This window comes from Macaca fascicularis, chromosome 14 (assembly GCF_037993035.2).
Source record: "Macaca fascicularis isolate 582-1 chromosome 14, T2T-MFA8v1.1".
In the NCBI taxonomy this organism is placed as follows: domain Eukaryota; kingdom Metazoa; phylum Chordata; class Mammalia; order Primates; family Cercopithecidae; genus Macaca; species Macaca fascicularis.
The window spans coordinates 17076079-17148167 of record NC_088388.1 but is presented as its reverse complement, the minus strand read 5'-3'; the positions used below and the strand labels follow the sequence as shown (position 1 = coordinate 17148167).

The window sequence follows — 72089 nt, the reverse complement described above, 5'->3', positions numbered from 1 at the left end:
TTGGTAAGTTCTGAATTTTTATTCGTATATCTTTAATGAATAAAATGGTGTGCATGTTTTTAAGTGCTTATTGAATACTTAGAAGTGATTTTTGGCTGAAGTGTTTAATAAACTCATTTATTTCTTACAGGATTGTCTTATGATTGGATGGCAAGTGTTCTTTACACATTTTGTATACAAACTCTTACTCAGAAATATTAAGAAATAATTTTTAACCACTGTTTAGTTTTCTTTATTTTATTAACGCTATTATTTGAAGAAAAAGAGCTGTTAGTTTGGGTTTAATTTAATACATATATTTAGGAATTATGCTTTCTCAGTACTCTTTTAGAAGTGTATAATAATCTTTATATCCCTATGATTTTCTTTTATGATTTTTTCTAGACCTTACTATACTTTAGATGTTACTTTCATGTCTATGATCCATTTTGAGTGGATGTTTGCATTTAATGTGAAGTCAAGTTTGATGTCCGTTTAGTCCCTATGTAGATATCTGCTCTTGCACGGTTTGTTGAAAAGCCTTTTCATTCCCCATGGATTATCCTAGCGTCTTTGTCAAAAATCAGCTAATTATCTCTATATTATCTTATATATATAAGATAATATACACTATTAATATATTATTAACATGATATAAATATATTAATATGCAATATATTATACAATTCTCTGATTTATATATATTTTTTCTGGACTCTTTACTTCATTCCATTGATCTATATATTTAGGTACCTTAAGATATTCTAGGTAAACATTCATAACACTTACCTAAAGTAGCAACTTATCCTCTAATATTTTCAAGTTTACTTTCCCTCACTTCGTTGCATTGGCTAGAACCTCCTGCACAAGGTAACGTGCATATTTTTCTAATTGATATATAATTGTTATACATATTTATGAGCTGTATGTGGTATTTTCATACGTGGATACATTGTGTAACGATCACATCCAGTGTGATTGGGAGATTCATCACCTGAAACTATTATCATTTATTTGTGTTGGCATTATCTTAACACTTCTCCTCCAGCTATTTTGAAATATACAACACATTATCTTTAACTGTAGTTGCCCTAATGTGCTATCAAGCACCAGAACTTATTCCTTCTATCTCTCTGTACTTTTCTGCCCATAAGCCAAACACTCCTCATGCTCCCTTTCTCCCATCCCATCCCAGTCTTTGGCAACCACCATTCTATTCTTTACTTCCATGGAATCAAATTTTGGTAGGTCTACATATGAGTGAGATAATACAACATTTGTCTCTTTGTGCCTGGCTTAGTTCACTTAACATAATAACCTCCAGTTTCTTCAATTTTTCTGCAAATCACAGGATTTCATTCCCCATCCCACCCCTTTTCTTCCTAGCCTCTGCTTCTGTGGAAATCCAATTTCTCCAACACCATTTATTGAAAAGGCTGCTTTTCCACCAATGAACTTCCTTGGCACTCATGTTAAAAATCATTTGAACATATATGTGAGAAGTTATTTCTGGGCTCAAAAACAAACAACAGAAAAAATACAGCATGGGCTGGGCGTGGTGGCTCACGCCTGTAATCCCAGCTCTTTGGGAGGCAAAGGTGGGCAGATCACCTGAAGTCGGGAGTTCAAGACCAGCCTGACCAACAGGGAGAAACCTCGCCTCTACTAAAAATACAAAATTAGCTGGGCTTGGTGGTGGATGCCTGTAATCCCAGTTACTCAGGAGGCTGAGGCAGTAGAATCGCTTGAACCCAGGAGGGAGAGGTTGAGGTGAGCTGAAATCGTGCCATTGTACTCCAGCCTTGGCAACAAGAAACTATGTCTCAAAAAAAAAAAAAAAAAGATTTCAAGAGTCCCAATCTAGCCTCAAAATGAAGGGTATGGAAGGGTGTGATTGGAGCAGAAAGATAGTAGTTTAAAAACCAGCATAATGAGAAAGTTAGAAGCTTCTTTCCAAGCCATCTGGAAATATGCAATACATTCTTGTAAACTAAAATTTCTGTACTGTACTATCAAACACTAGAACTCATTTATTACATCTTTCTGTATTTTTGTACCCAATTATCAACTCCTCTTCATTCCCCATCCCACCCCTTTTCTTCCTAGCCTCTGCTAACCACCTTTATACTCTCCACCTTCATGAGATTCCTTTTGTGTGTATGTGTGATGGAGTCTCATTCTATTGCCCAGGTTGGAGTACAGAGGCAGGATCATGGCTCACTGCTACCTCCGCCTCCTAGTTTCAAGCGATTCTCCTGCTCAGTCTCCCAAGTAGCTGGGACTACAAGCATGCACCACCACACTCAGCTAAATTTTGTATTTTTAGTAGAGATGGGATTTCACCATTTTTGCCAGGCTGGTTTCAAACTACTGGCTTCAAGTGATCCGCCTGACTCATCCTCCCAAAGTGCTGGAATTACAGGTGTGAGTCACCACAACCGGCCAAGATTTTCTTTTTTATTCCTACATATAAGTGAGGGCATGTAATATTTGTCATTCTGCTCCTGGCTTATTTCACCTAATAACTGACCTGCAATATCATCAATTTTTGTTGCAGTGGAGAGGATTTTATTCTTTTTTAGGCTGAAAAATACTTCTTAGTGTGTGTATACCACAGTTTTTTAATTGAAACAAATTTTTAAACAACAAATATTTTTAAAATGTCTCGGAATGTGAAAATTTAGGCATACTGTAACCACTTTATTCTTTTCTATTTCCCATTTATGCATGTACAAGAGTGAAAAAAAACAGCAATCAATGTGTGTATAAATCTATAACGTCAACAAATGTAAAATGAAAATGTCAAATGGTAAGAAAAGATAGCATAATAACAATTTGTGAACAGAAATTCCAAGACCTTACTTTGAAGACTATCTGTCAGATTCATTCATTGAATATTAATCTATCACTTGCAACTACACAATGATTAAAATCTTTGCAGCACTTGACCATGTGTGCATGTGTCTTTCTGAATGCGTGTCCGTCTCAAGAAAAGAAAGGGAGAGACAGGGCTAGAAAATTTGGAGCAGAATGAAAGAGAATAAAAGAATAGCTGTAATTGATGCATACTAATCAGAGTCTTCTTGATAGCATATTTTGGCACAAACTCTCACATTCTTTAAATATACTCATGCACGTGTGTGTGTGTATGAGAGAGAGAGAGAGAAAGAGAGAGGAGGTAAAAGACGGAGAGTTTAGAATTCCTATTAAACCTTTAGTCCTAAAATTTGATTTTTCCTGATTACTCCAAGAAATAGTTCAGTGAATACAAAGGAGAAATATATATTAAACTTATAGCATTTCTCACTTATGTGATATTTAACAATTCCTTAAAAATCATAAATGGTGAAAAATAATGCATAAGAAAAAATGAATGGATAATAGAAATTATTTTATATTTCCCGTTTCATGTATCATTGTGGCTTTAGTCTGTAAACAGATTCCATTTGTTTTTCTAGATAAGATTTCACTTAAAAATATTCATTATTTTGGAGAACCTAACAAAGATATACAGAATCATAGTAGAGTCAACATGCCATGGTCTTGAATCAGTTTGGTAATTTACTTTATCCCTAACTGGATACAAATATTTAAGTATTAACAAAATGTGTTTACTGAGAAAATATTCTAATAAAAAATGTAGGTATAAACCAGACTTTGAAAGTAACTAAAACATGCTCTTTAATTCAGATTTTTAGTCAAACAATCACAGAAATGAAGAGATCCCTTTCCTGGTGAATACATTCTTTAAAGCCTTCTTTACTTCCTTATTCCTGAGGCTGTAGATCAGAGGATTCAACATGGGGATCACCACTGTGTAAAATACGGAAGCCACTTTGTCCCGATTCAGGGAGTAGCTGGAGCTAGGTCTCAGGTAAGTATAGATGGAGGTGGTGTAGAACAGAATTATGGCTGTCAGGTGAGAGGCACACGTGGAGAAAGCTCTGTGCCTCCCCTCGCCTGAATGCATAGAAAAAATTGAGAAGAGAACATATGAGTAGGATGTGAGGATGACAAGCAGAGTCCCCACAATATTCACACCAGCCAAAGTAGAACTTATGCTTTCTTTCAGGATTGTGTCAGAACAAGAGAGCTTGAAAAGTGGGGGGCTGTCACAGAAGAAGTGATGGATGACATTGGAGCCACAGAATGGCAAACTGCTGACATGACTTGTGTTGACCATGGAGTTCAGCAACCCTGCAGCAAAAGCCCCGGCTGCCATTTTTAGGCAGACTGTCCTGGACATGATCAAGGAGTAAAGCAGCGGGCGACATATGGCCACGTACCGGTCATAGGCCATTAACCCAAAGAGGATGCATTCGGTTGTCGCCAGGGCGATAAAGAAGTACATCTGTAGGAAGCAGCCAGCAAAAGAGATGGTTTTCTTCTCTGATAATAAGTCTGCCAACATCTTTGGGGTGATGGTGGTTGAGTAACAAACGTCCACAAAGGACAGGTTAGCCAGGAAGAAATACATGGGTGTGTGAAGCCGGGAATCGATCCTGATTAGGAGGATCATCCCGATATTCCCCAGTACTGTAAGTGTGTAAATCACAAGAAAAAACAGAAAAAGGATAATCTGAAGCTCCAGTGTGTCTGCTAATCCTAATAGGATGAACTCAGTCAGTGAGGTATAATTTTTTCTGGTCATTTATGAGAAATATATTTTGTGTAAACTTTGTATTAGCTGCAAATATTTTCCTCTCTAAAAGTTTACAAACAAAAAAAGAAGTGTTGATAGGACAGTCATATATGGCAAAGAAATAAACAAAAACCTAGAATAATATGTCATAATTACTGGACTAACTGAAGTAAGAGGAATATTAGAGGACCCATGGATAAGCATTTGCATGTAATAAATGATTGATTGTATTGAACTGGAGTTGTAGGTTTCTCAAATCACTGGCTCAAGTCCACATACTCTATTTCTGCAAAGGCAAATACTTTGTTCTATTGTTTCCATGCTAGTCCACATCCAAAATGTAAAATAATAAAAATATTCTTGTTAAAATTTCTCCCATTCTTAGAGCTGGTATGTGAATTTAGCTCAAATACATTTTTTAAAAATTTTTTCCAAACCACTCTGTACATTCTTAAACTCTAAAATTCATACTTTATCTCTTGAGAATGGCTTATGTGTAGCCCTAAACAGCAAAAACAGTGACCATTTCAAATAATCAATATTTTGACATCTATTGTATCCTTAAAAATAGTTTAGCAAAGTTTTAAAAGCAAATCAAATGATTGTTATACTACAATGTCCATTATGAATGTAATTCCAAGAAGCAGTCAACAGGGTACCTATCCACCTTACTTAATAACATTACCCAATCTTTAAAACTTCCTCCTCAGATGGCTACTTACCTACGTAATTATTATTTTCCTTTTTTACAGAGGTTCTTATTTGGAACTTAAAAATAAAAGGAGAAACATTAATTTAAAAAATGCAATGGAAAATTGAATTATCTATTGGTAAAATCTTAAGATGCCTTATGATTAAATACATGTTACGGCACTTGTATTTTGTTTTTCTCCAAGAAGACAAGAGAACCATTGGGAGTAGATTATTGCTATTAATTACAGAGTCAATTCTCTACAGGCAGGAGCTTTGTCTCAAAACAATACTAAATATAATGATCACATATAGATGTATGGAATCAGACATTATGAAAGTCTTACATCATAAAGTGGTTTGTGATCTCTGGAAAATAAATACTTTTCAATTGTCTGTCTACACTGACTCTCTCTCTTTGTATTTTTAGCTTATTTTAAGTGCATGACTAAACTATCATTCTCTCCCTGTGCCATTTCAGTGTGTGTGTGCCCCTTGCTTTTTGTAGGTGTGAGCTAAAATTCAGCTATGTTCCTGTGTAAAGGTAGTGAGACAGGATAGTTAATAAATATCTATTGTATGATGTTTAAACAAATGCTAGACCCTGAGCACATAGGACAATAGATTTAAAAATTAATATATATTTATGATTTTGAAATAACGTTGGTTTTTGCAGTTATTCTTTGTGATTCTGATCCCGCAAAGAGATGAAGCTATAGATTTGCTAGATCTGCCGTGGTTGTAAGTCACCTGAGACCTCTCCAGACATGCTTAATTGTGATTCCATTGAACTTCGTTACTTTATAGATTACCCAGTCTTAAGTATGTCTTTATTAGCAGTGTGAGAATGGGCTAATACAATGCCATCAAGAACTATGCCATGATTGATAACTACTAATTATATTTTCAATATGTATTTGGTTATACATATAAGAATACCTAACTTAAGAAATGAAAGTATGTGGAATAATTAAAATTGGAGCAAACTCAACTGTGAATTAAGAGAGACAGAGAAAACACAATACAGTCTCAATACATGAATTTTGTTAGAAACAAGGAGAGAAGAAAATACTATGTAAAAAGAAGAGATCAATGTTATTAAACCCTACAAATGCAAGGACTGAAAAATTAGAAAGAACTAGCAGTTTTCACTGAGGTTTTGAAAGGAGTTTATTCAGGAAGAAGCAGAAAGAACAATGAATAAAAATATTTTAATTCATGAATGTTTAAATGGGTACAATATGGCCTTAGAAAGCATTAATTTCTTAAAGCCAGATTTGTTGTGGTATAGCTTTCCTAGAAAAATCTTTCACTCTGAAGTTTACAGTTTGATGAGATTTGACAACACATACAGTCTTGTAACCACTAATTCAATTAAGACAGAATATTTCATTTAGCCCCATAAATTCCATATATTTCTCTATATTTAATTCCTCTCCTTCCTCTAGTCCCTGACAATCACGGGGAAACCATGGATGTGATTTCTGTAATTCTCTTCCCCTTTGTAGAGTATGATCTAAGTGAAATCATACAGCTTGTAGCCTTTCAAATCAGGCTTTCATCCCTACTATGTTTTGAAATTCAGCCATGTTGTTGTTGTTATCACTTTATTTTTTTCGGGTTTTTTTTTTTTTTTTTTTTTTTTTTTGCTTTTATAAAAAGGAAACATCCAAAAGCAATGGACTTAATGGTGGACTACTAAGTAGTTGTCCATTGCCTTATGTAACACTAATTGATAGAAAATGAGATTGTTTCTAAATAAGAGCCATAATAAATAAAGCTTATCTTTGTATCTATATATTTTTAAAATTTCTCTTGGGTAATAACTGGAAGTCTATTGGATCATATGGGAAGTATAAGCTATTTAAGAGACTCACAAACTTTTACAACATTGTACTGTGCTGTATCAACACAGCAATATCTGGGAGTTCCTGTTGCTCCATATTATTACCAGCCCTTGGCATTTTCTTTCTTTTAAATTTTTGACCTAGTCTAATAGGTGTGTCATTATTTCCCTTTGTGGTTTTAATCTGAATTTCCCTAACAACTAATCATTGTAAACAGTTTATATGTTTGCTTGCTATCTCTATTTTTTGTTGTTTTGGTAAAATGTCTGTGAAATTTTTCTCTTTGGTTGTTGGTTTCATTGTTTTTTCATAGTTCCTTTTATATCCTGGATACAAGTCCTTTAATGCATATGCACTTTGACAATGCATGTTTTCATTTCATGCCTTTACTTTGCAGTTTTTTGACAGTAGCTTTTTATTAGCAGATGGTAATTTCGATTAAGTGAAGCAAATATGTAGATACAAAGACAAGCTTTATTTATAATGGCTCTTATTTGGAAACAATCTCATTTTCTATCAATTAGTGTTACATAAGGGAATGGACTACTACTTTGTAGTCCATGATTAAGTCCATTGTTTTGGACTTTTCTTTTTTATAAAGGCAAATAAAAACCCACAAAAAAACAAATTAAGTGATAAAAGCAACAACATAGTTCAATTTTAAAACATCACAGTAAGGATGAAAGCCTTGAAAGGCTACAAGCTGTATGATTTCTCTTAGATCATATTCTATGAAGGGGAAAAGAATTACAGAAATCACATCTGTGGTTTCCCAGTGGTTAGCAGGGACTAGAGGAAGGAGAGGAATTAAATATAAAGTATAATGGAATTTATGAGGCTTTACTTATGTGTTTGTGTTTTCTTGTGTCATATCTAAGAAATATTTTCCTAACCCCAGGTCAAAAACATTTTCCTCTGTTTTTTTTTTTTTTTAACAGTTTTCTGTTGTTTCAAGTTTTAAATTAGGTCTATCATTTTCCCCTATATTTGGATATGCAGTTTAATAAAGGATTTGTAGTTTACTTCTTCCTTCCTTCCTTTTTTCTTTCTTTTTTCCTTTAATTTTAACCAAAAATTAATTTTCAATTTATCCACTACTTTTTTTCAAACCACCATCATTTTTATATATATTTACTTTGGTATTTTGTGAAATTGTTTTGGCTATATATATGTGGATCCATTTCTGAACTCTATGCTGTTCTTGATTACTGTAGATTTATAATTCAATTATATTTTGTTAGTTTTAGTGTACAATAATTTTTACTGTACTCATCACATTACACTATCAAAAACTTTTAAGATTTCTGTTAAACATTTTCTATTAATGTTACTTATTTTTATTTAAAACATTAAATATATAATTATCAAATTAACATATTAGATATTCCCATGTGTTGACTTCATATGTGTACATATTATTTAATGATTATCACAATCAAATACATTAACATATGCATATCGTTATACACTGTATTTTAACTATCCAGAACTTGTATATCTTGTAAATGAAAGATTATACCCTTTCATTAACATCTACCCATTCTCCTCCACATTCCCTCGGAGAGCGTATAACACCTTTCTACTCTGTTTCTATGAATTCAACTTGTTTAGATACCACACACACGTGTGATCATACAGTATTTGTCTTTCTGTGCCTGACTTATTGCATTTAGTCTAATGCCCTCCAGGTTCATCAGTATAGTTGAAAGTGTCAGGATTTCCTCCTTTTATGTCACTGAATAATATTTCATTGTATGCCTATACCACACTTTCTTTCTCCATTTATCCACTGATAGACACTTAGGTTGTTTCCATATGTTGGCTACTGTGACGAATGGTGCAGTGAATGTTGGAGTGCTGATCTCTCTCTGAAATTCTGCTTTCACTTCATTGGATGTATACCATAAAGGAGACTGCTGGATTACATGGTAGTTCTATTTGTACCTTTAAGTGGAACATTTAAGTTGCTTTCCTTAATGGCTGTACTTACTTACATTCCCACCAACAGCATATAAGGGTTCTCTTTTTTCGCATCCTTGCCAACCCTTCTTAGCTTTTGTTTCTTGGAAAATGTGGTATATGTACACCATGGAATCATATGCAGCCATACAAAGGACAAAATAGTAATCCATGATGTTCACATGCTTTAATTTCTTTATCCAGTCCACCACTGATGAGTATGTATAATAGTTTGATTTAATTTGTTTGCTATTGTGAACAGTGCTATGATGAACATAAGTTTACATGTGTTGTTTTGGTAAAATAATTTATATTCCTTTGGATATACACTCAATAATGGGATTGCTGGATTGAATGCTAGCTCTGTTTTAAATTCTTTGAAAAGTTTCCAAACTGCTTTCCACAATGGTTGAACTAATTTTCATTCCCATGAGCAGTGTATAAATATACCCTTTTCTCCACAGCCTCACGAACAGCTGTCATTTTTTGACTTTTTAGTAATGGCCATTCTGAGTTGTGTGAGATGGTATCTCATTGTGGTTTTGATTTACATTTCTCTAATCATTAGTGATGTTGAGTACTTTTTATATGCTGGTTGGCTGCATGTATGTCTTCTTTTGAGACATGTCTTTTCAAGTCCTTTGCCCATGTTTTAATGGAGGTGTTTATTTTTTGCTGGTTGATTTGTGTAAGTTCCTTATAGATGTTGGATATTACACTTTTGCCAGATGCATAGCTTGCAATATTTTCTGTCATTCTGTAGGTTGCCTGCTTACTTTGTTTATAGTTTCTTTTGCTATACAGAAGATCTTTAGTTTAATTAGGCCCTACTTTTCTATTTTTGTTTTTGTGGTAGTTGTCTTTGGAGACTTGACCATGAAATCTTTGCCCAGGCCTATGGCCAGAATACTATTTTCTAGGCTTTCTTCAAGTTATTTAAAAAGAGTTTTGGGTTTTACATTCAAGTCTTTAATCCATCTTGATATATCTATATTTTTGGAATGTGGTAACATTAAACCATCGAGCAAAAGTAAACACAAGGAAACTTACAAAATCATAAAACAAATGAGATAGTACAGTAAAGAGACAAAAATATCCTTATTCAATTCATAAGAAAGTATTCAGCAAGCATTGTCAGATTCCAAAGACAGAAGGGAATTAGAAAATCACATCCAATATAATAATTAAGAGTTTTAAAATACTTTTACAAGTTAAATTTATTTTAGGTTAAATAAAAATTTTAAAATACACTCGGAACATTTTTACATAAATGCATTGAACTACTTTTAGGATTCAAACAGTCTGTTTTAGGCCAACTCAGTTTGGCTGCAAGAAAATATGATTGTTTTTATGAAATTCACCTGAATGACCTCTTTATGACAGTCTATAATGTATGCCGTGTCCACATCTCAGATGATGAGAACATCACCACTTCTATCTGGTATAACTCACAGCAGCAAAGGCAAAGACCGTGAAAATTTTTCCTTCAGAAACTCCAGATAAGTATGGCTGTCTCTTCAGGAAGCACTGGTTCTCATTCAGTTTCCTCTGCATGTCTACGAAGCCAACTCCCTATCTCCCTATTCATAATGCTTAGCTTTAATATTAATATTGATTTCAATTTACTTTTATTCTAACTAATAAAGGTTTCTGTATACAGAAAATTGATGAATGTATTTAAAGAAAATACCAGATTTATTCAGTGACCATTAATCTACCTCTTTTGAAAGTATACACCGATTCAACTCTGTAACACCTAAATGTGTGTGCCTGTGGCTTGTGGCTTGTGTGTATGTGTTAATCTAGAAAAGAGAAAGGAAGAATAGGGTGGCTTAGTTCACTGGGGCTGCAATAATAAAATACCTTAGGCTGGGTAATTTATAAGTAACAGAAATGTATTGCTCACAGTTTTGAAGGCTGGGGAAATCCAGGATCAAAGAATTAGCAGATTTGGTGCTTGACGTCTTGTTCTCTGCTTCGAAGGTGGTGTCTCCTTGCTGTTTCCTGACATGGCAGAAGGGGTAAACAGCTCTCTCACACTACTTTTGTAAGGTCACTAATTCCACTCATGAGGGCTTCATCCTCATGATTTAATCACCACCTAGAGAATCTACCTGTTAATATTATCACATTGGTAATTAAGTTTCAATGTATAAATTTTAAGGGGAACATTCAGGCCATAGCAGAGGGGCTAAAAAAAACTTGTGAGTAATAAATGAGAACGGAAGAAGAGCTGTAATTGATGCATTCTGATAGGACAGTAGCTTTTCTAGTAGTTCATTTCTGTAAAAATTAACATGAATACTTTAATGAATGTAGGTTTGTATGGAGAGACAGAAAAGGTGGAGAAATCAGTGTCTGTTAACACTACAGTCTTAAAATTTGATTTAAGCAACCCGCCAAGTAACAATATGACCACCTAAAAAGGGGAATTATATTTTAATTCAAAATGTTTCTATTGTATGTGATATTTAACAATCTGTTACAGATAATAAATGAGAAAAATATGAAAAATGGATAATCAAAATATTGTATATGGACAGTATCATGTGACATTGTGGCTTTGGTTTCTAAACACTTAATCCCTTTCTTCATATAGTCAAGATATAATTAAAATAAGCCCCTAATTATGAGAACTCAGTGAAGATTTAGAATGATTATAAAGTAAAGGTCCCTTGGTCTTTTATCAGTTTGAGTAGTTTGCTTTATCCCTAACTGCATACAAATATTTGAGTATTGGCAGAATGTATTTAATGAGAAAATATTCTAATAAAAAATGTAGGCATGAACTAGAATTTGAAAGTAACTAAAATATGCTCTTTAGTTCAGATTTTTAGTCAAACAATCACAGAAATGAAGGGATTCTTTTCCTGGTGAATACATTCTTTAAAGCCTTCTTTACTTCCTTATTCCTGAGACTGTAGATCAGAGGATTCAACATGGGGATCACCACTGTGTAGAATACAGAAGCCACTTTGTCCCGATTCAGGGAGTAGCTGGAGCTAGGTCTCAGGTAAGTATAGATGGAGGTGGTGTAGAACAGAATTATGGCTGTCAGGTGAGAGGCACATGTGGAGAAAGCTCTGTGCCTCCCCTCGCCTGAATGCATAGAAAAAATGGAGAAGAGAACGTAAGAGTAGGAGGTGAGGATGACAAGCAGAGCCCCGATCATATTCACACCAGCAAAAGTGGAAAAGATAGTTTCCTTCAAGTGTGTGTCAGAGCAAGAAAGCTTAAAAAGTGGGGGACTGTCGCAGAAGAAATGATGGATGACATTGGAGCCACAGAATGGCAAACTGCTGACATAGCTAGTGTTGACCATGGAGTTCAGCAACCCTGCAGCAAAAGCCCCGGCTGCCATTTTTAGGCAGACTGTCCTGGACATGATCAAGGAGTAAAGCAGCGGGCGACATATGGCCACGTACCGGTCATAGGCCATTAACCCAAAGAGGATGCATTCGGTTGTCGCCAGGGCGATAAAGAAGTACATCTGTAGGAAGCAGCCAGCAAAAGAGATGGTTTTCTTCTCTGATAACAAATCTGCCAGCATCTTTGGGGTGATGGTGGTTGAGTAACAAACGTCCACAAAGGACAGGTTAGCCAGGAAGAAATACATGGGTGTGTGAAGCCGGGAATCAGTTTTGATTAGGAGGATCATCCCAATATTCCCCAGTACTGTAAGTGTGTAAATCACAAGAAAAAACAGAAAAAGGATAATCTGAAGCTCCAGTGTGTCTGCTAATCCCAATAGGATGAACTCAGTCAGTGAGGTATAATTTTTTCTGGTCATTTATGAGAAATATATTTTGTGCAAACTTTGTATGAGATGAAAATGTTTCTCCCTTTGAAAGTTTATAGAAAAAAAACAGAAATGTTAATAAGGATATTCACATATGGAAAAACCTAGGATAATATGGCATAGTAATTAAAGTGACGGAAGGATGATTAGAAGACAAATGGATGAACATGTGAATTTAATAAACAATGGTCTCTATTGAATTTGGGTTGTAAGTCTCTCAAATTTCTGGTCTAACTCTACATACTTCAGTTTCTGTAAATGTGCATAAATTGTACTATTGTTTCTATACCAACCTCCATTCAAATCCAAAAGACGGGCACATTACTGCTAAAATCACTCCTATGTTCTTTGCAGGTATGTGAGTTAACTAAAATACATTTATTTTCTTGCCTTTAAAACAATTCTATACCCTTAATTCCAAAATTTATACATTGCCCCCTGCTGCAATAATAGTAATCTATTCAAGTAACATATATTTTGACATCTATTATATCCTAAAGAATGATATTTAATGTTTTAAAGTAATCCAAATAGTTATTTTAGTTACAAAGTACATTATCAAATTAATGCTATGTAGCAGAAAAAGTACCTGTCCACTGAAGGGAATAAATCTTTATAACTTCTTTCCCATGCAGAGTTTTACCAAAGTAGTCTATTATTTCCTTTTTAAACTGGGATTCTCACTTGTAGGTGAAAAAATATAAAAAAGAAACTTTATTTTTAGAGTGCAGTGTAAAGTTGAACTATCCACTGGAAAAATTTTAAGATTTAACCTGATTAAATACATGAAGCTGTGTTTTTATTTTGTTTTCCTTCAAGGAGATTGGGTGACCTGGGGTCACCCAAGATTAATTGAGAAGTCAATTCTCTAAAGGCAGGAACCTAAGTCTCAGAAGAAAGTTAAACCCAGGCTGGGGGTTGTGGCTCACATCTGTAATCCCAACCTTTTGGGAGGCCACGGTAGGCGGATCAGTTGATGCCGAGAGTTTGAGACCAGCCTGGCAAACATGGCGAAACCCTGACTCTATTAAAAATACAAAAAAATTAGCCGCAACTGGTGGCGCATGCCTGTAATCCCAGCTACTTAGGAGGCTGAGGCACCGGAATCGCTTTAACGCCCTGAGGAGGAGGTTGCAGTGAGCCATCATCAGGCCGCTGCACTCCAACCTGGATGACAGAGTGAGATTATTTAGCGCTTGTATCATAAAGTGATTTCTGACGTCTATGTAATTTTAAAGTCCCATTTAAAGTCAGTGAAAATGTTATGTATTGACCATTTACATTGCTTCTTTCTCTGTAGTTTTAGCTTATTCCAATTGGATGCATAGCCTAACACCAAATTATTATTCTTCCCTATCAAAAGGCAAAATTACCACAAATGATTTTAAATATAGAATTGGTGTTTGTTTGCAACTCTAGAATTGGGTAGCATCTACTTCCATAAAATAGGATAAGAGATCCATTGAGCTGAGCAAGAGGAGCTTGGCTTTACAGACAGAAAAGGATTGGAGAAAGCAGAAATAGGGAACAAAAAGCAGCTTGGGGCCAGGCGCGGTGGCTCATGCCTGTAATCCCAGCACTTTGGGAGGCCAAGGCGGGTGGATCATGAGGTCAGGAGTTTGAGACCAGCCTGGCCAACATAGTGAAACCCCATCTCCACTAAAAATATAAAAATTAGCTTGGTGTGGTGGTCCGTTTTAGGCTGACTCGGTTGAAATCTCCTGTGTATTTGGAAAACAGGACTGTTTCAAGTTTAGTTTGATTACCTGGCATTTAGGAGATCAGTTCAAAAAAAATGGCCTCCCATAAATTTTGTTTAACATCCCCTAACCCCTTTGTCACTGTGTGTGTGTGTTCCTTTGTCTATATGTTTAACTTCCAATCTAGCCCTATTTCTCATTATAAGTAATAAGAAAGGGAAACTTGCTAGTATCCATTCTACAATGTTTAAAGAAATACTATATCCTAAGCAAATAGGATAATGAATAAGAAAATCTAATTTCTTTAAAAAATTTTAAAGTTGTGTGGTTTTTTTGAAATTATTATTTGTGATTCTGATTCTACAAGTGGATGAAAGTTCACATTTTCTAGATCTAAATTTTCAAGATAGCAAAATAAACCACACTTGGGGTCCATATGAAAGGGAGCCTACTTGTATAGGGAATTCATAATACCTTAAGCATCATATGATGGTTTTATATTTAAATTCTTAATAAATGTTCTACATCACTTGCTGAGGTGGTCATAATTATTTCTCCCATATTTTAGCTGAGGAAAGGTGGTACTGTTTACACAAAAGTCTATTCAAAGTCTCTTCAGTTATTAAGATGGCACATTGTAAAATCTTGAAACTGTTAATTTGATATTTAAGGCTTATTTTCTACATATACTTAGTAGATTTTAACAATCACTTCTGAGGAGCCTTTGCATAAGGATTGATCTCGTTTACGAAAGTAGTTAATTAAAAATCTTCAAATAGTTTAAATGGAAGGTATACGTTTTATATTTTATGCCATTTTTTATTTTGAATGCTTCAAATTAATGAAAAGAAATAAAACAAATCATGCATATAATAAATTATACTTATAAGTAGAACTAAACTTAAGAACTTTCAAATAATGCAATACTAATAACTTAGATTTCAAACTTAAATTTCAAGTTTAAATTAAATTATACATATGACGAGAGGGTAACAAGACTCTTAATATTATAAAACAAATTATACTAAATAATACACACACAAATAATGCCAGATATACACAAATTCCTTGTTAACACACACAAACGTAGTAATCTGATTGTAATTTTCTTATAACTTTTGACAGCTAAGTTTACATCTTACCATAGATTAAAGAATTTACCCACAAATAATAACATTGCCATCTCAGTTAGGTAACATTACTTCCAAACCCAAAAACTTTAAAAATGATTTGTCTTATTCTCCTTTGACTCATATCTGGATTATGATATATATAATCATATATGTATCATTTTATATTCATATAAAATAAATGATCTTTCATAAAGGAAGTCTTGAATGAATTAAACATTCAGTTTATTTTTAAGACATATAAGTGTATAATCTTTGAACCTGATGGAATAGTAATATATGTAATTGTATTTCCTAACAGATAACAAAGCTTGTGTGACCAGTGGGAATCTTAAAACAGGTACATGAATTTTCCATTAAACTATAAAGGCTTTGAATTAATAGAGGCCTGTATTATTTTATATTCTCAGAATCATTCAACTTTTATAAATATCTACAATAACTGTAAGCAGGAAGAATTTCCTATTATTCCAAAAGTCATTGCAGAGTTGGCTAGAAAACCAGTAACTTTTATTCTACCCATATCATTATCCACCAGAGGTTTGAGTCTTCCCCTGAGTTCCAAGGATTCAGATTCTGGGAAACCAAAAATTAACAGCACTCTCCTAAACCCCAACCCATATTCAGATTTTGGCATCTGAGTTTGTAATATTCATCGTCCATTTAGGCCACACACAAATACTGACTTCATAAACACATTAAGCAATGGAGACAAGGTTGTCTTCTGGAATACAAACCCACCATATATCCAGCAGTTTGTCCATATCGCTATGCAACAATGAGGATATAAGGGTTATATGTTTCCCCTTTTGAAAATGTCTGGTTTATAAACTTTCTCCAAATTCTAGTCCTTAATCCAGACTATGTGGTATGGTGCTTGCCTTTAACTCCTTCACCATAATAATTAATTGAACAGTCATGACCTCTGTGATTTTTTCAGACTTAGGGAAATATCTTAAGGGGTCATTTTTTAATGGGGGTATAATATTCCGAGGCACAGAAAATACTATTTTACTACTGATGTCTCCTCTAATTACAATACAGGGAACATAAACAACAACAACAACAACAACAACTGCAAAACAACATAGGCTACTACAGTGATAAAAAGTGTAAGATGTTCAGACAGATCTAGACTAGTTGGGCAAATTGCCTTGATAATAACTAATGTTCTTGGTATTTCTGTTATAATGCATTAAATTGCATTATATAAATGTAAACATTTTAAAGGGTAAAATGGTCAGCTTTTTAGGATGTTTTTTTCCAAGAGGAAGGGGCTATATCTTTGGGTAGAGACACCACAAAGTTTGAGATCCCTGCATCTGTACCGTATCTTTATCACTGAATTTTCTCTTCAATGTAATTGGTAACCTGGTTTTAGCTAAATCCAGTGGACTTGTTTTATTATTTTAACATAATAATATCTCTGAGGATTTACATATTTACACCCTTCTATGTATTTATGCCTTTATTTATATTTGTTTCCTTCTAATTATCTCATAAAGTAATAAAGGTATTGACTCTCAGGGAAAGTGCATAAGAGATTAGTGTTTTGACAATTGTACTGTCTTGACTGGGTATAAATTGTGTACTGATCAAGAGAACATTGCAGTTTATAAGATGTAGAGTAAGGTCTAGATTTTCACGTGTCACTTACTCATCTACAAGCAAGAAGAAGGAGAAACAGAAGGAGAAGAAGGACAAAGAGGAAGAAGAAGAAGAATAAGAATAGAAATAAGAAGAAGGAGAAGAAATGTAAAAAAGATGTTTGAATGGATACTTTTCAAAGAAAGTAAATATCTTTGTTAGTCGTCGAGTTGCATGATAAAGATGACACTGTTTTGTTGACTTGTATTTCCACATCTTGATTTTATAAGATTGTTGTGCTTTCTATAGCTAACGTTAAATAAAACAAAACGAAACAAAACCTCAAAGTCGAAGATTGAATGGAGTTCAAGTTCTTAATTACAAAAACCTATTTAATTACCTTCACAAGATATAATAGAATCTATAAATTTCAGTTATTACATCTTTCTCTTCTTGACCTTTCCAATAACCTATTTTAGAGCACTAATCTTTGCAATTATTGACTAGGTTAATTAGTGTCTGCCACATAGCAGGCATTCAATAAATATTTTTGAGTAATCAATAAAATAATTAATAGATTTAACTCATTTTTGATGTGTAAAATATTATTAAAGTTAGTTTTATAAATGATTGGATTCCTATTTTATTACTTCTTAGAATGGAAGCATGTTTGTGGAAGTCATTTATATAAGGATTGACTTCAGGATCCTAATATTTTACTCTAATAAGTTTTTCTGTGTTACTAAGAAAAATGCATATGATAAATTGCAACGAAGAATGAAGAAAAATTGATCTTATAGTCATTTTGTTGCTGAAATATACATGTGGGTCTTTTAATAGAGAAGAATAAAAATATGTGATATATTAAATAGTTGGAATATCTATTGATTTCCCTTGAGACTGAATAAAAATAACATAGTTAAAAAACATTCTAATGCTGAACTCTTTATTTCCCTAATGCAAAATGGAATAATTCACAACTTCCAGAGGGATTTGTTACAGTAAAGTAAAAAAAGTTCTAGAGGAGTCTTAATTTATTTATCATATGTTCAGTTTTCTATGATATTTAACCTTTCAATAATAATTGCTCTATATATTCTTGGAATTCAAGCTAAAATGCCTCTAATATTATGAATAATGAGGTTTATTGGGCATTCACTTTGAATGGTTAATCTGTCTCAAAAGGGGGCAGAATCAACACTGTAAATTTCCAGGCAAAATGTTGAAATGACAATGCTTTCAAAAGTAGTGGATAACCTTTAATGTCATGGCCTTCTTGTGCATCCAATTTAATGGCTAAAATGTTATTATTTTAGTTGCTTGAACTTTTGTTTTAAATAATTTACGATTACAAATGGGATTTTTCCATCTTTCTTTATGCCAATAAAGATTAAAAATATCACCTCCATTATATTGGCAGAAAATATTAAATTTCAGAGTATAAAAAGCATTAGCAAGTGGCCAGGCGTGGTGGCTCATGCTTGTAATCCCAGCACTTTGGGAGGCCGAGGCGGGCGGATCACTACGTCAGGAGATCGAGACCATCCTGGCTACAGTGAAACTCCGTCTCTACTAAAAATACAAAAAATTAGCCAGGTGTGATGGCGGGTATCTGTAGTCCCAGCTACTCGGGAGGCTGAGGCAAGAGAATGGCGTGAACCCGGGAGGTGGAGCTTGCAGTCAGCCGAGATGGCGCCACTGCACTCCAGCTTGGGCCACAAAGCGAGGCTCTGTCTCAAAATAAAATTTAAAAAAAAAAAAAAGAAAGAAAAGAAAAATGTATTACCAAGTAATCTGAGGTGTTATTTTCTGTTGTTGAGAGTGTAGCTATGAACAAGAAATTTAGAAAATAATTTGCTATATTTTAAAGTTGAACTATGTATACCCTATATCTAATCAATGTAGACTCTTGTACATGTGTGCTTAGTGAAAAGTAAAATAACATTAATAGTAACATGGGTTATAAAATTAGGTAGTATGCAATTGAATTATGACACAGCAAAGATAAAGAATATTACAAATTGTGAAATTACAGAGTGAAGAAATACGTATGAACATGAGAGAACATTAGAAACACAGTATTAAAGAAAAACATAAGCACTATAGATGACAAATATTGTGGTATCATATTTACAGTGTTCAAAAATTTTTAAAAGTATATTTATTAAAAAATAGTTTTAGGAATATAGATTAAATTATTTTTAAAATTGAAATCTAGGGAATAATGCAGAAAAGTAGCTGCCACTGTCAGGGAAGCAAGATAGTGAAGATGATCAGAGAGAATTTCCAGTTTTGGCAATATTCAGGATTCTTTGCTTTTCAATCAATTTCAGTGCTGAGTTTATAAGTATTTCTTTTGCTTTCTGGTTTATATAGACATTTTTAGAATAAACTAAATGTTTACCTAATATTTTATATTAAAATATTATATAACTGTCTGGTATATTTTTAGATATTTTACATAATATACAAAGAAAGAAGTTTGAAATCTTATTTTAAAAAACACTTCAGGACACTTTTAGAACTTAGTACTTGTATCAGAGGTCCCACATCAGTTTCAATGATTCACTAGAAGTCACAGAACTCAGAAAAGCTATTATGCTTATGGTTATAGTTTATTACAACTAAAGATTGCAGGACAGTTTTCCAGGTAGCCTTCGAGCAATCCAGTTGTCCCTCCTTCCTCATGTGTAATGCTCAAAAATAACTCTAGAATCTACTGAAAATGCAACATTCTGAGATAGGGGAGGCAGCTGGAACAGAGCCTGTGTTGCTTTGGCCAATGCCTCCTTCACTTTAGAAACAGGTTGTCCTTCAAGACTTTGGCCCAGCAATTCTTGTCACCCCAGTGTACAAAACCAGGATAGGCTGCTCTCTGGGTTCCCTCAGCTGCAGTGCAAGTGAGGCATATGCCGATGAGATCCCATTCAGTCTGAGCATCTTTCCTGAACTTTGGAAGCCCAGCTTTCAATAAATCCTAACCTGTTGTCCTTTGCTGCTTGCTTCATGTAACTTGTGTGTACGTGTGTTCTGTCTCACTGGAACCAGGCAAGTTGGTAACCAGTACACAGTGAACTTGTTTCACAAAAATACGGATTATATTGTAGAAGGAAAAGAATGTATAGGTTAGTTTCTGGGAGAACCAAGTATGAGCTTCCACTTGTCCTCTTAAGTGGAATCACACAGGCAACACTTAATCTCCCAGAAGTATTATCTGATAACAAGTATGGAATATTGACAATCACAGAAGATTACCAAATAATTGTGTCCAAGGTTTGACTGAGGGTCAGTCACATAGGCACGGAGAATCCACTTACCTGATCTTAGATATGTAGTCTTCAAATGCCCAATTCTAATACAGTATAACCTGGAAGCCCCAGGTACGCAAAAACAGGGCAGAATAAATCATACCATCAGTGTAAACTGAGCCAAAGTATATGAAGATGCCCTTATCAGACAGGATATTCCAAGGTTTCAGACGTTGTCAGGGCCGGTTCTGAAGACTCCAGATAGTTGAGTTTATCTTTTCCTGCACAATACTAACATTAAAAAATATATAGATGGCAAAGTTTCTAATGTAATTACAATTTGGCTCTTTTATTTTGCCAGTACAGAAGAAAAATGAGTCTTCAAAAATATGAGTCAATTATTCTTTATTAATTTGATCAACTATTTCTATCTAAAACTATCATTCCAGATGTGGTCTCCTTACAGTACAGCCCGTGCTGCCCTCCTTGTAACTTTTAATCTGTATAGTATTTTCTCTCCCTCTCTAACCCACAAAAGGAAAGCAAACTTCCTCAGTCATTTTACTTTTTCTTAGCAGGGGAAACACAAAATGTCAATATTAGTCTCTATATTTGTAAGTTTCAGGCTCTGAAGAAAAGTCAATTTGCCTTTCATTATCCCATTAAAGAGCACAATTATCCACCATATTGAAGACAAACATAACATGGAAAACTGGAAATATCAGCAATTTAGAATCCTTGTTTCTGTATATCCAAGCATCAGGGGGCTTTCTGTGATTCCTTACATGGAAGCATCTTTTTACAAACCTTATTATTTTCTACCACATAAAGGACACAGCATATGAATAAGCTGCTTTCAATTTTAGAGATTACATTCATCTTCTATATGAATGAGTGCGTTTTTGAACCATTTACTGGATGCACTTAAAGGTTGACAACTTTGTTTAAACCTCCTATTTCTAAAATAGGTCCACCCATTAAATAAAAAGCCCTTCTGAAAGCCACAAAACTGATTTCAATTTTCCTCCCAGGTACAGAAGAGAGGCTAGGTGGGATTCTGTATTTATCCACTGTCTAGTCTGTCAATCTTAAGAATCATAAGGTATAGACTATGCCATTGTCAATCATTTAAATAATGTTACGATCTAGAGCAGTGTTATAAAGTATTAAGAAATACTGTTGCAAATACTGCTATAATTATTAGAGAACATTAAGAGTCATGGAACAAGTACCATCTGCTGAACAACTGACATTGAGTTATCTCAATCTTGACAAGAATTTGATGTGTGCAATTATTATTCACAATTTAAAAATTAGTAAACATTAAATAAGTAGTTCAAGGTGCCATAGCCGTGAAATGGCATGACTACCATTCAAATCTAGGTTGCCTGAGTCACCGGTGTTTACTCCTGTAGCTTAACATTCAAGGCATATTTCTTTCTAGTCACTCCAACAGTGGAAAAACAACCAAAAATTAGAGTGCCTGGGATTCTTCTCAATATATTGAGCTTGTACTTTAGAATTCCATAGTACCACTAAATACTTCAAAGTATCATTAAGTAACTGAATTCATAATGAGAACTGATAGAAATAAGAATTTACAGAAGAAATATAATTTTTTTGCTGGTAGAATTAAAAGATTGTTGGTAGAATTAAAAGATCATTTTAATCAAACCTCTCTCAATGATGAAGACAGGTTATGTTATTACTGGTTACATTATAGTCAATTGTGTTATTATTCTTTACCTTTTTTCATTTAAAAGAGATCAGCTAAACCATACACCTATACCACTAGGATGAGAGTAATTAACTATCAGATGCCCTACTGGGATTGGAAATTATCTTGGGATACTGTCTCACTTGTCACAGACTATAATATATATAGTCATCCCTTATAAGAATTATTTCTAAGATCTAGAGAAAAATGTTGATAACCCATTATGCAAAGTAAATTCTACAATTCAAAGTTCTTGATGGTGCTGAGGTAGGTGATTTTTTCTCTAAAGCATCAACAAAATGTTTATTGTGAAGGTAGCAAAGATCATGAATTTACCTCAAATAAAATGTATCTCTGCTATTTCTCTGTGTGTGTGTGTGTGCATGTGTGTGGTGTGTTTCAGTTTGTGTATGTATGTGGGTTGAGTGTGGGGAGAAAATAGTAGTAGCATAGACCTAAGCTTACCTTATCCATGGCAATTAGAAAAAAAAATCACTGCCCAATTCGTTGTGTACCTTATTGCCATGAGATGGAAGCTGACTATGCCTATTTAAGAACTTTTGGAAAATCAGTGGTGTAATAACTTTCTGTAGCAGCATGCTAAACCTCAGATTTTACAAGCACATATCACATATTCACTTACAGTGTGGTTAATTGTGTTTGTTTATATAAAAACAAACTAGGAGAATTTGTCATTTCAAACTCAGATATTGAATTGTTAAATAATCATAATGGCATTAATAGTAATAAATATATAATAACATACATTTTGATGCATCTACAGCATAGCAACTTCTGTAAAGCTACCTAGTCCAATCTTGATTTCAGTATTATAATGTATTATTATGCTAATTAAATATAACAAATAATTTAGGCATAGAGAAGTTCAATGACTTCTAGAAAATTGTATTTAGACCTGAGGTTATATTCATTTGCCTAACTTCAAATTCTGTGTGGTTAAGCTCAGTACAATGCCATTTGTAAAGGAAAGAATAGATTGAGTGTAATCAGTACTAATATTTCTGCTATCTGCATATCTCTTTCAAAGAGAATAGCAAATACAATTTATTAATCTTTTAGGAATAGGAGGTTTGTCAAATGAGATTTCCCTAAGATCCAATGGGGTTCAACTCATTTTAGGAGATTTTTCTGATTTCAGCTAAGAGCAGTGTGAGATAATCCTGTAGGAAAAGGAAAGTTGTCCTGGGATGCTCAGTCTCTCACTGGACAATTGACTACAAAACCCCTTTAAATTGTTTTGTAGGTGTTATGGGACTCAAGGAAGAAAAATAAGACTTTGATCTCACAACTTGTTTTTGGATATAATATATAAACTCATTAAAATCATTAATGGAAATGTCACTTGTTTGGATGAGCCTGCGAATTTGATTTAGCCATCCCATCAGAAATGTAACAGTGGAAAGTTGCTAGGGTTGGTCGGAAATAAGAGAGAAAATACATATCCAGTTGTGAAGATTTGAATGTTATATAAAGCTTGCAAAAGACTTTTGTACATTTTTCTAGTATTTTTTCAGAGTTGGGATTTCTTCACTATAGTTTTAGCTACACACATTGCATTCTTACCCTGTCAAGTTATTTGCTCTTCTAAAAAATCTGAGTTCGCAGAGAAGGCTGGCTTCTCTTTTCAGTACATTTAGAAGATTCCTTGCCATTTGGCTGGAGAGAAGACGTTCTGAGGTTATCAGGTATGACAGAGACAATAGATCCCATAATTTCCCTTAGTTACTCACTATGTTACTCACTGTAAGCACTTCTCACTTCCAAATGATCTAACTTCCTGCTGAATATTCCATTAGCATTGTATTTTATTTAAAATCATCTTAACTTTTTTGTTCTTGATTATTTTTTCATTTTTCCATACAATGTTTGTCCTTACAGAACTAGTTTAGAAGTCCAATTACATATGCAGCCCTTCAAAACATACTGTTTCTAGAACTTCACACCAAACAGTGCCTACTTCAGAGATAAAGCAAACTAAACCTTGAAAAAGAAAACAACAATGATAGGGCATGAGTAAAGATTTAGTACTGCCAAACAATACATTTGTGTATAACACACACACACACACACACACACACACACAGACTTTTTACAAGAGAAAACAAATAATATATCTATGATGTTAAAGACAAGATTAATATTGAGAATGATCTGGATATTTCATGGTGTTCAGATAATAAAATCAAAAGAATCAAAATGGAGTCAATTTATTTATTTTTAATAAATTTTATTTAAACAGCACTCATACAGTGACTTGTATGTGTAGTCATGTAAGTGATGTACAGATATCTGCTTACTAGGAATATTTATTTATTCATTTTAACTATCATAGAAAGTCAAATAACTATACCAACGTCACAAAAATAGTAAATAGCAAAGCCAAGTTGTAAACCCAGCCATCTCTGGCATAACCATCATGCTCTTAACTACTATGTTAGGTAACCTCCCAGCATCACAGATATTCTTCTGTGGAATTACATAGTTCAAATATGGACATTTTTCATATTTTATCTCAACTCTCCTTTATGTAGAAGAATGTGATTTTAGGATTGCAAAAAGAGAGTTTTGCCTCTAGAGATTTTGCCAACTCTCATTATTCTACTAGGTTTCTTTACATGAGCTACATTTATCCCTTTCAGCTTGAAAAAAAAAAACCAGTATCATCCTTTTTTATGGCTGCATAGTATTCCATGGTGTACATGTGCCACATTTTCTTAATCCAGTCTATCATTGATGGACCTTTGGGTTGGTTCCAAGTCTGTGCTATTGTGAATAGTGCCACAATAAACATACATATGCAGGTGTCTTTATAGCAGCATGATTTATAACCCTTTGGAGGGACATGGATGAAGTTCGAAACCATCATTCTCAGCAAACTATCGCAAGGACAAAAAAACAAACACCACATGTTCTCACTCACAGGTGGGAATTGAGCAATGAGAACACTTAGACACAGGAAAAGGAACACACTGCGGCCTGTTGTGAGGTGGGGGGAAGGGAGAGGGATAGCATTAGGAGATATACCTAATGTAAATGATGAGTTAATGGGTGCAGCACACCAACATGGCACATGTATACATATGTAACAAACTTGCACGTTGTGCACATGTACCCTAGAACTTAAAGTATAATAATAAAAAAAAGAAAGAAACTAGTATCATCACATAAAGTGCAGTGCATTTAAAGAGGTAGTACAGTATAAAACACCACCATCTAAATAACATTTTCTGCTATCCATGATCTTTAATTATTATACTTCCTTTAATCAAAGTATAAAAACAAAATCAAAATTTACAAAAAATGCCATCTCTGTGATTTTACTGACCTTCTATTTGCTTCCTTAGAAGAAGAGAATAAAGATACTTTTGTTTCATCCATAACTCAAGTTAACTTACGTCTTCTGATACTATCTAGGTCCAGTGAGAAAAACAAGAAAACTAAGATGTTGGAGAGTAATTACACCATGCCAACTGAGTTCCTATTTGTTGGATTCACAGATTCTCTACCTCTCAGAGTCACACTGTTCTTGGTATTTCTTATGGTATATACATTAACTATGGTGGGAAATATGCTCTTAATAATTCTAGTTAATATTAATTCAAGCCTTCAAACCCCCATGTATTATTTTCTTAGCAACTTGTCTTTCTTAGATATCAGCTATTCTACAGCAATCACTCCTAAAATGCTGGCAAACTTCTTAGCATCCAGGAAAAGCATCTCTCCTTATGGATGTGTGCTACAAATGTTTTTCTTTGCTTCTTTTGTGGATGCTGAGTGCCTTATCCTGGCAGCAATGGCTTATGACCGCTATACAGCCATCTGCAAGCCACTGCTGTATTCTACGCTGATGTCTAGGAGAGTCTGTGTCTGCTTCATTGTGTTGGCATATTTCAGTGGAAGTATGACATCACTGGTCCATGTGTGCCTCACATTCAGGCTGCCATTTTGTGGCTCCAATATTGTCAATCATTTTTTCTGTGATATCCCACCTCTTCTGGCTCTATCATGTACAGACACTCAGATCAACCAGCTTCTGCTCTTTGCTTTGTGCGGCTTCATCCAGACCAGCACTTTTGTGGTCATATTTATTTCTTACTTTTGCATCCTCATCACTGTGTTGAGCATCAAGTCATCAGGTGGCAGAAGCAAAACATTCTCCACTTGTGCTTCCCACCTCATAGCAGTCACCTTATTCTATGGAACGCTCCTGTTTATGTACTTACGGCCCACCACCAGCTATTCCCTAGACACTGATAAGGTGGCGGCAGTGTTTTATACTGTTGTATTTCCCATGTTTAATCCAATAATTTATAGTTTCAGAAACAAGCATGTGAAAAATGCTCTTAAAAAGCTATCAGAAAGAAATTGTATTTTAAAATGAATGGTATTCAAATCACTTAAGAATAGTCAATATCTAACTTACCCTTCCAATCTCATAAACAGCAATTATGCCATGAACACCTTATGTGCAACTATTTTAAATTTATCACATTTTCAGAAATAAAGATAACTTGTTATACTCAATGCATTAAAATGTTTCATCCTCTCTCCCAAAAATTATCTCCACAATTCTACTCTATAAAACATTACCTAAATAAGCATAATCATGATTTCTATCCAATTAGTGTTTCTAAAATACTTTGTACATTGATTCTGTTCTTTACTATGTTGTATTGAAGGTAAATATTGACTTTTCAGTCAATCAATCAGTATTAGAAGCTACTTGGTAGCAGAGCATGTGTATATTGGCTTGTTTTTTCCAACATCTGTTTGGTACCTGGTATACTGCATGTCCTCCTTATCTGTGTGTTTAGGCCATTTATGCCTAGGGTTCCATTATTGGAATGCTAGGCATGCATTCAATCATTGGAACACTAAGCATCCTGCTGCTCAAGGTCGTCTCCAAGGTCTGATTGCAAAAATTCAAAACATTGCAACTTCAGACATAAATTTAAGTGATGGATGGAGGGATGGATAGATGGATAGACAGATGAATGACTGGGAAAATAGGGGCCTTATTTTATTTGGACAGTGAGTCTATATTTGTACTTACAAAGCATTTATCAACAGAGATATTTTATAATAACAATAATGCGTTAGGGATACTAACGGTGGTTTCACTGGCTCTCAAGAAATTAGAAGGCATGTAGAAATAGTTTCATTACTATTAAGTCAGAATGAAGATATATCACATTGTCTTTGGGCTAAGATGATTACTGCAAGAAATTTCCTACTCTTTCATTCATAGTGGGTAATTGTGAAAAACAAGTTTGTGAATACTATCAAGATTATAAACTGTCTAATTTACTAATTATTCATATTCGTGTTGCTAACATAGTCTTTGAGGCTCTATCTTCAAGAAGAGGTGAAAATTACACTGATCTTTTATTCTGTAAATTTACAATGCAAGGCAATTAAAGTATAAACAATTCTTACTCTGTAATAATTTTGATAATTAAATTATCGGATTTTTTGTGGTTTATTTTGATCTTTCAGTCTGAAGTCTCTATTTACTTTTTGTCTTACTTTGACAAAGTTAAAGTGATACACTATACACATTTGAAATAAAAAAGTGTGCATTTTGTAATAATTATGAAAATATAAATGACTGGATTAGTTATATTGAATTTAACCTTGGACATGGAGACAATAAGATAGCACCTAATGAAATGGATTGTTTTGAGTATTAAATAAAGTTATATATGTAAATTATTGGTATATATATGATTTGAAAATTAATCTAATTTTTATAGACATACCTTGAAGAAACTGTGGGTTCTCTTCTAGACCACTACAATAAAGCAACTGACAGAGTAAAGTGTCACACAAATTTTTAGGTTTCTCAGTGCATATAATAGTTATGTTTGGTGGCTGGCAAGAGGGCTATATAGGAAAAGTTCCAGTCTGCCGCTCCCAGCGAGATCAACGGAGAAGGCGGGTGATTTCTGCATTTCCAACTGAGGGACCTGGCTCATCTCATTGGGACTGGTTAGACAGTTAGACGGTGGGTGCAGCCCATTGAGGGCAAGCAGAAGCAGGGTGGGGCATTGCCTCACCCAGGAAGCACAAGGGGTTGGGAAACTCCCTCCACTAGTCAAGGGAAGCCATGAAGGACTGTGCCATGAGGAACGGGTGTACTCCCACCCAGATACTGCGCTTTTCCCACGGTCTTCACAACCCACAGACCAGGAGATTCCCTCGGGTGCCTACACCACCAGGGCCTTGAGATTCAAGCACAAAACTGGGTGGCTGTTTAGGCAGACACCAAGCTAGCTGCAGGAGTTTTTTCATACCACAGTGATACCTGGAATGCCAGCGAGACAGAACTATCCACTTCCCTGGAAAGGGGGCTGAAGCCAGGGAGTCAAGTGGTCTAGCTCAGCCAATCCCACCCCCATGGATTCCAGCAAGCTAAGATTCACTTGCTTGAAATTATCACTGCAAGCATAGCAATCTGAAGTCCACCTGGGATGCTCGAGCTTGGTGGGGGGAGGGGTGTCCGCCATTGCTGAAGGTAGAGTAGGCAGTTTTCCCCTCACAGTGTAAACAAAGCTGCCAGGAAGTTTGAACTGGATGGAGCCCACTGCAGCACTGCAAAGCCTCTGTAGCCAGACTGCCTCTCTAGATTCCTCCTCTCTGGGCAGGGGATCTCTGAAAAAAAGGCAGCAGCCCCAGTTGTGGGCCTATAGATGAAACCCCCATCCCCCTGAGACAGAGAACCTGAAGGAAGGGGAGGCTGTGGGTGCAGCTTCAGCAGATTTAAACGTCCCTACCTGTTGGCTGTGAAGAGAGCAGCAGACCTCCCAGCACAGCGTTCAAGCTCTGCTAAGAGACAGACTGCCGCCTCAAGTGAGTCCCTGACCCTGGCAACTCTTGACTAGGAGACACCTCCCAGTAGGGATTGATAGACACCTTATAGAGGAGAGCTCCAGCTGGCATCTGGCAGGTGTGCCTGTGGGATGAAGCTTCCAGAGGAAGGAACAGGCAGCAATCGTTACTGGCTTCACGGGAAAACAGGGTCTGGGGTGGATACCCAGCAAACTCCAGCAGACCTGCAGCAGAGGGGCCTGACCATTAAAAGGAAAACTAAGGAATAGCATCAACATCAACACAAAGGACGTCCACTCAGAAACGCCATCACCAACATCAAAGACCAAAGGTAGATAAATCCATGATGAGGAGGAAAAACCAGTGCCAAAGGGCTGAAAGTTTCTAAAACCAGACACCTCTTCTCACCCCAAAGGATCACAACTCCACACCAGCAAGGAAACAAAACTGGACAGAGAATGAGTTTGAGGAACTGATGGAAGTAATTGGGTAATAGCAAACAGAAGAAGTAGGTAATAACAAACTCCTCTGAGCTAAAGGAGCATGTTCTAACCCAATGCAAGGAAGCTAAGAACCTTGAAAAATGGTTAGAGGAATTGCTAGTTAGAATAACGAGTTTAAAGAAGAACATAAGTAACCTGATGAAGCTGAAAAACACAGCATGAGAACTTCATGAAGCATACACAAGCATCAATAGCCAAATCGATCAAACGGAAGGATATTAGAGATTGAAGATCAACTTAATGAAATAAAGCTTGAAGACAAGATTAGAGAAAAAAGAATGCAAACAAATGAACAAAGCCTCCAAGAAATATGGAGCTATGTGAAAAGACCAAAACCTACGTTTAGTTGGTGTACCTGAAAGTGAGGGGCAGAATGGAACCAAGTTGGAAAACACTCTTCAGGATATTATCCAGGAGAAAGTCCCCAACCTAGCAAGACAGGCCAACATTCAAATTCAGGAAATACAGGTAACACCACAAAGATACACCTCAAGAAGAGCAACCCCAAGACACATAGTCGTCAGATTCACCAAGGTAGAAATGAAGGAAAAAATGTTCAGGTGTTAAGGACAGCCAGAGAGAAAGATTGCATTACCCACAAAGGGAAGCCCATCAGACTAACAGCGGATCTCTCTGCAGAAACCCTACAAGCCAGAAGAGAGTGGGGGCCAATATTCAACATTCTTAAAGAAAAGAATGTTCAACTCAGTTTTGTATCCAGCCAAACTAAGCTTCATAAGTGAAGGGAAATAAAATCCTTTACAGAAAAGCAAATGCTGAGAGATTTTGTCACCACCAGGCCTGCTTTACAAGAGCTCCTGAAGGAAGCACTAAACATGGAAAGGAACAACTGGTACTACCCACTGCAAAACCACAGCAAATTTTAAGAACTTCGACACTGCAAAGAAACCACATCAGCTAATGGGCAAATAATCAGTTAGCATCATAATGACAGGATCAAATTCACACATAACAATATTAATCTTAAATGTAAACGCCACAATTAAAAGCCACAGACTGGCAAATTGGATAGAGTCAAGACCCATTGGTGTGCTGTATTCAGGAGACCCATCTCATGTGCAAAACACACATAGGCTCACAATAAAGGGAGGTAAGAATATTTACCAAGCAAATGGATAGAAGAAAAAAAGAGAAAAGAAAAAAAAGAAAAAGCAGAGGTTGCAATCCTAGTCTCTGATAAAACAGACTATAACCAACAAAGATCAAAAGAGACAAAGAAGGGCATTACATAATGGTAAAGGGATCAATGCAACAAGAAGAGCTAACTATCCTAAATATATATGCACCCAATACAGGAGCAACCAGATTAATAAAGCCAGTTCTTAGAGACCTACAAAGAGACTTAGACTACCATACAATAATAGTGGGAGACTAACATCCCACTGTTAGCATTAGACAGATCAACAAGGCAGAAAATTAACAAGGATATTCAGGACTTGAACTCAGCTCTGGACCAAGCAGACCTAATAGACCTCCACAGAACTCTACACCCCAAATCAACAGAATATACATTTTTCTCAGCACCGTATTGCACTTATTCTAAAATCGACCACAAAAATGGAAGTAAAATACTCCTCAGCAAATGCAAAACAACGGAAATCATAACAGTCTCTCAGACCACAGTGCAATCAAATTAGAATTCAGGATTAAGAAACTCACTTGAAACCACATATCTACCTGGAAACTGAACAACCTGCTCATGAATGAATACTGGGTAAATAATGAAAATAAGACAGAAATAAATAAGCTATTTGAAACAAATGAGAACAAAGACACAATGTACCAGAATATATGGGACACATCTAAAGCGTTGTTTAGAGGAAAATTTACAGCACTAAAGTCCCACAAGAGAAAGCAGGAAAGATCTAAAACTGACACCCTAACATCACAATTAAAAGAACTAGATAAACAAGAGCAAACAAATTCAAAAGCCAGCAGAAGACAAGAAATAAGTAAGATCAGAGCAGAACTGAAGGAGATAGAGACACGAAAAACCCTTAAAAAAATCGATGAATCCAGGAGTTGGTTTTTTGAAAAGACCAACAAAATAGAAAGACCACTAGCCAGACTAATATAGAAGAAAAGAGAGAAGAATCAAATAGACACAATAAAAAATTATGAAGGGGATATCACAACTGATTCCACAGAAATAAAAACTACCATTAGAGATTACTATAAACACCTCTACACAAATAAACTAGAAAATCTGGAAGAAATGGACAAATTCCTGGAAACATACACCCTCCCAAGTCTAATCCAGGTAGAAGTCGAATCTCTGAATAGACCAATAACAAGTTCTAAAATTGAGGCCATAATTAATAGCCTACCAACCAAAAATAGTCCAGGACCAGATGAATTCACAGCCGAATTCTAACCAGAGGTACAAAAAGGAGCTGGTACTAGTCCTTCTGAAACGATTGCAAGCAATAGAAAAAGAGAAGCTCCTCCCTAACTCATTCTATGTGGCCAGCATCATCCTGATACCAAAACCTGGCAGAGACACAACAAAAAAAGAACATGTCAGGCCAATATCCCTGATGAACGTCGATGAAAAATGCTCAAAAAATACTGGCAAACTGAATTCAGCAGCACATCAAAAAGCTTATACACCAATCAAGTTGGCTTCATCCCTGGGATGCAAGGCTGGCTTAACATATGCAAATCAATAGAAAGAATCCATCACATAAACAGAACCAATGACAAAAACCACATGTTTATCTCAATAGATGCTGAAAATGCCGTTGATAAAATTCAACACTCCTTCATGCTAAAAACTCTCAATAAACTGGGTAGTGATGGAACGTATCTCAAAATAATAAGAGCTATTTATGACAAACCCACAGCCAATATCATACTGAATGGGCAAAAGCTAGATGCATTCCCTTTGAAAACTGGCAAACAAGGATGCCTTCCCTTACCACTCCTATTCAACATAATATTGAAAGTTCTGGCCAGAGCAATCAGACGAGAGAAAGAAATAAAGGGTTTTCAAGCAGGAAGAGAGAAAGTCAAATTGTCTCTGTTTGCAAATGACATGATTGTGTATTTAGAAAACCCCATCATCTCAGTTCAAAGTCTCCTTCAGCTGATAAGCAAGTTCAGCAAAGTCTCAGGATACAAAATCAGTGTGCAAAAATTGCAAGCATTCCTATACACCAATAACAGATAAACAGAGAGCCAAGTCAAATGAACTGCCATTCACAATTGCTACAAAAGAGAATAAAATACCTAGAAATACAACTTACAAGGGATATGAATGACCTCTTCAAGGAAAACTACAAATTCCACTCCATGCTCATGGATATGAAGAATCAATATCATGAAAATGGCCATACTGCCCAAAGCAATTTTTAGATTCAATGCTATCCCCATCAAGCTACCATTGAATTTCTTCACAGAATTAGAAAAAAGCTACTCTAAATTTCATGTGGAACCAAAAAAGAGCCCATATAGCCAAGGCAATCCTAAGCAAAAAGAACAAAGCTAGAGGCATCAAGCTACCTGGCTTCAAACTATACTACAAGGCTACAGTAACTAAAACAGCATGGTACTGGTACCAAAGCAGATATATAGACCAATGGAACAGAACAGAGGCCTCACAAATAACACCACACATTTACAACCATCTGATCTTTGACAAACCTGACAAAAACAAGCAATAAGGAAAGGATTCCCTATTTAATAAACGGTGTTGGGAAAACTGACTAGCCATATGCAGAAAGCTGAAACTGGACCCCTTCCTTAAACCTTATACAAAAATTAACACAAGATGGATTAAAGACTTAAATGTAAAACCATCAACATGATGATCGATGCACTTCCCTTGGTGTTGATGGCTTCTGTCTGATCACAGTGATGTGTGGCTATGGCATTTCCTAAAAATTAAAATAGTAGAGTTTGTCATATAGATCGACTCCTCTTTTGATGAAGATTTACCTGTAGCATGTAATGCTGTTTGATAGCTTTTTACTCACAGTAGAACTTCTTTCAAAATTAAAATCAATCCTTTCAAACCCGCCACTGCTTTATCAACTACATTTATGTAATCTTCTAAAACCTTTGTAGTCATTTCAATGATCTTCACAATATCTTCATCAAGAGTAGATTTAATCTCAAGAAACCACTTTCTTTGCTCATCCATAACAAACAAGTTCTCATTTATTCAAGTTTTAGAAATATGATTCTAGATATCTAGTCACATCTTCAGGCTCCACTTCTAATTCCACTTATTTTGATATAGCCACCATATCTGCAGGTGTTTACTACACTCTTGAAGTCATCCAAGAGGGTTTGGAATCAACTTCTTTCAAACTCTTATTCATGTCGATATTTTTATCTCCTTCCATAAATGAAGAATGTTTTTAATGGTGTCAGAGGAATGATGAATCCTTTCTGGAAGGTTTTTGAATTACTTTACCCAGATTCATCGGAAGAATCATTAGTTAGAGCAACTTTAGTCTTACAAAATACATCTCTTACATAATGAAAGTTAAAAATTACTTTTTGGCTAATGGGCTGCAAAATAGATACTGTGTTAGCAAGCATGAAAAAAACTTCAATCTCATTGTGCATCTCCTTCAGAGCTGTTGGGTGACCATGTACATTTTTAATGATCAGTAATATTTTCAAAGAATTTTTTTCTCAGCAGGTCTCACCAGTAGGCTTAGCTATTCAATAAACCATGCTGTTAATAGATGTGCTGTCATCCAAATTTTGTTCTTCCATGTATAGAGCACAGGCAGAGTAGATTTAGCATAATTCTTAAGGGTCTTAGGACTTTTGGATTTGTAAACAAGCATTCATTTTAACTTAATATCACCAGCTGCATTAGCCCCTAAGCAGAGAGTCAGCCTGTCCTTTGAAATTTTGAAGCCAGGTGTGATGGTTAATACTGAGTGTCAACTTGACGGGATTGAAGGATGCAAAGTATTGATCATGGGTGTGCCTGTGACAGTGTTGCCAAAGGAGACTAATATTTGAGCCAGGGGGCTGTGAAAGGCAGACCCACCCTTAATCTAGGTGGGCATCTTCTACTCAGCTGCCAATGTGGCCAGGATATAAAGTAGGCAGAAAAACATGAAGAGGCTAGACTGGCTTAGCCTTTCAGCCCACATCTTTTTCCCGTGCTGGATGCTTTCTGTCCTTGAACATCAGACTCCAGGTTCTTCAGCTGTGGGACTCAGACTGGATTCCTTCTTCCTCAGCTTGCAGATGCCCTATTGTTTGACCTAATGATTGTGTGAGTTAATATTCCTTAATAAACTCCATATATATATATGTATGTATATATACACACATATATATACACATACGTGTGTGTGTGTGTATCCTGTTAGTTCTGTCCCTCTAGGATACCCTGAGAAATACAGATTTTTATACCGGGAGTGGTTCTAGAGGAACAGAATATTAAGGATGGAGTTCTTTTGTTGGTTTTTGGGTTTCTGTAGTTGGCTGCTTAATATAATTTGACCCAAAAATGCTAAGGACTCTACTGCTAATAGTATGAAGAACACTTATAGTCCTTGGTGTGAAGTGTTCAGAGAGTTATACAATATAAATACATTTGACACTCTTGATTCACCACTCCTGAAGTGAGAGGCAAGGAGTTTATTATGTACATAATACCTTTGACTATTTGTGGAGGACCAAATAATATAATGAAGTTTGTTGGTTGGTCCTAAGTTCACTGGACAAAATGACAAAATAAAATAATGAACTCAGGGATTCTAACTTCCGCTTCAGAGGCAGATACTGAGCCTCAAATCTGCTAAGATTGTCCGGAGTGAGAATTTTGTCTCCTGTAGAAAAAGAGCTGAAATTGTGGAAAAACAGGCACAAACTCCTATCATGAGAGTGGCTGACCTGCAACAAAAGGTGCATGCACAGCCTCGTCAGGTGTCTACTGTTAAATTGAGGGCATTGATTGCAAAAGAATGGGACCCTGGGATGGGACTTGGAATGGGGATGGGTGGGAGGACCCTGATGAAGCTGAGGACACTGCGTTTGTAAACTCTGGTGAATGTGTTTTGCCAGAAGAAAGAGCTTTCCCATCCCCAGTAGTGGCAATATTCTCCCCACGACCCATGCTGCCGTCAACCTTTCCACCTTTGTCTGAGGGGATAAACCCTGTGCTGCCTGAGGCATCGGTGATGGCCTCTCCTAAGGCAGTTGCCAGGCAAGATAATGTTGATTCTCCTCAGGACCCACCCCAGACACCCCTGTTTGCTTCTAGGCCTATAACTAGACTAAAGTCCTGGTGGGCCCTCAGAGGTGAGGTTCAGAGTGTGACCCATGAGGAGGTATGCTACACTCAAAAAGAACTGCTTGACTTTTCTAATTTATATAAGTAGAAATCTAGAGAACAGGGATAGGAATGGATATGAAGGGTGTGGGATAGTGGTGGAAGGAACATAGAGTTGAATCAGGTGGAATTTATTGATTTGGGCCCACTAAGTAGGAATTCTGCATTTAATGTTGCAGCTAAGGGAATTAAAAAGGGTCATAATAGTTTATTTGCTTGGTTAGCTGAAATATGGATTAAAAGATGGCCCACTGTGGGTGAGCTAGACATGCCTGATCTCCCTTGGTTTAATGTAGAGGAAGGGATCCAAAGGCTTAAGGAGACTGGGATGGATGATGGAGTGGATTAGTAACTTTAGACCTACTCATTCCAACTGGGACTGTCCGGAAGATATACTCTTGACCAATGCTTTGTGAAATAGATTTGTGAGGGCAGCACCCACATCTTTGAAGAGCCCTGTAATTGCTCTTCTCTGTATGTCAGATCTAACAGTGAGAATCGCAGTCACTCAATTATACCTGATGTAAATGATGAGTTGATGGGTGCTGACAAGTTGATGGGGTGCAGCACACCAACATGGCACAAGTATACATATGTAACAAACCTGCACATTGTGTACGTGTACCCTAGAACTTAAAGTATAATAATAAAAAAAATTTAAATACGTTGGGAATAATTGTATCCCAAGGTGGCAGGAACCAAGTGGCAGCACTCAACCATCAAAGGCAAGGTGGGCATAGCTACCTTAATAGACAGCAGAGACAAAGGGGCAATCAGAATAGTCTGACTTGTGTAGAGCTCTGGCATTGGTTAATTAATCATAGTGTTTCTAGCAGTAAAATTGATAGGAAGTCTAGTGTATTCCTACTTAATTTTTGTAAGAATAAAACTTCCAGGTCAAATGGATAAAAAATAATTTGAATTATAAAAACACAGAATCATGGCCCCTCAATCAATTTCCAGACTTGAAGCAGCTTGCAGACCCAGAACCCTTTGAATGAAGGGGAGGCTGGGTACTCTTGAGGAAGGGCCCCACTACACTCCCAATAATTGATGCTGTTAATCTTTCTCCCATCCTTCCCCAAGGGGACCTCTGGCCTTTTACCAGGGTAACTGTGCATTGGAGAAAGGGAAATAATCAGACATTTTGGAGAGTACTGGACACTGGCTCTGAGCTGATGTTGATTTCAGGGGTGCCAAAATGTCATTGTAGTCCTCCAGTTAAAGTAGGGGCTTATGGAGAACAGGTAATTAATCGAGTTTTTAGCTCAGATCTGACTTACGTTGTGTCCAATGGGTCTTTGGACTCATCCTGTGGTCATTTCCTCAGTGCCAGAAAGCATAATTGGCATAGACATATTTAGCAGTTGGCAGAACCCCCACACTGGCTCCCTTGTAGGTGAGGGTATTGTGGTGGGAAAGGCCAAATGGATGCCATTAAAGTGGTCTCTACCTAAAAACAAATAGTAAATCAAAAACAATATTGCATCACTGGAGGGAATGTGAAGATTAGGGACTTGAAAGACACAGAGGTGGTAATTCCTACAACATCCCTGTACAGCTCTCCTATATGGCCTGTGCAAAAGACAGATGGATCTTGGAGAATGACAGTGGATTATCATAAGCTTAACCAGTGGTCACTCCAATTGCAACTGCTGTACCAGATGTGATTTCATTGCTTGAGCAAATTAACACATCTCCTGCTACCTGGGATGCAGCCATTGACTTGGCAAATGCCTTTTTCTCCATTCATGCCCATAAGGCCTAACAGAAGGAATTTGCCTTTAGCTGGCAGGCCAGCAATATACCTTTCTGTCCAACCCCATGGGGTTGACAAAACTCTCCAGATTTGTGTCATAATCTTGTTTGGAGAGATCTTGATTGCTTTCTGCTTCCCTGAGATATCACACTGGTCCGTTAAATTGATGACATTATGCTGATTGGTCCAGTGAGTAAGAAGTAGCAAACAAACTGAACTTATTGGTGAGATATTTACATGACAGAGGATAGGAGATAAATCCAACTAAAATTCAGGGATCTTCTACCTCAGTAAAATTTACAGGGGTCCAGTGGTGTGAGTTCTGTTGAGATATTCCTTCTAAGGTGAAAGATAAGTTGCTGCATTTGACCATGCCTACACCAAGAAAGAGGCACAACACCTAGTGGGCCAATTTGGATTTTGGAGGCAACACATTCCTCCTTTGAATGTGTTACTATGGCCCATTTATCAAGTGACCCCAAAGGCTGCCAGTTTTGAGTGGGGTCCAGAACAGGAGAAGGTCCTGTCTGCTGTGCAAGCTGCTCTGCCATTTGGTCCATATCACCCAGCAGATCCAATGTGCTTGAAGTTTCAGTGCAGATAAGAATGCTGTTTGTGGCCTTTGGCAGGCCCTCTTAGGTAAATCACAGCAGAGGCCTCTAGAATGTTGGGGCAAGGCCCTGCCATCTTCTGCAGATAACTGCTCTCCTTTTGAGAGACAGCTCTTTGCCTGCTACTGGGCTTTGGTGGAAACTGAATGTTTGACTATGGATCATCAAGTCACCACGCAACCTGAAGTGCCTATCATAAACTGAGTGCTTTCTGACCCATCTAGCCATAAAGTGGGTCATGCACAGCAGCATTCGGTCATCAAATGTAAGTGGTATATACATGATCTGGCTCTAGCAGGTCTTGAAGGGACCAGTAAGTTACATGAGGAAGTGGCATAAATGCCCATTGTCTCCTTCACTTTTGCCACCCTGCCTTGTCTCCCCTAGACTGCACCAGTGGCCTCATGGAGAGTTCCTTTCGATCAATTGACAGAGTAAGGGAAGACTAGGGCCTGGTTCACAGATGGTTCTGCATGATATGCAGGCACCACTGTAAAGTGGACAGCTGCAGCACTATAGCTCCATTTTAGGACATCCCTGAAGTGCCGTGGTGAAAGAAATCTTTGTACTGGGCAGAACTTCGAGCAGTGCACCTGGTTGTGCAGTTTGCATGGAAGAAGAAACAGCCAGATGTGCAATTATATACTGATTCATGATCTGTAATCAATGGTTTGGCTGGATGGTCAAGGACTTGGAAGAAGTATGATGGGAAAATTGGTGACAAAGAAATTTGGGGAAGAGGTATGTGGATGGACCTCTCTGAGTGGTCAAAAACTGTGAAGATATTTGTATCCCATGTGAGTGCTCACAAATGGGTGACCTCAGTAGAGGAGGATTTTAATAATTAAGTGGATAGGATAACCCATTCTGTGGATGCCACTCAGCCTCTTGCCCTAACCACTCCTGTCATCACCCAATGGGCCCATGAACGAAGTGGCCATGGTAGCAGGGATGGAGGTTATGCATGGGCTCATCAACATGGACTTCCATTCACCTGGCTATGGGCCAATGCTGAGTTTTCAATTTGCCAGCAGCAGAGACCAACACTGAGTCCTCAATATGGCACCATCCTTCAGGGTGATCAGCCAGCTAACTGGTGGCAGCTTCATTATATTTGATCTCTTTCATCATGGAAAGGGCAGAGGTTTGTGCTCACTGGAATAGACACTTACTCCAGATATGGGTTTGCCTATCCTGCATGCAATGCTTCTCCCGAGACTAACATCTGTGGACTCATGAAATGCCTTTTCCATCATCATGATATTCCACACAGCATTGCCTCTGACAAGGGCACTCACTTTATGACTAAATAAATGCTGCAATGGGTTCAAGCTCATGGAATTTACTGGTCTTACCATGTTGTCCATCATCCTGAAGCAGCTGGACTGATAGAATTGTAGAATGGCCTTTTGAAGTCACAATTACAGTGCCAACTAGGTGATGTTACTTTGCAGGTCTGTGGCAAAGTTCTCCAGAAGGCCCTGTATGTTCGGAATCAGCATCCAATATATGGTACTGTTTCTCCATAGCCAGGATTCATGGGTAAAGGAATCAAGAGGCGGAAGTGGAGGTGGCACCACTCACCATCACCCCTAGTGATCTACTAGCAAAATTTTTGCGTTTTCTTTCAGTGACATTACATTCTGTTGGCCTAGAGGTTTTAGTTCTAGAAGGAGGAACACTAACACCAGGAGACACAACAACAATTCCATTAAACAGGAAGTTAAAATTGCCACCTGGACACTTTGGGGTCCTCCTACCTTTAAGTCAACAGGCTAATAAGGGAGTTACAGTGTTGGCTGGGGTGATTGACCTGGACTATCAAAATAAAATCGGTTTGCTACTCCACAATGGAGGTAATATCCACATAAGAATATCCAAAAAGTACAGGCGATCCATTATTGCATTTCTTAGTATTACCATGTCCTGTGATTAAGGTCAGTGGAAAACTACAACAAACCAATACAGTCGAGACTACAAATGGCCCAGACCCTTCAGGACTGAAAGTTTGGGTCACTCCACCAGCACAAAAAAAAACACCAAAAACCATGATCTGCTGAGGTTCTTGCCGAAGGCAAAGGGAATATAGAATGGATAGTAGAAGAAGGTAGTCATCAATACCAACTATGACCATATGACCAGTTGCAGATATGAGGACTGTAATTGTCATGTGTATTTCCTTTTTCTTTTGTTAAAAGCATGTTTATGGATGTATACACTCGTATGAAGAAATATCTTCATTTTATTTCCTTTTTCCTTCATCATGTGACATAAGGTTTATTGACTTCATATCAGTATTTAAGTATTGTTCACTTTATGTAATAGCATTTGGGTTGGGAATTGGTGCATTGACACCTCTTCCCTGCCACCACCCCACCTCCACACAACACGCACAGTTTTGGAAGAGTATTTGTTGGAGGAAAATTCAGAGGTGGAAGAGGTCTCTGATGCACTGTTCTTTTTTTTTTTTTTTTTTTTTTTTTGAGACGGAGTCTCACGCTGTTGCCCAGGCTGGAGTGCAGTGGCGCGATCTCGGCTCACTGCAAGCTCCGCCTCCCGGGTTCCCGCCATTCTCCTGCCTCAGCCTCCTGAGTAGCTGGGACTACAGGCGCCCGCCACCGCGCCCGCACTGTTCTTATAGTTCGTTCCATGTTAAAGTAATGCAAACACCATCTGGTCATATCCACCTTCATTATTGAAAGGCAGGATATATAGCTTTTAACATATAATCTGGAAGGAATAGATCCTCTTTAAGTTGGTCTGAATATGGGATCCTGTAGCCACCCTGGTCAAACTCTGGGATCTAGCCCTTTTCAGCGAACTCAAAATTCATTAGTTCTGAGAGCTCCAATTTCTTCTATAACTTGAACTAAAGACTGAAAAGCAAGCCTTGCAATCGAGACCTTTCATTGGAACAAAATCCTGACATTGCCACCAAGCAGCACCACCACACCTCAGGTGCAACCAAGGGCTGAGGTCCAAGTCTTGCAGTTGTAGCCCTACAAACTAGGAGACATGTGATCTGAGCTGCCACCTCGGCATTTGTTCTAGTTATATGGTGCTCTGCTACAAAACTTAGTGGCTTAGGCCAGACTTGGTGGCTCATGCCTGTAAGCCCAGCACGTTAGGAGGCCGAAGTGGGCGGATCACGAGGTCAGGAGATCGAGATCATCCTGGCTAACACGGTGAAACCCTGTCTCTACTAAAAATACAAAAAATTAGCCGGGCGTGGTGGTGGGCACCTGTAGTCCCAGTTACTAGGGAGGCTGAGGCAGGAGAATGGCATGAACCCGGGAAGCGGAGCTTGCAGTGAGCTGAGATCGCGCCATTGCACTCCAGCCTGGGCGACGGAACGAGACTCCGTCTGAAAAAAAAGAAAAAAAACTTAGTGGCTTAAACCAGCAATTGCCATTCATCTGGCTCATGAATCTGTCATTTGGGAAGGGTTGGATAAGGATGAATTCTCTCTGCACTGCAACATCTGGGGTATCTTATGAAATCACTTGAACATCTGGGGCTGGAATAGCTTGAAGGTTGCTGAGTATCTCTTTTTTATTTAGTGTTAGTGCATCTCCTTTTGGTCTTTCCACATGTTCTCTTCCAGAGATGGCCTTAGGGTAGTCCAGCAGCAAGTGTTTCAAAGATCAGGGCAGACTCTGCTAGCCTCCCATGTCCTAACTGGAGGAATTCCAAAACATTATCCATCATTCATATTGTCTGCTGAGGAAAAAGCAAGTCACCAATGATATCCTGTATTCAAAGGGAATCCAACTTTTCTTGAGAAGTGTCCATGAAGTTACAGCCATCTTTATTCCATCACAGCAATCTATCATAATAGATAGAATTAATAGAATGTTATAATTGATTTCTCTAACCTCTATCACGTTTTTACAGAGGTTTACAAGAGAACAGCCAGCAAAGACTTAGTGTTGGACAAATTTGCCCTTAACTTTTATTCCTGCCTTCTCTTAAAAATGACAGCTTTCATTGTTCAACCCCCACGTATGAGTGAGAACATGTGGTGTTTGGTTTTCTGTTCCTGTGTTAGTTTGCTGAGAATGATAGTTTCCAGGTTCATCCATGTCCCTGAAAAGGACATGAACTCATCCTTTTTTATGGCTGGATAGTATTCCATGGTGTATATGTGCCACATTTTCTTTATCCAGTCTATCATTGATGGGCATTTGGATTGGTTCCAAGTCTTTGCTATTGCGAACAGTGCTGCAATAAACATACCTGTGGCATGTGTCTTTATAGTAGAATGATTTATAATCCTTTGGGTATATACCCAGTAATGAGATTGCTGGGCCAAATGGTATTTCTGGTTCTAGATTCTTGAGGAATCACCACCCTGTCTTCCACAATAGCTGAACTAATTTACACTCCCACCAACAAAACACATGGACACAGGGAGGGGAACATCACACACCAGGGCCTGTCGGAGATGGGAGGCTAAGGGAGGGATAGCATTAGAAGAAATAGCTAAGATAGATGATGGGTTGATGGGTGCAGGAAACCACCGTGGCACATGTATACCTATGTAACAAACCTATAAGTTCTGCACATGTATCCCAGAACTTAAAGTACAATAAAAGAAAATAATAATAATAATAAATGGCAGCTTTCATAGTGATTTACAGCTCACTAGATCAGTGATATATACCATTTTAACTAAAAAGGGCCTTGAGCATAATTCCTGGCATTGCTGTAGGAAAGAACTGTATCCAGCGAACCCAGGAAAGAAAGGTATGGTAACACTGAAACCTTCTACTGAACCAGGGACCAAGATTATTGCAAGAGAAAATATCCAAGGATGCTGAATGAATACTTAAGAAGATCACGTGGACTTTTCTTAAGTTCAAGGGACTGCCGATGTTGATCTATACATAACAGTATATGTTGGCCAGGATGCATGTATCACCCTGGCTGCTTAAGAGAATCATTGTAATGTAAAACAACCTTTCCAGACCAGGCCAAGCTTGACAGGTTAATCCATTTGCCTCCAGGAGCTGGATGATCTTTTGACTCTTTGGCATAACATGACTAGCAGAGCTCAAATTATTTTTATCAGCTTAGTTACCTCTACCCAGTAAAAAATACAACTGCTGAAATTGTACTTAGGTCTTTTGTATTCCTCTAGTACCTGCAAAGTGTTGCGCATTAGTTTGTAAGACTAAATATGATTGTGAAAAGCTGGAAAGATATCCTGGAAAAATAGATGATTTAAGGGCCAATCCTGGAGTACAGGCTACATTCATGTGTGGTTAACAAGGGTAGAGATTTGTCCACATAGGAAGACTGGCCTTACAGGAACACTTGGTCCATTACAGAGGGGCTGTGTTAGCCAGCCAGTCAGTAGATGATATTCTCCCAGTGATATCATATGGATTATATAAGCCAGGCTGACATCCGTGGCTCCAGTGTGAAGACCTGCAACATCGCTCAAAAGCTTCTTTCAGTGACCAGGGAACCTGTTTTTAAGAGGGTGTATGTGCTATGAAGAATGAGGACATCTCGAAGATCAACCTCAATGTTTATAAGGCAGGAAGCACTAGCCCTTCCCATGGCTTGACTGAGATCAAGGACCTATGGTCCAAGCCACATACCTGCAAATATATGACTTTGGCCAAAGACCTGATTGGCCTCAGCCTTCATAGAGAAGGGAACACCATCTTTTTCACTGTCTGAATCAGAGACATGGATTCCAATTGGTCAGGTTCAAGTTTGTGAAATGTCAGAAATTGTAGTGTGGTCCCAAGTTCATCCCCTCAGCATCTTCTCAGGTTTTACTACCTTAGCAGTGATCTGTAGCTGGTCTCCATGCAACTTTGCAAGAAAGCAGCCTGCAGATAATAAGTTTTGGATAAGTTAAGGCTTAACTCTTTATTATTTTGGAAGAAAAATGCAGTGGCTTTGGTTTTCTATATTAACAAGTTTTATTTTATATTTTACTAGTGAATGTATTTTATATTTTCACAGAATGTATGTCAACTACCATTTGACTTACTGGTCATCTGTTTTGAGAGGTGGCATCCATTTATAGAAGTACAGGCAATGTTTGATTATTCTGTTTGTGGTACACACATTTCCTTTACTTTTTGGAATTCAGATAAATTATTCATTAATATCCAGTCTCTTCAATTATTCACATATGCATAAATATACAAATTTATTCTTTAATATTTTACAATTGATACATCTATTATTTATTTCTACCTAATTCTGTGAGATATAGATTAGAATAACATAAAATGCCTTCCTTTGCTCCCTCCCTCCCTCCCTTCTTTCTTTCTTTCCTTCCTTCTTTCCTTTCTTCCTTCCTTCCTTCCCTCACCCCCTCTCTTTCTTTCTTCTTTTTCTTTCCTTGTTTATTTCTGTCTAGCACTAGATTTCATGGCAGACATAGACTAAGATATAAATTTTTAATCCAGTATCATCAAAATTTCACTAATGATATGTGGGACTCTAGATGTAAAGAAATTATAAGCATTTAATTAGCAAAAGTTTATCAGTATGCTAAACTTAAAATATTACTAAGGAATTTAACTAGTATAGATAGGTAATCTGTTTTGGAATATTGAACAAATAGTTTCATCTATTTTATTTTAATGTGAGTAATTTGTTGTTTTCAAGAATGGCTTTTCTGCACAGAAAAGACTATACATTGTTAATTAACTATTTTATTTTACTTAACAGGTAGTGTTTTACTTTAACAAACATGATAAGCAAATTTTTTAAAGTTATGATTCAAATTGCCAAGTATGTTATTCTAATTATGTAACAAGCAGATCATCACAATCACTTTTGCAAAGGCTTAAAGTTTCCTAACGTATACAATCTTTATTTAATTAAACTCTCAACATTTTAAATTGAATTTATAAATCCCTTTTAATTTTCTTCTTAAGCTTATGTATCTGACCAAGAAAAAATATCAACACAAGAATATAAGTACTTTTTGTGTACTAAATACATTAATCTATAAATATGGTGAATTTCACATTATCTTAATTACTTCAATGCTGTTTAAAAACACAATAAATCGCATTCTATTTTTAATTAAAAAATAATCCAGGTCTAAATCAATTTCTGAATTATATATTTGAAATTTGTTTCACAAATATGATCAGTCTGATGATCTATCTACCAAATTATCTTACAGGCATTGTTTCTCAAAAGACCGAAGTTGTGTATCTGCCGAGAGATTCCTGGCTAGCATACAAGATTTTCTTCTTGCAATTGAAACTGACTGATCCCTTCCTTGAGTTACCGTAACAGTGACTTCGCAGATCATAAAGGGGTTGGTTTATAGCATGTACCATTGATTTGATTTCATTTAATAATGCTCTATTTCGCCATTAATTAATATTCATTCATTAATTCTTGCCTAGCTCCTTTCATTAATTGACTGTTTTGCTGGGTTTAAATTTATTTTTCTCTTTTTTACATAGCAATAGCTTCCATTTGCCTCCAAAGGCATTCTTATGTTGGTCCATTGGAATCTTCACACTGTGTGTAGCTTTGCCATAAATCTGTGAATTTTGTGCATATTTGAATTGATATTTAACTTTATGATTTCACTTATTTGCATATAACACTCTGCTTTTCTGTTACAATACTAACAACAGAACTTAACAAAAGCATCCAAGCACACAAATAATTAATCAACCTTATGTAAAAATCAATAAATCATGTGAAACATATGTGAATTCCCTACTTTGTAATGTATGTCTAATACCACTGTGGGATAATGGGAGTTATAAAAAATGTATAAGACATAATTCACAGATCTATAGTGCCTACTGAGTTATTAGGGAGAAGAAAAACATACATTTTCAATATAAATAAGACAGAAATAGAGCACGGAATTCAATTAATTCTCTGTATGCGTGTGTGTGTAAAATCGTACTCATAAAACTAATTCAATAAGAGATTATTAAAGTTTCGGAGTATAACATGACCCATTAATCCACATCGATTTCAAATATGTGAATGTTCCCACTTTATAAGAAAGAAAACTTCAGCTGTTCCATCATTAGCACATTTGAATGTTTGAGTAGCAAATATGTGATCGGAACCATTTATTTTGTTCCTGCAATTGCATTTAATATTTGCATTTTGGTTTTATCCCTAGATCTTTGATTTAAATAAAATGTACTTTAAAAATTATCTCAGAATATAATTTTCACATTTATAAAAATAATCTTATTTTCACATTTTATCCATGTGAAATCAGAGGCATCTACTGAATAACGATTGAGAGAACGTGAAGCTTTATGATTAGTTCCAGTCTCAGAAGACAAGAAAGGATGCCAGTGATGCAACTTGTGGACAAGACTCACATCTGCACAATAAGCTGCAGCCTGTGTCCCCAGTGAAAAGAAGCTACACATAAAAAGTCTCTATTCCCAACAATAAGTCCTTTAACAATCATGAAATCCTGGTTATCTGCACTAGGTACTCTGCTTAATTTGGACTCCTCTTATTTGTGAGTATGTTTAGGAAGTGGTAGTGTAAGTTTCTTTTACACTTCTGTTATTCCCTGTTACTTCCTCATGCTAGAATAATCTGTGGACTCCTCTTAGTTGTGAGTGTGTTTAGGAAGTGATAGTGTAAGTTTCTTTCACACTTCTGTTATTCCCTGTTACCTCCTCACGTTAGAATAATCTGTTACTGACTGTATGATCTTAGCATTGCTTCTGAACAGCCAGAAAACAATTTCTTAAACTGTAGTTTATTTATTTTTCAATGGTCTTCTCATTTCATGAAAAAGGGCAATATTTACATAATACCTATAACCAATATTTTCATGTGTGTGCATGTTTATGGTGTTTAATACTTGATTTATATAGTACCCTAGAGCTACTTGTGCAATTTAACCTTATTATTTTATTTATTTGCATATAACACTCTGCTTTTCTGTTACAATTCTGACAACAGAACTTAATAGCATCCAAGCACACAAATAATCAATCTTATGTAAAAATCAATAAATCATGTGAAACATATGGGAATTCCCTACATTGTATTATGTGTCTAATACTGCTTTGGGATAATGGGAGTTATAAAAAATGTATAGCAATATAATAACATAATTATATTATATATTGTAATATATAATATATAATATTATATAATTATTATATATAATTATAATATTAATTATTATATTATATAATAATATATAGTATAATAATATAATGTGTAACAATATAATATAATCGAATTTCAATGCGTGTTAACTACATGACAAGGAAAAGAATGTCTTCCCCATTTTATACACAATAGTCTTTGGAAATCAGATGTAATTTTAAGATAGCAATATAACATTGTAAGAACTACTTTATATTTTCTCTGATTATTTTCACTACTTCTTGTGTTTAACAAAACCAGGACATCTGCACAGATACTTTATTCCCGGAGCCCAGGACTTTTTTAACTATAACAAATTGTTCATTCTTTCCACCACAATTTTAGAGTGCCTGCATAAAATAGACTTCAAAAAGACCATTTTTTGATGATGCGTTTCTACACTTTTGTTATTGCTGTTTGTCAAATTTTTATTTATTTTACATATTCGACTTTTGGCCATTTTTGTCTTATAAACAGTTTTTATACATAAATCATTCACTATATACTATTTTAAAAGTATAAGTGCATGTATATCCTTAAGAATGTATATCATGAATTTACATAAGTAATATATGTTTCATATAATGTTTAATCAGGTAAATATACATTTCTATATAATATTCTATAATAAAATTAACAGTACATGGAATATTTATATGCACTATTTATAATAAATTCATCTATAAATATTACATCATCAAAATCATATTTTATGAGTCAACCTCCTTGAAAGCATACAGTGAGCTATTTCAGGTTTGGTTAACAAAATTATAGTACAGTTTTATTTTGAAAATCTTTAAATCATTTGATAGGCTTTTGGCTGGATTCCCTTTAATATAATAAAAAATGCTTTTAATTTTGTGATTTCTCTCACCAACCTTATCTCCAATTGTTTTATAGATCAATGATGATTGCATATTTTTAAGTGTTCCTTTGGAGTCATGAATTAAAAATAAATTACCATGAAGTGATTTCACATTTTTAAGCAAAGATCCAGATTTTGTCATGATACTTATCTTATTAGATTATCTCCAAATTTGTATCTTTTCAAGTTCAAGATTTTTACAGCTTACAATGAAATACCAAATTCCAAACCAATCTGTATAATTCCCAAGTAATAGATCTCATTTTAAAAAGTTTTGCCAAATACATTCTCTCATGTCTTCCATATCTTGAAAAATAACAACTTCATTTGAAACACACACACACACACACACACATGCCCTTAGAACAATATTTTATTTCATGTTCAACTCTCCATCTTTTTGGTTACTACCCCAAAATGGTTATGGAATAGAGTCACTTTATAGTTTTTCCTACTGCCACCTCAATGTAAGGCATAGTTATCTCTAGTGGATAACTGAAGTAGCCTCCTAAATAGCCTCCCTGCTTCTGCTCTTGCCTTGCTGAGATTTATTTTCAGAGCGTGTAAAAATATAACTCAGGCAGGGTGTGGTGGCTCACGCCTGTAATCCCAGCACTTTGGGAGGCCAAGATGGGTGGATCACCTGAGGTCAGGAGTTCGAGACCAGCCTGGCTAACATGGTGAAACCCCGTCTCTACTAAAAATACACAAAATTAGCTGGGCATGGTGGTGAGTGCCTATAATCCCAGCTACTTGGGAGGCTGAGGCAGAAGAATTGCTTGAACCTGGGAGGTGGAGGTTGCAGTGAGCCGAGATCACGCCACTGCACTCCTGCCTGGGTAACAGAGTGAGACTCTGACTCAAAAAAAAAAAAAAAAAATATATATATATATACACACACACATATATGTATATACATCTCAAATATGTGGATATGTGGATCCTATTACACACTTGTACCCTATATAATGGGGTATATATGCAAATCAACTTCCCATCTCACTGAGAAAGCATCCAAACCTCAAACAAGGCAAGGTGTGATAAATACAGCATTTCTTATTCCCCACTGGCCACTCTCCATCTTGTTCTCTGCAGTTCAGTCCATTTCCTGAAGTTTCTTGTTCAACACAATCCCACCTCAGGATTTTGAACTTGCTGTGCCATCTTCCTGGAAAAGTCTTTCTGTAGATAGCCACATATTTAGTCAAACCACTTACATCAGCTTTCTGTTCAGATTTCATCTTATATAGTTTTTTTTTTTTTTTTTTGAACAACCTATATGTGGTAGACTAAATGGTGGCCCCTATTCAAATCCTAATCCCATACCTGTGAATGTTATCTTATATGACAGAAAATACTTTTCAGAGATGAGTCAGTCAAGGATTTTGAGGACGGGAGATTACCAGGGATTATATGGGTAAATACTAAATGTGAGAGGGAGGCAAAGGGAGATTTTTCTATAGAAGAAGAAAGCAGTGTGATGACTGATGAAAGTGCTATGCTGTTGTCTTTGAAGATAGAAGGGGCCAAAATAGCGCTGTTCATACAGCCTGAAAAGGCAGTAAAACAGAGTCTCTCCTAAAGCCTTCAGAAGAAGTGTGGCCCCACACACAACTTGAGTTTGACCCAGCAAACTGATTTCTGGCTTCTGACCTGCAAACTGTAAGATAATACGTTATGTTTTAAGCCTCTGATTTGGGGGTAACTTGTTATAGCAGCAATAGAAAACGTGTACACTATGTAATAGAGTAACACACCATCTCTTTCTATTCACCTTTTCTTATTTATTTTTCTTCATAGTTCTTATCATTTTATACAGTGTATCAATATATGTTTATTTTCTTAGCTGAATGTGAGCTCCTTGAAGGCATGACATTTGTCTTTTTCACTGTTTTATCTCTAGCAAATAGAATATTTCTTGCCACAGAGTAGAAATACATATTTATCGAATGCATGAATGTTTATGTGAATGAATTAAATTGTTGATACTTCATTACAAATGTTGAATTGGCCAGGTGCAGTGGCTCATGCCTGTAATCCCAGGATTTTGGGAGGCCAAGGCAGGTGGATCACGAAGTCAAGAGTTTGAGACCAGCCTGGCTGGCATGGTGAAACTCTTGTCTCTACTAAGAATACAAAAATTAGCCGTGCATGGTGGCAAACACCTGTAGTCCTAGCTACTCGGGAGACTGAGGCAGGAGAATCACTTGAACCCAGAAGGCAGAGGTTGTAGTGAGCTGAGATCACACCATTGCACTCCAGCCTGGGTGACAGAGTGAGACTCTGTCTTAAAAAATAATAATAATAAGGCCAGGCACAGTGGCTCATGCCTATAATCCCAGGACTTTGGTGGGCCAAGGCAGGCAGATCACCTGAGGTCAGGAGTTCGAGATCAGCCCAGCCAACATGGTGAAACTCTGTCTCTACTAAAAATGACAAAAAATAATAAATAAATAAATATTGAATTTGTAGCATATCATGTCAAAAACATGAGAAACTAAGTGGCAGTCCATGATTTTGCAAACAAGAAACATACAATAGATATAGTTTTGGTACCTCACAATGAACCTCAACTCTTTATAATGGTTGTTCAGGTTTGTTTCAATGCTGATAAAAATCAAAGATGCAAAAGCAAGGTTACACAAAGCTGCAAAAGCAAAGGTTGTAGAGTTAACACTGGTGTTTTCGATCAGCCTTAATACTAAATATCAAATAAAAGGAATGGCTTGCCTTTTTCTCTCAACTCAATTTTACTGGAGGGCACAATCATTGCTCTTTCAAGTTGGCAATCAGGGCAGAAGGTGAGGCAAAAAGAGGTCTAAGGTTGAGATTTGGAAAGAAATGGTGCTGCGTATGATGAAACTCATTTTCAGGAGCTTAAACAGGTATAAAAGAATAGGGACAGGTTAGTCACAGAACAAGGGAATATTTGTCACTGGATGCTCCTGTTTGTAACCCACAGTAGCAGAAGACTTATATATGTCACAGGATGAGTGGACATTCTACTCATTGTACTTGAGATTTGGTACCAGTCACATCTGGATTTAAATGTTAATTCTACCTTTAATAGTTGTGAAATATAAGAGCTTTCTTATCCCCCCTCTGACTTTTTATGATGTGAGAACTAAAAACAAGGAATAAAACAATCTCTAGTACCAAAAATTTGAATCACTATATATAGTCTAGCACATATATGAGCCACTTCTAAAGTGAACGTTCTTTCTTTCTTTAACTACAGGGTAACCCTAAATGTCCCATGCTGTTCTGGATACTGGATGATGAAGGGATCATTTCTTTCCCATCACGGTCATGTCTTGTTCTGCAACTAAGGAACTATATATACCTGAGTAAAAATGAGAGGTTGGAATCACACAGGTGTGAAGGAATTCCTCCTGGTAGGATTAACTGAAAATCCTAATTTGCAGATCCCACTGTTTTTGCTTTTCACTCTTATTTATTTCATCACTTTGTTGGGTAATTTGGGCATAATTATCTTAATCTGGTTAAATGTCCAACTTCATACTCCAATGTACTTCTTCCTTGGCAACCTCTCCTTTTGTGATATCTGCTACTCTACTGTCTTTGCTCCTAAGATGCTAGCCAATTTCCTATCAAAACATAAATCCAGTACATTTTCTGGCTGTGTTCTACAGAGTTTCTCTTTTGCAGTATATGTAACCACAGAGGGCATTCTCCTGTCCATGATGGCTTATGATCGTTATGTGGCCATAGCTAATCCCTTGTTGTATACAGTCATTATGACCCAAACAGTTTGTATTCAGATGGTCCTTGCATCTTACTTGGGTGGGCTCATTAATTCTCTGACACACACAATAGGTTTGCTCAGATTAGACTTCTGTGGTCCTAATATTGTGAATCATTATTTCTGTGACATTCCTCCTCTTCTGAGGCTTTCTTGCTCTGATGCTCATATCAATGAAATGCTGCTTTTGGTCTTCTCTGGGCTTATTGCAATGTTCACTTTCATTGTCGTTATGGTGTCTTATATCCGGATCATCATTGCCATCCAGAGAATTCGTTCAGCTGAGGGAAGGTACAAAGCCTTCTCCACTTGTGCCTCCCACCTGACCACTGTGACCTTATTCTATGGGTCTGTTTCTTTTAGTTACGTCCAGCCAAGCTCTCAGTATTCCCTGGAACAGGAAAAGGTCTCAGCTGTGTTTTATACATTGGTGATCCCCATGCTAAACCCACTTATTTATAGCCTGAGAAATAAGGATGTAAAAGATGCAGTAAAAAGGTCGATATGGTGGAAGAGAAGCCCCACTTGACTCAGTCCTGCATATAGCTTTGTTAACCTAATTTTACCTGCAAATATATGGCTTATCTTTAAAATGATATCAAACAATTATAAATAAAACTATACTCCAGACACTCTTGTACAATTTGGATCAGGAATGATGAGTTTGACTTGAAGACTGAAAATCACTTTATTTCACAATTTATTGTGTTGATGACTTAATAAAATCATTATTTCAAAAGGTGAGAAATATTTTTCTTTTAACAAATTTTCACGCTAAGCTCTGAAAAAGCTCACCATGGATTTAAAGAAGGTTTTAAAGAAGGTGGCATTGATTCAAATCAAAGTAACACTCTAACAATAGGTGCTTATCAATTGTCTCAGAGGTAATTTTCAGAGAAAAATTCACATGTTCCTGTGGTATGACTTTCTTAGATTATACTATTATGTCTTATTCTAAAAGGGCTGTCATTCAATTAAAAATGAATATCTTCCATTTTGTATTTAATCTGCATTTCTTAATAGTATCTTAGAAAAAATGACTATAGGAAATGAGTTCTTTTCCATGGTAATTTATTATTATTTACAGTTTACTATATAGTATTTATAATTTGCTATTATTATTTATGGTTTACTCATTCAACACACTTCTACAGTGCCAGTCACTTTGTATGTGTGATATAAACCTAAAAACGTTTAAACTGTGAACAAAAAATTGTTAGATGAAAGAAGAATGGATAAATCTGGTAAAAGGGAGGGACTATTTAAAGATTAAAAACTATACAAGTTTGGCTCTAGCATGGAATTTTTAAGCAAAAGCAGTAGACAATAAGGTTGGCTGGCAAATTATGTAGAACCAAATGTATGAAAGTCCTTTAATGATAAGATAACATGTTTTAAGACTCAATAGCTAATAAATGAAGCTCTAAATGAAATGTGAATTATATGCTTTGGGAAAGTTTCCATGATTCCATTGCTGTCAAAATATTTGAAGGTAAAAAAACAGGTTGGGAAAAATTACTCTGAACCTATAGGGAAAAAAATACTATGAGACAGATAAGAAGTGCTACAGGTGAGTAACAGAGAGAAAGAGACATATTTAAGAGAAAACTAATGAAAAGCATCAAAAGGACTTCAGAAATCATTAGACTGTGGTTTTTGTTTTGATTTTGAGAGAAAAGTGTTTACAATGACACAGATTTTGAACTTGTGTCACTAGTATGATGAAACTTTTAAGAGATAAAAAAATACGATGTAAGAATCTGACCCATTCAAATTTCTAAAGGAAGAGCTTTCTGGAAAAAGGGTATAGCCAAGAACAAATCCCAAGAGGTAGGAAGTACCCTGGATTGCTTATAAAACAACCAAAACGACAGAACTGGAGTAAACAGAGGAAGGAGAAAAAAATCAAAATAGTAGAACAGATCATGTGGGATATAAATCCATAAAAATCCTAGAAGAAAACCTAGGCAATACCATTCAGGACATAGGCATGGGCAAAGACTTCATGACTAAAACACCAAAAGCAATGGCACAAAAGCCAAAATAGACAAATGGGATCTGATTAAACTAAAGAACTTCTGCACAGCAAAAATAACTATCATCAGAGTGAACAGGCAACCAACAGAATGGGAGAAAATTTTTGCAATGTATCTATCTGACAAAGGGCTCATATGCAGAATCTACAAAGAACTTAAACAAATTTACAAGAAAAAAACCAAACAATCACATCAAAAAGTGGGCCAAGGATATGAGCAGACACTTTGCAAAAGAAGACATTTATGCAGCCAGCAAACATATGAAACAAAGCTCATCATCACTGGTCATTAAAGAAATGCAAATCCAAACCAAAATGAGATACCATCTCATGCCAGTAAGAATGGCAATCATTAAAAAGTCAGGAAACAACAGATGCTGGAGAGGATGTGGAGAAGTAGGAATGCTTTTATGCTATTCATGGGAGAGTAATTTAGTTCAACTATTGTGGAAGACAGTGAGGCGATTCCTCAAGCATCTAGGACTAGAAATACCATTTGACCCAGCAATCCCATTACTGGGTATATACTCAAAGAATTGTATATCATTCTAGTTACTATAAAGACACTTATACACCTATGTTTATTGTGGCACTGCTCACAATAGGGAAGACTTGGGACCAACCAAAATGCCCATCAATGATAAACTGGGTAAAGAAAATGTGGCACATATACACCATGGAATACTATGCAGCCATAAAAAAGGATGAGTTCATGTCCTTTGCAGGGACATGGATGAAGTTGGAAACCATCATTCTTAGCAAACTAACACAAGAACAGAAGACCAAACAATGCATATTCTCACTCATAGGTGGGAATTGAACAATTAGAACACATAGACACAGAAAGGGAAACATCACACACTGGGGCCTGTCAGGGTATAGGGGACTAAGGGAGGGATAGCATTAGGAGAAACACCTAATGCAGATAATAGGTTGACGGGTACAGTAAACCACCATGACACATGTATATTTATGTAACAAACCTGCACTTTCGCACATGTATCCCACAACTTCAAGTACAAAAAACAAAAAAAAAGCATAACTTTGAACTAAAAACATAAATTTATCCTTTATATTGTTGTAGGTTAAATATTTCAAAGGAATAGAATCCTGGGAAAACTAATAAAATTCAATTATTCAAATTTAAAAAGAAAAAATATTTACTGCAATTTGAAGATGCTATGGGAAATGCAGCTGAGTTCACACCTCCAAAGAGTTAAAATTTAATGTCCTTCATGTTTAATGGGCTAGATCGGGTGAGAGAGACAGAGAACAAGAGACCAGCCTCGTAATCAAAACCTTGGGAAGTCCACACACCAGAAACAGTGATGAGTAGAAGAAAATGAGGTCTATCTATAAACCAAGCCAATAATAACTCAATTAAGAATTGAATTAATACAATCAGTACCTCATCCCTTTCTGCCTGCAGGAAAAGGCAAAACCCTCCCCTGTGGAAAGTAATGCCCTTTTCAGTTTCTATGATCCATTTATTCATATGCAAAGAGTCAGAAAGTACAATCAATAGTAAAAATTCACAAAATAAAGCATACCCATAGAAAATCTACATATTGAAGTTAGAAAAATACTTCAAAAATGTGATTAATAGGTGAAAGAAAATTTTAAAAGAAAAATCATTTAACACAAAATATTTTAAGATAAATTAAATGAATAAAAATAGAAACAACTGGATTTCTAAAAACCCACAAACTCTGAAAATATAGTAAGAATTTATAAAGAAAATTTAAGAGCATATGAGACAAAGAAGAAGACAGGATTGGTAAACTCAAATACACATCAATATAAATTGTCTAAACTAAAGCACAGACAGAGAAAAAAATTAGGAATACAGATCAGATCATAGGATACTTGTACAACCCAATCAAATGGTGTAAAATATAATGTAGTTAAAATTCAAAAAAAAAAAAAAAAGAGGAGTGTAGATAGAATAAATATCTTAAGGTATAGTGACTAAAACTTTTCTAAAACTGGTAAGTCCTCAATAAACACATTCAAGGTTACAAGATCCCAAGCCAAATTAAAAAAAAAAGCAGAGAAACTCACACAGGCACATCATACTCAAAGGAACAACAGTAAGAATTATGACAAACTATTAAAAGAAGCTATAAAAGCATTGGGAGATTGAATGACATATTTAAACTGAAAGAGGGTTGTTCCAAGATGGCCAAATAGGAACAGCTCCAGGCTACAGCTCCCAGAGCGAGCAATACAGAAGATGGGTGATTTCTGCATTTCCAACTTAGGTACTGGGTTCATCTCACTGCGCTGTGTTGGATGGTGGGTGCAGGATAGTGAGTGCAGCCCACCAAGTGAGAGCCAAAGCAGGGTGAGGCATCACCTCACCCAGGAAGCACAAGGGGTAAGGGAATTCCCTTTCCTAGCCAAGGGAAAACATGACACACAGCACCAGGAAAATTGGGTCACTCCCACCCTAATACTGTACTTTTTCAAGGGTCTTAGCAAATGACACACCAGGAGATTATATCCTGAACCTGACTCAGAGGGTCCTACGCCACGGGACCTCCCTCATTGCTAGCACAGCAGTCTGAGATCTAACTGCAAGGTGGCAGTGAGGCTGGGGGAGGGGCACCCACCATTGCAGAGGCTTGAGTAGGTAAACAAAGTGGCCAGGAAGCTCAACTGGGTGGAGTCCACCGCAGCTCAAGGAGGCCTGCCAGCCTCTGTAGACTCCACCTCTGGGGACAGGGCATAGCCAAACAAAAGGCAGCAGAAATCTCTGCAGATGTAAATGTCCCTATCTGACAGCTTAGAAGAGAGTAGTGGTTCTCCCAGCATGGAGTTTGAGATCTGAATGGACAGACTGCCTCCTCAAGTGGGTCTCTGACCCCCGAGTAGCCTAACTGGGAGGCACTCCCAAGTAGGGGCAGACTGATGTTTCACACGGCTGGGTACCCCTCTGAGATGAAGCTTCCAGAGGAACGATCAGACAGCAACATTTACTGTTCAGCAATATTCACTTTTCTGCAGGCTCCGCTGCTGATACCCAGGAAAACAGGGTCTGGAGTGGACCTCAAGCAAACTCCAACAGACCTGCAGCTGAGGGTCCTGACTATTAGAAGGAAAACTAACAAACAGAAAGGACATCCACAGGAAAACCCCATATGTATGTCACCATCATCAAAGACCAAAGGTAGATAAAACCACAAAGATGGGGGAAAAAACAGAGCAGAAAAGCTGAAAATTCTAAAAATCAGAGCACCTCTTCCTCTCCAAAGGAACACAGCTCCTCGCCAGCAATGGAACAAAGCTGGACAGAGAATGAATTTGACGAATTGAGAGAAGAAGGCTTCAGATGATCAAACTTCTCCAAGTAAAAGGAGGAAGTTTGAACCTATTGCAAAGAAGCTAAAAACCTTGAAAAAAGATTAGACTAATAAATAAGAAAAGAGAGAAGAATCAAATAGATGCAATAAAAAATGATAAAGGGGATACCACCACCAATCCCACAGAAATACAAACTACCATCAGAGAATACTATAAACACCTCTACACAAATAAACTGGAAAATGTGGAAGAAATGGACAAATTCCTGGACACATACACTCTCCTAAGACTAAACCAAGAATCAGTTGAATCCCTGAATAGATCAATAACAGGCTCTGAAATTGAGGCAATAATTAATAGCCTACCAACCAACCAAAATCCAGGATCAGATGGATTCACAGTCAAATTCTACCAGAGATACAAGGAGGAGCTGGTACCATTCCTTCTGAAATTATTCCAATCAATAGAAAAAGAGGGAATTTATGAAACCAACATCATCCTGATACCAAAGCCTGGCAGAGACACAACAAAAAGAAGAGAATTTTAGACCAATATCCCTGATGAACATAGATGCAAAATCCTCAATAAAATACTGGCAAACTGAATCCAGCATCATATCAAAAAGTTTATCCACCATGATCACATGGGCTTCATCCCTGGGATGCAAGGCTGGTTCAACATATGCAAATCAATAAACATAATCCAGCATATAAACAGAACCAAAGAAAAAAATCACATATTTATATCAATAGATGCTGAAAAGGCCTTCGATAAAATTCAACACCTCTTCATGCTAAAAACTCTCAATAAACTAGGTATTGATGGAACGTATCTCAAAATAATAAGAGCTATTTATGACAAACCCACAGCCAATATCATGCTGAATGGGCAGAAGCTGGACGCATTCCCTTTGAAAACCGGCACAAAACAAGGATGCCCTCTCTCACCACTCCTATTCAACATAGTGTTGAAAGTTCTGGCCAGGGAAATCACGCAAGAGAAAGAAATAAAGGGTATTCAAATAGGAAGAGAGGAAGTCAAATTTTCTCTGTTTGCAGATGACATGATTGTATATTTAGAAAACCCATCATCTCAGCCCAAAATCTCCTTAAGCTGATAAGCAACTTCAGCAAAGTCTCAGGATACAAAATCAAAGTGCAAAAATCACAAGCATTCTTATACACCAGTAACAGACAAACAGAGAGCCAAATCATGAATCACAAGAACAGAAAACCAAATACTGCATGTTCTCACTCATAGGTGGGAATTGAACAATGAGAACACTTGGACATAGGAAGGGGAACATAACACACCGGGGCCTCTTGTGGGGTGGAGGAGGGGGGAGGGATAGCATTAGGAGATATACCTAATGTAAATGACGAGTTAATGGGTGCAGCACACCAACATTGCACATGTATACATATGTAACAAACCTGCACGTTGTGTACATGTACCCTAGAACTTAAAGTATAATAAAAAATTTAAAAAATAAAATAAAATATGAAAGAAAAATGTAAATATTTAAATCTCTTCTTAGGAAAAAATTGTCAAAAATATACAGGAAATGGAGATGTTATTGACAAAGGTTTTGAAAAATGTGAGATTCTGTCAAACCACAAAATGGGAAATACTGAAATAATTTTTAAGTGAAATAAAATCATTCCAAATGGAAACAGAAGATAATGAAGAATAACACCCCATTTTTTCCTTCTATAAAACCCATTTTATTCAGACATTTGATCCTATGGATAGTGCTTCTGTCAAGGTCACCAACAGCCACCACTTTGGGAAGTCCTCAAAAATCTTACTGTCATCAGCCTTTCATACAGTTGATTTTTCCATCTTTGTAGCTCTTTACTGAAAAAAAAAATTAAAGGTGACAGAGATACAGTAAGTCCTCATGCTCATGAGGATGACTCACTGTATTTTGTTGTAAGCCATGTTATCTGAGTTTTTGTACAAAATATTATTATGTTTTGTTTTATCTTGTATGAACAAGGTAGAATAAAAGAAAACTGTAAATCATGATGGAAAAAAAAAAAAAAAAAGAATAACACCCACAAGGGCAAACATGTGAGGACTAGTAAAAAAATATTTACCAATTAAATCAACACCAAGAATTATTTTTTCTGGTACAATAATACATAGGAAGAAAGAATAGTCTCAAAAATGTATCTTCCTAATAAAATAGTTTCAAAATACTTACAAGAAAGCTGATGGAAGAGAGAGATAGCTGGAGGTTTATAAAAGCTTCTTGAATAACTGATAGACTAAGCCAAGAAAAATAAAATCACAGCACGAGCAATTAAATTGACTTGATAGAAATACATAGAATACCAGACTCAACCACAGAATGCTAATTCTCTCCAATGCACATGATACATTTAAAAATTGACTATGTTGTGTTATAAAATACATTTAAAACATTGAAATTATACAGAATATATATTCTAGTCACAGTGAAATTCAGTTTTGAACAGATGACAGAAAACTAGCTAATGAATCTCTACATGTTTGGAATTAATCAAGACACTCATCAATAAAATATGTTTTTCAAAACATAAATGTAAATGTAAAGTTGATATTTTTAAAACAGACCAAATTGAAAAAAAAAACAGAAAAAAGTAAAAATTCAATAGAAAAAATAAAAAAGAAATTTCTTAAGAGTATCAGCAATGTGTGTTTTCAAAGGTGGAAGAAAAATGATGCAATTATAGCAAAATTGATCAAGAAAAATTAGCAAAAACATAAGTTGCTAATGCCATGTAAAAAGCAGAATATCATTAGAGATTCTATAATTATTTAAAAGGCAATATGATGAAATCTAAGATAAAATAAAAAGACTTTTTGAGAAATAATATGTACCAAAATAGGTAGAAAGAATTAGAAAATGTAAATACTTATAAATATATTAAAGAAATTTAATTTTTAATAATAAAATATATCCAAAATAAAACTTCAGGTTCAGATGTTTCTCTGACAGTGTTTTCCAGGTATTTAGAGGATAAGGAATATAACTCTAAGATTATTTAAAGAAGAAAGAAAAAGAGAAAGAAAGAAAGAGAGAGGATGAAAGGAAGAATTAATTTTTTTAACTACGCTGAAACACTGATATTAAAATCTGACAAATAACATTACAAAGAGAGATAATTATAAGATAACATTTGGTATAGAAGCCAAAAATCCTAGAAAATGTTTTGCAATGGAAAGCATTCAAAATAACAACATATGAAAAAGTTCAACATCAAATATTTCTGACAGGTATGTAAAAATGGAAAAGCATTTTGGAGAACTGTTTGACAACAAGCAGATTATATGCCTAACGTATGTCCCAGTGCTTCCACTTAAAAATTATTGTGCGTGTTCACCAAAATGCTTACACAAAAATACTTTCTAGAAGTTGTATTAATAATATTTATAAACTAGAAAATTATTCATTGTTAAGAAAATTAACAAATGTTAGTATATTTACAAAAGACTGTATAGCTTTAGAAAAACTTCTAATATAAACATTAATATAGATAATTTCACTACTGTTATGTTCAGAAAAAGAAAGCAGACATAATAAGCCTTTATGTAAGATTTCATTTGTACATGTTTTAACAACAAGTATAAGTTAACATTTTGACTATGAGGAAGCATTTTGAAGTGCTGAGAATGTCTGTATCATCATTTGGGTGGTGGTTTTACTGATGTACATAAATATAAAGCTTTAAATAAGATGTATACTTAAAATTAAGGTAATTTAAAACGTGTGTATATATGCATATGTGTGTGTGTGTGTTTTTTGAACATAGTTCTTAGACAAAAAGATGAAAACAGAATTGTAACCAAAACATGACAGAAAGTAAAGGGGAGAGTAATTATGAAATTTGTGGATAATTATAAATAGTGATTAAATTTCGACTGCATTACATCAACATTTTATTGACAAATTTAAAATAAATATAAAAGTATGGTAATACTCATTCAAAATATAGATTGAATCAATGGAGTTAAATCTAAGTCTCCAGCATTGTGTGATAAGTGGGAAAAAGAACAGTGTATTATATTTAGTATTGCAAAAATACATAGCTTAAAACATAAGGTAAAATATCAAAATATAGAAAATTTGAAAGGTAGAATAATAAAAATGTAAACTTACTAGCAACAATTATTTTTAAATAGGACACAAAAGGTTCTGAACATCACGATGGAAAACAATAAATTAAACTCTATTAACATGGAAGAATTTATTTATAGAGTAAAAGACAAGTAGCCAAGGCAGTGAAAATATTTTTATACATATATTTAAAACAATAACTAAAAAGTATCAGATCAAAAAGCCAAGAGTGTTTAATAAAACTGCACATATAAAATGATGAGTATCTAAAATACATTTTATATAATGTATAGTTTTCAACAAAAATGCACAAGGCCTGCAAAGAAACAAAATGTTACTTAGGGGAAAAAAAAAATCAGTCAGTAGAAACTTTCTGAATGACCTACATGCTGGATTCAACAGACAAAAAGACTTAAAAATCACCACAAAAATATGTTCAAATAATTGAATGCATATACATAATTAAAAGAAAGTATGACAGTAATAATTAATCAGATTTTTAAATAGAAAATCTCAATAAAAAGAAAGTAAACAGCAAAATTACATGATGGAAATTCTGTAGATAAAATGTACAATAACTAAAACTAAATATCCACTAGAAGGATTCAAAAATGGGCGTGATGTGATAGATGAAACTATTAGTACAGTTGATGACAGAACTATGGAAATTATTCTATTTGAAGAACAAAAAATACAAAGAATGAAGAAAAATGAACAAAGCCTCGGAGATCTGTAGACATCATAAATGATATTAATGGCTATATTGTAGAAATCAGAGGAGAAGAGAAAGAAGTAAAAAAATCAAACAGAACAAAACAAAAAGTCCTGAAATCATAATAAACAAGACTTTCTTCATTTGGTGGAGCAATTTATCCAAGATTTTACTGGAGATTCCCATTAAACAACATACAATATGCAAAAACACAGTCTAGCTCTGACAGGCCTAAATGTCAACAAATAAAAATTAAAAAGAAGAAAAAAATTATTAATCAAGAAATGAACAATAAAATCTAAAAGAAACTAAAAGCATTCAAGTTGAAAAGGAGAAGTATAATGCTCATTATTGTCAGGGGACATTATTCTGTATTTATAAAATCCTAAGCAATTCATACAACAATACATAAAAATCAGTCATATTTCTACATATTATTGGCAAGCAATCTGAAACTAAAAGTAGAAAAATATTTTCATTAAGATTAGTATAAAAATGAAAGAAAATTTAGAAATAAATTCAGCAAAATAAGTCAAGACTCAATTATAAAAGCCAAAACTACAAAGCATTAGTGCAAGAAATTGGAGAAGGGCTAAACAAATGGATAGATATACATGTTAATTTATTGGAAGACTTAACTACCAGGTATTTTACCCAGGAGAACTGAGAGTTATGTTTAGATAAAGATTTTAATCTAATATTTATAGCCACTTTATAAATAATAGCTGAATATTGCTATATTCAGTCCAAATGTCAGGCAACAGGTGACTGAATAAACATAATGCATAAAATTCATACAATGGAATAGTACTCAACAATTAAAAAAAAAAACTAGCAATTCATGCAACAATGTGAATGATTCTCAAAACCTGTTGTGATTGAAAAACTGCAAGAAAAAACAAACATCCATTGAATTACTTCAAAATTACTTCAATCTTATGAAACTCTACAAAAGCAAATCTCATACATAGGAATATAGTGATGATTTGCAGTTTCTTGGGTTTGGTGATAGGAGAGAAGGGTTTCTTGGCAGTGAATCAAGAGGCTTGGAGAATGATGGAAGTGTTCTATATTTTGATTGTGCTAGTAATTGCCCAGGAGTCCACATTTGTCAAAACTCATTAAATTATACACATTTTAAAATAATTAAAGTTTACTGTTTTATATTTGTTTTCCAATAGCTTTTACTTTTAAAAAATTCTCTGAAGTATAATATTTTAATATGGCGAGAACTAATGCATTCATTAATATAACTTTTGAATAATAATTTTCACAAAAAGAATTCTTACATGACCAAAAAAACGAACATTGACAAATACAAGCTAAATAAGTTTGAAATAATGCTATTAAGTGTTTCCCTGTGACAAATTCAATTGCATTCTCACAAATACTCTAAATATCCTAACTAAACCATTAGGTCTTAGTTTGGAGATCCATTAACAATTGATGTGAGGTAATTTTTCAGAAATATGTGTACTTTTAAACCTAGCATTATCTATAACTTCGAGAGGTTAATAAACCTACAGAAGTCAGAGGACCTAATTTACAAGAGGCCTTTCTGAATGTACTTATTTGCTGTGGTTTCGTTTTGTATTTTGTTTTAAATTTTGGGTTGTTTGTTTTGTTTACTGTTTAAGTTCTTGTCAACTGAATGCCTGCAAATATAGACATTTATAAAGTCTTTTCAGATTCTTTTTTCCTTAATCTATAATATTCTAGGAGAAAATAGAATATTTATTTATTTATTCTTCATATACAGATTGGAAATAAATTATATTAAAAAAAGAATGCATCATAGGTACTTAGAATGTTCTAAGGATTCTGAAATAATGGATCATCTGCTGTACTAACTCATCGTAGAATATCACCCAGTCCTCACCCCTACAATCTGCTCCATTAGCCTCCAATTTAGGAAACTAATACATTTTAATTCAAGAAGATGAAATTTAATTTTTTTTTTGTATAAAGAATAAAGGCCCATTCCTATGTGGCCACATATGTAAGAGAAACATGTGAAACATTGTCACCAAAGTCTGTCACCATACAGTTAAAGCTGGAAAAAGCAGCATTATTGCTACATCAGCTGACACCTGCAGGACTGGAGGAATAAATCAGGAGGGGGCACTGGGTAGATTTCAAGAAAGCCTTTTAAGAAATAGTAGTTTTAATTTTATTTGATGATATTCTTGGAAAGGAAATCAAGGAGTGGAACTGATTTGATATTTTGTTTATGTTTTTGCTTTTGTCTTTTTTTTTTTTTTTCTATTACTTGGACACCTAGGCCCAACTAAAGTGTTCTTAAAAGCATGAGAAATTACCAAGCAAGCATCACTAGGAATTCTATTGAATTTTTTCAGAGCTCATACTTTTGGTTTTCCCCCCACACTTGCCCCACATTTCCTTTTATTCATTGTAACCTTCAGGAAATTAAACACCTTAGGGGAGCCATTAAGTTCTTCAGAGTTTCCTAAATCCCTCAAGAAACAAAGAAGAATTTTTAATAATACATGCACTATATCCTTTTAATGACAGGATTAACTCCAGGGACTTTATTCCCATTTTGTTAGGGAACCACAAACAGAGGAAAGCCAGGGTGACACCACTTTAAAATCAGCTCCATCTTAAAACTAGCAAGGCACATTCCTTCCCTGTCGCTGCCCATGGTCATAAGACGATTACAGTTAAGGAAGCAGTTTAATAAAGTGTGTAAGGAAAATACCTGTGACAAAAAAAAAAAAGTCTAGATACTTCAGTATTGCATAACATCATATGCTTTTAAGGTAATTATAGTGATGCCTTGATTTACTTACACACTAAAATGCCAACGATAGTTTTCTTTAAATCAGCAGAATAATAAGTGTTGCCATGCTGTCAGCTGCAGGTAGACATAGCTTAGTCTCATTTTTACACAGATAAGATTTCGACGTAAATAAAGCTTAAAGACTAGACGTTCCTCTGCTTGCTTTCTGAGTACACCATGATCTGTATCTGCGCAGCTTTCAATGAAATATCTCTTATAACACTCTACAATTCATCTTGAATTCCTTTGTGCATCAGATCTGGGAACCCTCTCTTGAGATCTACATCCTGATTCCTTTCTTCTGCAACAATTTGAACTAAGACAAATACATAACTAACTTTTTGTCTAAAATTATCTTCTAATACAATTACGTTTTTCGTTTTCATTTTATTTATTTATTTTTGAGAAGGGGTGTCACTCTGTCGCCCAGGCTGGAATATAGTGGTGCAATCTCAGCTTGCTACAGCCTCAACCTCCTGGGCTCAGGCAAACCCTCCCACTTCAGCCTCCTGAGTAGCTGGGATCACAGGTGCATGCCACCACGCCGGGCTAATTTATTTGTGTGTTTTGGAGAAACAGGGTTTTACTATGTTGCCCAGGCTGGTTTCGAACTCGAGCTCAAGCAATCCAACTACCTCCACCTACCAAAGTTCTAGGATTATGGTATGCTCGGCCTGAAAAGTTTTTGTTTTGATTATTCGTTTTTAAATTTTACTTTAAGTTCTGGGATACAAGTGCAGAACATGTGTGTAGATTTGTTACATAGGGTAGTTTTCTGCACCTATCAACCCATCATCCAGGTTTTAAGCCCCGCATGTATTAATTGCTTATCCTAAGGCTTTCCCTCCCCCACACCTTGACAGGCCCTGGTGTGTGATGTTCCTCTCCCTGTGTCCATGTGTTTTCATTGTTCAACTCCCACTTATGAGAAGCACAGTGTTTGGTTTTCTGTTCCTGTGTTAGTTTGCTGAGAATGATGTTTCCAGCTTCATCCATGTCCCTGCAAAGGACATAATCTCATTCCTTTATAAGGCTGCCTAGTATTATTCTGTGGTATAAATGTACCACATTTTCTTTATCCAGTCTGTCATTGATGGGCATTGGAGTTGGTTCCATGTCTTCATTATTTTAAATATTGCTGTAATAAACATATGTGTGTTTTGATCATCTTCCTCTTACTTTCATACCAAGGAGATTGTACCTTTGATTCTCATATTGCAAAGAATAAGTTTGAATATCAGTGCTGCTACCTGTAACTATTATAATATCATTTACTTAATTTATGCATCACTGTAAATTTAAGACAAATTTAACGAATTATTGTCCGTGCTTTGTCTTTGTGTTTGTCTTAGGCAGACCACAGAGAGATAAACCATGAGAAGAGGTGGTTATGAGGTTTCTAAATGAGCTGAGGTATTGAACATTTTTTCTTCTATTGGTAAGTTAAAGTCACTTATTTGAATAACACATGCATTCTACAAATTAGTTTAAAAATTTTAAAATAAAGAAGAAAGAACTATTCATATGTTTCTACTTTTAAGGTATTAAAAAGTATAAGTATTTTATACTTGAAAATGTCTATTTTTATCTGAAAAACACTTTAAATTACTGGGACAGGAGGAACTTGTAACTTGGCTATTTGTTCTCACCCTCATCCTACACTTCAATCTATTTTTCTACATTAACTTCGAAATAGTTGTGTAATTTTCTTTGGAATAATGAAAAATCTCAGTGTTTTAATTCAGTGGAACAGTCTTTCATAAAGAGGAATTTCAATCTAAGTCATAACTACATATTCCCATGGGGATTATTCACCTATCCCTGTAGATGCTCCAGATCTCACAGTTCTCTCCTGTTTGCCATTATTTCAGTAGTTTGTTCTTTTCCTGAGTTTTACGCACTCTAAAAGAATTGTGTCTCTCAAGTGAAAACATGATGAAATGACCAAACACATTATTTTTATTCTGGAGAGGTAAAGCTGCCAGTATCCCAATTAGTTTGAAATATTTATATAACCTCACCTGGTTCAGAGAGGCCCAGAGCAAACGTACCCCATCCCACCCTTATGGGAGATTCACCTCTGTCCATGGTGTCCTCACACACTCCCTTTACAGAAGGATGATGATGAAGGCATGCAAAGATTGAACAAGAAAAAGTACAGTACAGTATAATGACTATGTAAGGAAGTCAGCCGTTTATAAATTTCAGTTATCTAGTAGGACACTGTTGACTTAATGTTTAAAATATGGTTTAGAGTAAATAGGAATCACCTTCTTTCTCATTTGATTCCAAAAAAATGATACATGGTTCTTCAGTCAAGAGTCTGGACAAAGCCTGCTAAAAGTGCAATAATCTAGGTCTAAAAGATGGTACCAATTTGTATTCATTTATATTTTTATAAATAATAAGAGTTAATTTTTCAGGCAAAATGTGGTAATAATTGACAGATATGCATTGGTTATTTGAAAAAGATATTGCATATTCTAAGAATTGTGTTGTAATATGAAAAGAAAGCATTGCAAATGTATCTGTATGTTGTATAGATTTACTTTAGTTTATGGATTTGCTTTGCTTTTTCTCAGGAAAAAGTGTGAGGACTTCTTGAGTCTCAGTAAAGTATTTCTATTGGATACCAAAGACCGATTGTAAGTTGCTGTTGCCATATTTCATATTTCAGTTTAGAGTGCCTTCTCCCCTCACACCCAGTAGGCACTCTTCTGGGAAACCAGGCCTCTGGTTACTTTCAAAGGATGACTCCAGAGCCTTCGGTTCTCAGCTTTTGTCATATCTGACTTTAAAAATGTGGAGTAGGAACTAAGCATGAAGACGTTAGTGGAATATTTCAGGCTTAAATGCCATAGTACAGTTACTCTTACATCTCGATATACTTGACATTAGCTACCATTCAACTTGAAATTAGAAGTGTAAAAATGGGCTTCTGTGGGATATACATTCTGTTTCCAAATTTAGTTCTTATGCATTTGTAAACTGGGCTTTTCTCCTCTTTTGTTTTCAATTTTTATTTCATGTTCAGTCGTACATATGCAGGTTCATTATATAAATTGTGTGCCGTGGGGGTTTGGTGAACAGATAATTTTATCACCCAGCTAATAAGCATAGTACTCAATAGGTACTTTCTTTATCCTCACCTTTCTCCCATCTTCCACCCTCAAGTAGGCACGAGTATCTGTTGTTCCCTTCTTTGGGTCCATATGTACTCATTGTTTAGCTTCCCTTTATAAGTGAGAACATGCAGTATTTGGTTTTCTGTTCCTGTGTTAGTTTGCTTAGGATACTGGCTTCCAGCTCCATCCATGTTGCTGCAAAGGACATGATCTCATTCCTTTTTATCACTGAATAGTATTCGATGGTGTAAATGTACCACATTATCTTTATCCAGTCCACCATTGATGGGCATTTAGGTTGATTCCATGTTTTTGCTACGTGAATACTGCCTCAGTGAACATACACATGCATGTGTCCTTATGATAGAATGATCTATATTCCTTTGGGTATATACCCAATAAAGGGATTGCTGGGTAAAATGTTCATTCTGTTCTAGATTTTTTTCCTTTTATTTATATAGACATAAAATAAAGTTTACTTTAGGTTTTTGTTCACATTAAGACAGCATTTTAAATGCAGCCTTAAGCTAAGACCCTAACTTTTAAAAAAAAATGTTTTTCACTCATGGAATTTTTTATGGAATAAGCAAATAAACCGCGTTTGAAGAAAGTGTTGAAATATTCTGATTTTATAGGTAAGACTATCAGAGAAGTCATTAACTCAAATCACATGGCTAGGTAGCGATTCCAAATAGTCTTGATATTGCAGTGTCATCACACTGAATTAATTCCAATCTCCATATCATTAACAGGCATCAAGAAACAAAAATCCATGGCTGAAGTTAATTTTACATTGGTTACTGAGTTTATCCTTTTGGGACTGACAGATCGTGCTGAACTAAAGATGGTCCTCTTCATGTTGTTCCTGTTGATCTATATCATTTCCCTGGTGGGGAATCTAGGAATACTCTTTCTAATCTATGTAACTCCCAAACTTCACACACCCATGTATTATTTCCTTAGCTGTCTGTCATTTGTTGATGCCTGCTATTCATCAGTTTTTGCCCCCAAAATGCTGCTGAACTTCTTTGTTGAGCAGGAGACAATCTCATTCTCTGCATGCATTGTGCAATATTTTTTATTCGTGTCTCTCCTTACCACTGAGGGCTTCTTGCTAGCCACAATGGCTTATGACCGTTACGTGGCCATTGTGAACCCTTTACTTTATAAAGTAGCTATGACTAAAATGGTTTGTATTGTGCTCTTATTTGGGTCATGTGTGGGAGGTTTAATCAACTCATTGACACATACAATTGGCTTGGTGAAACTGTCTTTCTGTGGGCCAAATGTCATCAGTCACTTCTTCTGTGATCTTCCCCCACTGTTGAAACTGTCATGTTCTGACACATCTACGAATGAATTGTTGCTTTTGATCTTCTCCGGCATTATTGCCATGCTCACTTTTTTGACTGTGGTGATCTCCTACATCTTCATTGTTGCTGCTATCCTGAGGATCCGCTCAGCAGCAGGTAGACATAAAGCCTTCTCCACCTGCGCCTCTCACCTGACTGCCGTGACCTTATTCTATGGATCGATAAGCTTTAGTTACATTCAACCAAACTCCCAGTATTCCTTAGAACAAGAAAAGGTGGTGTCTGTATTTTATACCCTGGTGATTCCTATGTTAAACCCATTGATTTACAGCTTAAGAAACAAGGAAGTGAAGGAAGCTGTGAAAAGGGCTACAGAAATTAAATATTTTCCTTGTTAATTTCATATTTCCATGTCCAAAAATAGACTACAGTGGTTTATCTAATGATATCTATAAAGATTTAATAAAATTTCGATCCTACAGGAGCCTTAGAGTTTATTCAATTGGAGCCCTCTGTTTTACAGTGGAAAAAAAAAGACCTAGAAAAATGTGCCATAGAATATATGGCTGGTTACCGGGTTAACTAACCTAAAAACCAGACTAAGATCTAAGGTAGTTATCTTTAGGCAATTGATGACATTTTCATTCCCTTATATAAGTAAAAATAAATATTTATGGGACATGTAGACACTCAAACACATGCATAAATAGAGATAAAATTAATAAATAATAAAATATATGTTGCCTTGGTCTCTCTATTGAGCACGGAAATAAGTAAAATACATTCAAGGAAAAAAGTATTGGTACTTTCCTTATCCAGAAAATAGACAGATACACATACCAAAAATTAACCTGGATTATTTATTGCTTGTTATTCTTCAAAATAAATATATACACTTAAAAATACTCAGAAAGAGAACATGGGACTAGATTACCTTTCCATGTGCAATGGTTAGTCTAAACCATTTCCCTATTCCTGGCCTCAGTTTCCACTACTACATATGAAATCACATTGGATGGAATGTCAGAGTTTTATTATCACTCCACATGGAAGGCTCACTAATACTCAGAGAAAGCTTACCCTGAAGACTTTCACTTCATGTTTAGAAAGGATGGCTCCAAACTCATTAGGATGTCATTAATAATCAAATTCGCTTTCCTCTTTCCTTTAAAGATCTTCCAGAATCATGTTTAGACACTAAACAAAAAAATTCCCAGAAGAGTCATTCTAGGTAGGGAAAATCTGTGAAGCCAATTTTTTTCCCCTCAATTCAAATTATATGTACAAGCACATCATCATAAGATCAAGCCTACAAATACTAATTGTCCCATATTGATTTATCCTCAAATTGTTGTAAAAATTGTATCCTATCTGGAAAAATATTAAAAATATATAAATAACAGTACTCTAGAGAATATATTCACTTACAAATAAAATGAAATATTTTTAAATTTTGTTTCAAATATTGAATTAGCTGGTGACAAATGAGCTAAGCAGCACAATGCAACAGCTGAAGACTCAATAAAATATTAATTCATATATTTACATGGTAGGCTAGATTAAATTTTTTTATCCTTGTTGACAGCCACAGTTATGTAAGTGAATGGCATCAACGAGAAGGGGTGGAATTTCATGGGAAAATTATTATCGTTCTGCTTAGTAGCCACCTTCAACTCATCCTAATAGACAGTTACAATATTATACTCTAAACAAAAACCAGGTGCTTCAATGAGAAAAATATCACTCCCACAATTCTGATAGAAATTGAGGTGGTTAGTGACAGATTTGTATAATGTAGATTGGAAAATGCGTAACATAATCATATATAAGTTTATTCTGAAAGTAAATGAAACTGAGGCATATCCTAAATGTTCCTACATGATTGATACAATTAATTAATAGAAAATAAATGAGAACACTGAAAGTGAAATAATCTGTTGTCACACCCATTAGTTGACATGTAAAGTATCAGGAAAATAAAAATTTGAGAGTGCACTCTTACTGTTCAATATCAAATAAAATTGGTTACTGTTCAATATCAATACTGGAGGAAATCAGGACTCAGCAAATGTTGATCTGACATGACTTTGTGCCCTCAGAAAACATCTTTCAAAGATGTATTTGTATTCCATGTATGTAGCCTTGGAATTATGATGCGAAAATTGTCCTGACTTAGGGAAATATGTTGCTGGCACCGTTTGGACTGGCTATGATGAAATTTGTATTATCATGATTGTTGCTCTATGAAGACCTAGGAGACAATGTAATGAATTTATGTTCCTAAGATTTGAGATTTTGCTGACTACAGCGATCCCAGCTGTGATGGCAACTTTCACTTGTCATTGGTCAAATGTGGCCTGTATCTAAATTCCAACTGCTAGAATCATAGACATCTAGAGCTTACATCAGTTTTAGATATTTCTTACGAATTCTCAGAATTCATAGATTCTCATTTTTATTCTTAGACTTCTATGATATTCAGTTTTTGCTAGTATACCCTTCTGAGTCTAATATGTCCTAAAGTGTAAACTTGAACAATTTTTTTTTTTTTTTTTTGAGACGGTGTTTTACTCTGTCGCCCAGGTTGGAGTGCAGTGACA

General features: G+C 35.7%; 5 protein-coding genes across 5 annotated transcripts; 3 read left to right on the top strand and 2 right to left on the bottom strand.

The window, feature by feature from the left end:
- Positions 1 to 3685: 3685 nt before the first annotated feature.
- Positions 3686 to 5706, bottom strand: LOC102120252 (olfactory receptor 5F1). The gene has a single exon (XM_005577891.4). The coding sequence runs from the start codon at positions 4628 to 4630 to the stop codon at positions 3686 to 3688; it is 945 nt and encodes a 314-aa protein (XP_005577948.3). The 5' UTR covers positions 4631 to 5706.
- Positions 5707 to 11962: 6256 nt separating this feature from the next.
- LOC107127355 (olfactory receptor 5F1-like) lies at positions 11963 to 12907 on the bottom strand. The gene has a single exon (XM_015435295.3). The coding sequence runs from the start codon at positions 12905 to 12907 to the stop codon at positions 11963 to 11965; it is 945 nt and encodes a 314-aa protein (XP_015290781.3).
- Positions 12908 to 25761: 12854 nt separating this feature from the next.
- LOC107127354 (olfactory receptor 5AS1) lies at positions 25762 to 26700 on the top strand. The gene has a single exon (XM_015435294.3). The coding sequence runs from the start codon at positions 25762 to 25764 to the stop codon at positions 26698 to 26700; it is 939 nt and encodes a 312-aa protein (XP_015290780.3).
- A 24989-nt stretch (positions 26701 to 51689) lies between these two features.
- On the top strand, positions 51690 to 52628 carry LOC102119872 (olfactory receptor 5J3-like). Its single transcript, XM_015435293.4, has one exon. The coding sequence runs from the start codon at positions 51690 to 51692 to the stop codon at positions 52626 to 52628; it is 939 nt and encodes a 312-aa protein (XP_015290779.4).
- Positions 52629 to 68948: 16320 nt separating this feature from the next.
- Positions 68949 to 69887, top strand: LOC102144188 (olfactory receptor 5J3-like). The gene has a single exon (XM_005578877.3). It carries the CDS (start codon positions 68949 to 68951, stop codon positions 69885 to 69887), a length of 939 nt encoding a protein of 312 aa, XP_005578934.3.
- Positions 69888 to 72089: the final 2202 nt, after the last annotated feature.

Bases quoted from the DNA above. Each gene is read 5' to 3' on its own strand.
- LOC102120252 (XM_005577891.4), bottom strand. From the start codon at position 4,630: ATGACCAGAAAAAATTATACCTCACTGACTGAGTTCATCCTATTAGGA.
- LOC107127355 (XM_015435295.3), bottom strand. From the start codon at position 12,907: ATGACCAGAAAAAATTATACCTCACTGACTGAGTTCATCCTATTGGGA.
- LOC107127354 (XM_015435294.3), top strand. From the start codon at position 25,762: ATGTTGGAGAGTAATTACACCATGCCAACTGAGTTCCTATTTGTTGGA.
- LOC102119872 (XM_015435293.4), top strand. From the start codon at position 51,690: ATGAGAGGTTGGAATCACACAGGTGTGAAGGAATTCCTCCTGGTAGGA.
- LOC102144188 (XM_005578877.3), top strand. From the start codon at position 68,949: ATGGCTGAAGTTAATTTTACATTGGTTACTGAGTTTATCCTTTTGGGA.